The 72,089-nt window shown below is 39.0% G+C and overlaps 2 protein-coding genes and 1 pseudogene across 3 annotated transcripts; all 3 read right to left on the reverse strand.

Annotated features, from left to right (window-relative positions):
* Window positions 1-3,619: 3,619 nt before the first annotated feature.
* On the reverse strand, window positions 3,620-5,329 carry LOC145070198 (2-alkenal reductase (NADP(+)-dependent)-like; annotated as a pseudogene). The gene is made up of 5 exons (XR_013689860.1): window positions 5,093-5,329; window positions 4,656-4,830; window positions 4,382-4,548; window positions 4,222-4,304; window positions 3,620-4,126 (listed from the first exon to the last, which is right to left on the reverse strand). The product of XR_013689860.1 is annotated as a 2-alkenal reductase (NADP(+)-dependent)-like (transcript).
* A 20,840-nt stretch (window positions 5,330-26,169) lies between these two features.
* LOC145095842 (2-alkenal reductase (NADP(+)-dependent)-like) lies at window positions 26,170-28,190 on the reverse strand. Its single transcript, XM_079033664.1, has 5 exons — window positions 27,818-28,190; window positions 27,274-27,451; window positions 27,010-27,176; window positions 26,752-26,834; window positions 26,170-26,674 (listed from the first exon to the last, which is right to left on the reverse strand). The coding sequence occupies exons 1-5, from the start codon at window positions 28,040-28,042 to the stop codon at window positions 26,296-26,298; spliced, it is 1,032 nt and encodes a 343-aa protein (XP_078889790.1). The 5' UTR covers window positions 28,043-28,190; the 3' UTR covers window positions 26,170-26,295.
* A 33,782-nt stretch (window positions 28,191-61,972) lies between these two features.
* On the reverse strand, window positions 61,973-63,702 carry LOC145095856 (2-alkenal reductase (NADP(+)-dependent)-like). The gene is made up of 5 exons (XM_079033676.1): window positions 63,422-63,702; window positions 63,076-63,253; window positions 62,813-62,979; window positions 62,653-62,735; window positions 61,973-62,551 (listed from the first exon to the last, which is right to left on the reverse strand). Exons 1-5 carry the CDS (start codon window positions 63,644-63,646, stop codon window positions 62,173-62,175), a joined length of 1,032 nt encoding a protein of 343 aa, XP_078889802.1. The 5' UTR covers window positions 63,647-63,702; the 3' UTR covers window positions 61,973-62,172.
* Window positions 63,703-72,089: the final 8,387 nt, after the last annotated feature.

Raw genomic sequence — 72,089 nt, forward strand, 5'->3', positions numbered from 1 at the left:
CAAAGTGTATTCGCATTATGCTCAATAGTGGGCAATCATGAGAAATTTTATAAAGGTAGGATAACATAGAGATCAATTGAAATGAGACTTATGTAACCTTCCTGCAAGTATATTAAGTACATTAGAAGCTTTAAGTCTTAAAAATATAGAGCCAAATTGATTATGTGCAATAATCTTGAAAAGTGAAACAAAACTGGACAAAATATGAGAAATTTTGCTTAACATACTCTAGACACTTTGTTATTGTAGAAATTGTGTTTAGACATACTATAGTACATATTAAAAGTAAAATGATGCAAAACATTTTGTGTTTGGGCATGGATATAAGGAAATACCAATGCAGTTTGATATTTTTTGAAAAAAATGACAAAGTAGGATGTTATTGCGTAAATAGCTCAACAAAAAAGAATATGACCAATAAAGTTTGGGATTGGGAAATAATACATGGAAACCATCAAGGAACATATCATGGGCATGACGCAAGGCTTATAAAAGCATGAAGAAATCAAAAACAAAAGTTCTAGTGCTTGGATTGGATTTTCAAAGTATATGTAACACCCATAAAAAATCAAACCAATTTAAAACTTTTCCAACAAATTAAAAACCATTAATTATTACAAAGTGTTTTCAAAATAGTTTCATGTCAGAGCATTCCAGAAATCAAAATCATAAAATGTGAGGAGTTGTATGATCACGCCTTCGCCTTCCCGCGATCATTCGAAGTACCTGAAACCAAAACTGAATCTGTAAGCCCGAAGCTTAGTGAGTTCCCCTAAAATACTGATACATAACAAATAGTACACATAATAACAACATGTAATGGGTCAACAACTTTACAGAAAGGATTACCACTTAGCCCACAATATGAGTCTGGCTTGCCTTACAGGCCCACAACTCATATCTGGCTTGCTTCCTCAATCCTAGGACTGTAACGAAATGATTAGCCCTCAGTGCGAGTCTAGTATGCTTTCCTGGCCCTCAGCTTGCATCTGGAATGCTTAGGAGTCCTCAATATGAGTCTGACATGCCCTCCCTGGCCGTCAGCTCATATCTGACATACTCTAGGGTTTGTTGGTCACCGCACAGAGCAATGCAACCTCGAACCTACCCATATAACATGTCGACGTGTAACAGATAATGTATGTACAAATAATCACACAGTATCACAGGTAATCCTACAGATCTAACATAATAGCATATCAGACTAACATGCATATCTAATTCATAGTCAGCATATCAATAACTATTGGGATATCAATCCAATGGCCCGGCCGTGGTGCCTTAGATCCCTTATAGTGAGGATAACTCACCTCAAAAATGTCAAACTGTAGTGATAAGGTCAAACTCTCGAATCACAGCCACGAACTCCACCACCTATATTCACTATAAAACCACTTCCATAAATTCCCAATTTACTAAAATACCCCTAGAAGTCAAACTGGTCAACCCTTGGTCAAAGTCAAAATCAACAGTCCATGTTGACCCAACTCATCGAGTGAAGCTCACTGACTCGTCGAGTCCTTCCAAAACTTGAGAAGTCGTGAAAACCCTAGTTGACTCGCCGAGTTTCGAGACAACTCGTCGAGTCCATGCGTGTCCAAAAGTCTAACTGACTCGTCTAGTCATCTCACTGGCTCACCGAGTCCATGTAGAACCAACAATGGTCAATCTTCATCGAACTCGTCGAGTTGACCATGCAACTCATCGAGTCCTTTCAGTCCATTTCCCATTCAGACGTTTTTAAGCTACTCCAAAGCTCCAACTTGTAGATCTAGCTTCCTAAGGCACAAATTCCACGTAAAGTTGCAAACTTTACGTGCATGCAAGGTCTCAAAGGCTTAGAATACCAAAACCCTGTCTACAATGAGGTTTAGGGCATGGTGAGGGGTTAATACTGATGGGTTTTGAGCAAAACAACATTCCTATGGTGTTCATGCAAACCCTAATGCTTGTATCTATGTTTTTCTACTTGTACATGCATAATTGTCCAAGACTTGCATAAACCCTAATCTAGCATATCATAAAAATCGAAATCATATATAATAAACTAGTTAGAAAGTTACCTTGATTGATTCTTGAAGAACTTGAGCCTTTGAGAACCTTAGCACCTCAAATGTTGTGCCTCTAATAGATCACAAACACCAAAACAATTGGAGAAGGCAAGATAGAGAGGGGAAGGATGAAAATTAGCTCCTAGAACTCTTAGGGTTATGTGTAGCCAATTTTGGTAGCCAGGAGGGTCCTTATATAGGTGAGGAGTTAGGGTTTCAGTCAAACATTTATCCGGTTGCTTAGGCTTTAAGCAGCCCATAAGAATCTTCTGGAATCCCTACCTTGGACGGATTCTTAAGGCCTTATCCCCAAGAATTCATCCACCTTATCTCTAGGGTTTCCTAACCCTACTTTGCAACTATCCAATAATTACAATATCAGTCTCCAAGGTTTTGATTAATACCTTTTGATCACAAAATTATTTCCTAATTAATTCTTGACCAATATTAATTAAACAAAGATGATTTCTCCTTTAATATATTATTCATATAATATATTAATAAAACATAATAACCTCTTTCTCTATTATTCATCCAGTCAAGTTGCTTTGGTAAAGGCAACCCAAAAGGACCATGCTACAACCGGGTCAAGTACATACCAAATATAGTTATGGGCTTAGACACGTAATCCAACAAATACTAGATAAAGATAATAGCTTTCTAAATTTGGGACCTAGAGCAGCCCAGATCTGAGACCATATCTTCTGGACAAGTTCAAATCCGAGAATGACCCCATTTTGCCCCAAATGACCATATTCATGCATGAGAGAAGATCTAAGAAATGGAAAGCCAATGTAAAGACTTTTTACCTTCAAATGAATGCCAAAATGAAGTAGATGTTGGATCTACATGCTCATTCTCATTCCAAGCTTCTAAGTCTCCAAATCTCTTCAAGAAATGCACCAAAACACACTCTTGTAGCCTCACACACTCAAAAATGGAGAGTTAGCTTGCTAGGGTTTATTTCTGGACGATATGCTGGGGGAGAGGAGTTAAGGTTCTTTAAATAGGGTGCAAACCCTAAAAATTAGGGTTTTCATAAGTAGCTCCTACTCGTCAAGTCAAGGCACTCCGACTCGTCGAGTAGGTCCAATAATCCACACAGTCTAACCCGCCTCTACACGACGAGTTGGGGCACCCAACTCGTCGAGTAGGTCCATCAACATGTACATAATGCTTTAAAACTTATACATGGGAGTCAGGGTGTTACAATATAGTACTCAGGTTTTCCTTGTGAAGTTCATACCTCAACACATGAAATCAGTTATTTCTTGGTTCCAATTTGTAGCTAAGAAAAAATAAGAACAATCAGCAAGAATAATCAACTTAAATGGAGTTGAAATGGGAAAGTTATGGGACTAACAAGAAGCAAACTGATTTATTGGGGTCCTTATGCACGCAACACATCAACATGCTTTGGGCATGCACCGTTCGTGTTGACCATGATGGAATCAAAGGTGGGAATCAAGATAGGTGTGATTACTAGGTGGTTTGATGCATACCGTGTAGTTGAGACACATACATGAAAGTGAAAATGGTGTAGTTGAGGCATATACATGAAAGTTGAATTTGATAATTAGTATTACATGTTATAGTTCAAGAAAATGATAATGCGAACGTTGTTATTATGTTATTATTACTAATGAAGATTAGATTGTCATTATTTGATTGAAACAATCAATAACCCTAAATGGACTCATTCATGAGCCACAACCACGACTTGCTTGCCAACATTTTTTCCCGAAAAAAGCCCAACCAAAGCCGCAGGTGCACTCTCAAGCCCCTCTACAATATCTTCAATGTAACATATCTTCCCTTCTTTTATCAATGGTATAACCATTTCCATATACTTTGGATACAAATTAAAATGATTACTTACAATAAACCCTTTTACGAGAAGTTGTTTTGCTATTATGCATGACAAATTCCTCACATCCTCCTCTCGATATAAGTTGTATTGCGAGATCATTCCACAAGCCGAAATCCGTCCATTACTTCGCATATTTAGAAGCACCGCCTCCAACATTTTCCCACCAACATTCTCAAAGTATATATCAATTCCTGGCGTAAAGTACCTAAGATTAGTTAGAAAAAAGAAAAGAATATCTTACAAAACTAATCATTATTTTTCTTGCAACAATATTAATATTGCTTGTTCGGGCGAACTAACCTCTTGAGAGCTGCATCAAGATCTTGCTCTTCCTTGTAGTTAAAAGCCTCATCAAATCCACATTTATTCTTCAACAACTCAACCTTGAATGACATATGATTTTGAGAAATGTATTCCAATAAATCATCATATAAGGGAAGATAATGCTAAAATTAACCACCTTTTCGTTGGTTCCAGCAGTCCCAACAACATAACATCCGGTCAGCTTCGCAAACTGCCCGACAAGCTGACTGACTGCCCCAGAAGCTGCGGAAACAAAGACATACTCTCCTTTCTTTGGAGCACAAATCTCATAGAAACCATAATAAGCAGTCATACCAGGCATACCTACAAACCATCAACAGAATAAAAATCATTTTAGAGAATCTTAATTAAAGCTCCTTATATGAATTTCATATTGGACTAAGAACATTAATATTAAACATAAAACATACCAAGAATTCCTGTGTAATAGGAAAGAGGGACATCCGTATGTTGAATCTTGAATAGGGTACGAGGAGCACTAATGGTGTATTCTTCCCATCCAGTAAATCCCCAAACAAGGTCACCTTTCTTGAAGTATGAATGTCCAGCATCCACCACTTTAGCAACTCCGAGTCCTGCTATGGGCTACAACATTGAAAACAGAAGCTAAATTATAGAATTTAATTTGTCTAAGTTAACTGGAAACATGTTCCTGAAAACTGATAATTACTTAGCATTAAAAGTGATAACTTTATTGGTTGTTGTAATATGAGTCGCTACATGCAAAAGATTGGGTGCTCCATTTCAAATTTTACACTTGAAATATACGAAAGATAAATTTCAAATTCGAATAGAAAAATATAATCCTGAATACAAATCGTTCAATAAATGAGAGTGTAATTCATACCAAACCAGGAGTGAAGGAATCAACTTAACTTCCTTGAGGTTTGTTCATCTGACGACGCAAGTATGGATCACATGAGAGATAAAGGTTCTTAACGAGGACGGAGGTAGAAGCTCGTGGGAGCTTGAGGTGGATGGTGGAGGAAGATTTAACGAGCATGTCGGATTCCTTGAGGACGCCATTAATGTAGTCCTTCAATATGATCTGCTGATTTCTCACTTCTTCCATTTGTGATTTGCATGCTAAACAAGGACTAATTGCACACATTTATTGCGTCCGATTGTTGACCAAATATATATACATATATTACATAGTAGTAATAGTAAGTAGTAATACTTAAAAAAGCTAATAGTACACGTATCGGGAGTCCCACAAGTAGAGTGATGCCTTTTAGACTTGAATTTAACTTGTAAATACGATCGCAACCCATATCGTACAATAAAAAAAATGATTGCGTAGGACACCTCAAACAAAATAAAAATACAAATACAAATAAGTATAAAATTTTTATAAGAATTTCATAATCATCCATCCTGAGTGATATGCATAAAGGTCCATACATACAGAAGTATATAGGAGAAAAGAGACGGAAAGAAAACAATAAATCTACACATAAAAAGAAGCGAATGTGAACAATAGAACATGCATTAATGCTCTAGTAGAAACGAATAACCAAATAAACGTTTAACATATGGTAGCTACCATGTGCGCTGCTTTGTGGGTGGGGAGGACCCGTGCTTTGAAAATCTTATAAAAACGAAAATTGATCATGTTCAACTGTTAAGTTAGCCGAACAAACGAACAAACACGAACGAATAAACGAACACGTTTTCTTATTCATATTCGTTTGTTTAACAAATTATATTGTTCATGTTCGTTCGTTTATATTCGTGAACATACTAAACGAACATAAACAAAAATAATTAAACATAACCAAACATATAATATATGAACATAAAAAGATATTAAATGAACGAACATAAATAAACGTAAATGAACAACATAAACGAATGTTCACAAACATAATTGAACGAACAAAACCAATGTATACGTTCGTTCATTTGACTAAACAAACGGGATTTTTTGTTCATGTTTGTTCATTTATAAAATAAACGGACAAAAAATGAACTTCCCATTAGACCCGTAATGGGGTGCAACCCCTTGACCCCGACCATTTGGTCGAACCAATATCAAACTCATTTTATTCAAGCGTGCACTCCGCACCTCCTAACTTGTCTAAAATCGAGAATTAAGCTCCAATGGTAATCCATAAATTCAATTATACTAATATGAACCCGCTGACACTAAAATTACTAACACACATTACTTCTAAATGTCACCTTCGTGAGGTCTCATGGGTAATATATGTTTTCTGGCACAAAACTACTAGAATTATGTATCTCGGTAGGCTTCTATCAGGAGGACCAAATCTTTTTAATGAGAAAAATTGACATGAATATTACATATATTCACTTGTGGATGTCAAAAGAGCATGAAAGTTTATGCCTAGAATTGAACATGAAATATGACTTATAGAATTTCACCTCAAACTGTTAGGACCTGCTAAGTTTTCATTATTCATAAAATTTTCACCTCTCAGTGTCAAAACAAGCATACTATTTCTTATTGTTCATAACATTTCTATCTCTTATTTTAAGAACAAACATATATGATACGTCAGGTTTCTTATTAGTTACAAATTTTCACATCATATCATTAGAACAAACATACTATATATACACAATTTCTTACTATTCATAAAACTTTAACCTCTTCATATTAGGATAATCATGCAAGATCTTATTATTCACAAAATTAGAATTTCACCTCTTAAGGAGGTAGGAGTGGTTACCATTGGATTAAGGTGTCTAAGCTCATAACAAAATTGATATATTCTAGTAATTAAAAGCAAAACCCTTTTTGTGTTGCCCTCATGACCATAAATAGCTAGAAATGATATTATGATAGAGAAGTATAATTTATTAGACTTTTATATGATTAATAAACTAATTGGAAATTATGGGAAAATGATTTCTTAACATATTATGTGATTAATTGTAACTTCCCCAAATAATACCCGATTTTTTTTTTCATTTTTAAGTTTATAAAATAGTAAACCATATCGTCGTCATAAAACCAAGGTAATCAAAATTTATCAATGCATCATAGTAATCAGAGTGAATCACAAAATGCGGAATCGAGTGGTGTGTGCTCTACAATCATCCCGGACTCTTCCCTTTGAAAACATAAGTACCTGAAACATAAACTGAAAAACGCAAGCACAAAGTTTAGTGGGTTCCTCAAAATATAACATACCATACATGCAGCTAGGCCTATCCCTCAGGTATATTCCAACCCAATAAGCAAGTATGGACCCTACCCTGCGGCCTCACCTTGGGGTATATTTCAACCTGATTGTATGATAGTGGGCCCCGCCCTGGGGTATATTTCAACCCGACATACAATATTGGGCCCTGCCCGTACGGTATATCTCAACCTGACATGCCATATTGGGCCCCGCCCAAGGGTATATTTCAACCCGACATGCCATATTGGGTCCCGCCCTATGATATATTTCAACCCGATCATACAAATATATATATATATATATATATATATATATATATATATATATCACAAAACAGGATTCTACATAACCGAATAATAGGCCGACATTGGTGCCTTCGACCCATGGATACAGGGAGGAGACTCACCTCACACTGTTGAGTTCCACATATAAATATCTGGTAGCTGACCCGCTAGAATCTCCTCACTCAAAAGCTACCAAAAAAAGGTGCAAAAGTTGGATCTCAAGGCTCTCCACCAAAGAATGAGTCTTCAAGTTTCTTCTTCTACCACTTTAAGATGCACAACACCCACCGAAATCTTCGCAATAGCTCAAAAGCACCACACAAAGGCTAAGAAACGAATTCGGGTTTTCTAGGGTATTATGGTTGGTTAAGCAAGGCAAAAAGAGGTTATCTTATGGTTTATATAGGGTACAAGCCCTAAAATTAGGGTTTCTTCACCGCTCATGTACGTTAAGCGTACTCCACATACGCCCCGTGAAAGACCCTAACTTTCGTATTTTTGAAAGACTCAAACTTTCATACTTCACAATATTATTACTCCAAAACATGCTACATGCATATTCATAAAAGCAATATATTACATTGATAAAGAGGTTACAAACTACTGGATACAAACCGACTATTTCAAAGTGTTATATAATACATAACTACCCAGGATATTGTAATTTATACAAACATAAACTGAAGTACAGAAGTATAATTACAAACTATTCTAAGTCTTTCAACAGTATAAGATCATATTGGTTACTTATCACCTGAAATTGTTAAACATTGATAGGGTAAGCGGTGACGCTTAGTGAGTTCAATAATAGATACAATATAACGTTATGTCATATATATATACTTCAATATGGCAGAAGCAAAGAGAAACAAGTAACAACAAAGGCATATGTGAATTTATGCGACAATCTTTTCATATCAATCAATGACTTGATTCAAAGATATACAATCAATGAGGCATAACAATTTTCATACTTAATAGACATCAATAAAGCTTCGGCCCAAATGGCACAGAAGACATAAGATTTCTGATTAACATCTTGTTAGATTTCAGGCTTATAGTCCTGTCTAACCATTTGCCAATGCCATAGAATAGAAGTCATTCTCTTACGGAGACATGCTCTATATGACCAGAGGCTACGTACCAGTACCAATGTGAATCTAAGTCCTTTCACTGATCACATGGTCAAAGGTATTACTTTTTCTATAAAAATAGCGAATAAAATAATACAGGAAAATAACTTGGAATAATAACACTGAAAAGCACATAGTACATATAACACATAACATACAATTGTTCTTATATATTGAACTCACCTTGAAATAACCGGGGTTAAAATAATAATTTGGGCAACACTTCGGCTCCAAATATGACTTTCTGGGCGAAACCGGGGTTTTTAGTTGAAAACCGGACTTTACTCGGGCAGAGTTTCGACTTGAAAATAAGATTTTCTCGGGAACTTCGGGGCGTCTGGGCTTGCTTCAGTTGTCGGGGATGATACCGGGACTTCGAGGGGTTAAAAGTGGGTTAAATGGGTGAAAGAGGGTGTAAAAGAGTGAAAATGAGCAAACATTTCCAGAGACCTTCACATCCCTTATATAGGGTGCGAAGCACCTTACTACGCGGGGCGTAGATCCTCGGTACGTTGGCCGTACGCGAGGTGTCGCATGCTCGGTTCCCGGGTCTCGGACGTGACTTCTATGTGGCGACCATGCGAAGGCGGACTACGTGGCTGACTCCGGACCGGATACGTGCGAGGTACGCTGGGCGTAACCTCGTGTACGCGGGGCGTACGGCCTCGGATAAGATTTTGATTTTTTCCTTTATTTTTATTTAATAACTTCAAAAATTCATATCTTTTGCGTACGAACTCCGTTTTTGACGTTCTTTATATGCACGCTTAGGTGAGAATATACTCTATAACTTTCGTTTAGACTTCGTCGACTAATTTTGACTTTTTTTTTATTATTATTATATTTTTAACAGACCGGGACAGGAAAATCCGTTAAAAAAATTCATAACTTCTTAATCCGACGTCCATTTTCGTCAGACTTTTTACCGTTGTACTACAAATGACGAGATCTTCAATTCTCGTTTAGGTTGTATAGGCTGAATATCGCTCGATCTAAAATTCGAGTTTTTAGTTGTCTACTGCTAATCCGAAACTTAGAAAAATCATAACTTCCTTATACGAAGTCAGATTTTGGCGTTCTTTTTATCGAACTTCTCGGTTTAACGAATACTACGACTTTCATTTAGATTACTAAGGCTAAAAAGTAGTTTATCAAAAACTCACTTTTTACGTCATTCGGCGCCCTGCCGGTTTTGTCGCGAATCTTCGATTGGTCATAACTTCTTCGTTATAACTCGGATTTCGACGAGGTTTTCGCCTAAATGTTTCTAACGAGATTATCTACAATTTTCAATAATAAAATTTTACTTATTTCAAATTTTATATTTTTCGTTATATTTCAGTATTTGCTTTTAATTGGAATCTCATAAGACTTCCAATATTTTATGAGTGATTCTAAACGTAGTTTTACTTCATTTCTAGTAAAAACTATCTGTTAGAACTCAACACTCAATTTCTCATAGTATTTCACAATTTTATTTATTACAAAACATGCTTTCAAAACATGTATGTTACACCCCGCATATGTGGATGAGCTCCGCGAACCATTTGCATGAGTACACCCAGCGTACTACAACTTTCCCAAAGTTGGCAGTTCAGCATCCAAGGGACTAGTTATGCAACAACATACCCCCAAAGGGTCTAAAACGAAATGCACAATGAACCAAGCGTTACAGCTCTCCCCCACTTAAATTAGATTTTGTCTTCGAAATCATTTCCTTACCAAACCAGGCCTGCCAGACAGCCTGAGCGACACAACCACAACCCCAAGCATACAACAGCGTTCCCAAAGGCAACCGAACCCATCCCTAACAAGGCTCTCGAAACCTAATGATAAACGAATCCTTTCTCAGCCTAAATTAATTCCTTTGCAGAAAACGACTTCTACCTTACCCAAAATCTGAAATCTCGAAGTGGTCTGACTCCTCGACAGACCGCCCATACTGAACCACTACCGTGCCAAATCCACTTTGAATTCCAAACTAAACAAAACACTTCCAACCCTTGTTATCTTGTTGCTTTATTGGAAACTATGTCACTGACCACTCATTACTGCAGAACTCCCTTACTTGACAGAAGGCTTAGATAATCCTTCGAGCAGAAGACTCATCCCTGCAATGGTTAGACTCAAAAAAGAGTTGCACAATAGTGTCAAATCAATTACTCTAAGATTATTTAATCCAGGCTACAAGTGACTTAACATATTCCCCGAATAGCAAGCAACTCTACACACGAGCCCCGGATCACTAATACCATCCCGGGCTCATCTTGATGCCCCCTAGCTGCTTTCCAAAAGCAGCCAAGACCTCACTGGTCCCAACTTACCTGCTGAATAACCGATTCACCGGATTTCCATTTGGTTACTGAGATAGATAGTCTTACACACTCGCACCACGTGACTTTCAAACAAAGGCCTCATCTGACAAGCATTGCCCTAGCCAACTCACCGCTATGGCTCTAACAACCTTCTGATCTAACCGATCATAACCAACTGACAACCCTAACGCCACCAAATCCAATGCTAATAGTGAATGCTACATGACCAACTGTAGTCTTATATCACAACCGGCCTCACACAACCCACCACTTCCTTAATTCCATGAATGTTGTGGCCTTCCTACAGTCTTACAAACTGACCTACCCTAGCCTAATCCCGCCAGGAAAAAACCTACAAGTTGAAACATAGATTTTCCATGCCTTCACCAATCCTCAAGGATTGGTAAATGCTACGGGGCACCTTGCAGTCTTACAACACTCCAACACTATCTACCAATCTAGTGAATACTACAGGCCACCCAACATTCTTAAAACACTCCAACACTATTTGCCAACCTAGTGAATGCTTCGGGCCACCCTACAGTCTGACAACACTCCTAACTTGCCATGGCTACCATCCATGGTCTTACCGCTCATCTACTAATTTATCCATACTCATCCCGAGTTGAACACGCATCAGACTACACCCCAATCAGGTGTCTGGGTCATGCTTCGAACCCGAAAGCCTTAATCAGACAAGAACAGGTAGAAAGGCTCTATCACAACCCTCAACATGGATCCATCCATAAGCCTACTATAAGGAAGATAGCTATTGGAAGTTTCGTGAACTCCCAACTTACACAACTTCAATCTAGATGGCCACTTAGGTCGTATCTCCTCCCGAATGGGATGTGAAACTTTCCCTAGTTCCACACCCAATCCAACTCCCGGAAATTCTGATCGATTCTCCCCCACTTGGGTTCGTCAAAGCTCTCCCATCCCATAAAATTTGATGGGTTCCTAAACCATCTTATCTTCATATAGATGAACCGACTATGACCTGCGCTTACCAATACCAATGTTCCAATACTAGCCAATCCCGATGACCGCACAACTCTTGAAATCCAGAGGAATACTCCCCAAAATCTCAGCAAGCTCGATAACATTAATCGATTCCCATGATACAACACCAAATCCTTAAGTTCTTTATGCTGTTGACAAAGACCATAACGCTTGCTCTGAACTGGTAAACCTTCACTCCAACTTCCCATCCTCAAAAGAATCTTTGAATTCTAACCATCTTTAATCCCTGAAATAATAAAATTCCATGAAACTTCCAATGACCAAACAAACTCATGTAGTTTCCACCTTCATCTTCTCGCTACCGCTCCTTCCCTAGCAATGGTAGAGATTGGACCCAAAGGTCCTACCATAGACGACGGTCGATCCTATATGAACAATTGGTAACATGACTGAACTCTGACTTCATAGGAGAACTAACCAACTAATCTGACCATAAACCTTCCAACGATACCCCTGAATTGACCCCATCAAAGAACCGGAACAACAACCGGACAAACTGAAACCCGCTCAGCAAGATACGACCCATTAATGACTCTTGGCATTAAAAAAGGCATGAAACAATTTTTGATGATATAACTCAGGAAAAAACAGAAAACTAACCTGGAGATAATACTTACCCAAACCAATACAAAATTCCAAAGCAATATGAATTCTGATAATAATCAAGAAGAAAGCAAAAGATAACATACCTGCAACAACACCTGATGGAACCCTGGTCTCCCCTGACTAACACTGAAATACTCGACTCCTCACAGATGGAGCTCCTGCCCCGCCCTCACGACCATCAGAGATCCTTAAAGTATCCAGAGCAGGTGCACTCACTATTCCACCCCTCAAAATCGGACAGCTGTCCTTCTTGTGGCCCACTTGGTTGTAGTTTAAACATAACGGGATTTCCCTTTGAGGACAATTCGGACTGACATGACCAACTCTTCCGCACTTGTAGTAGCCCATGCCCTAGAACGACAAACCCCTTCGTGCTGCTTCTCATATGTGTTGTATTGTCCCCAACACTACTGGCACCTCAATCGCTGATCTGAAGTCTTAGGTCTCTTTGCGGGACCCTCAAATGATTGCACATGCTTTGGCTCCTCCTTCTTCCCCAGTTACTCCAAATCAATCTCCTGCTCCTGGTTTACCCCAACCATCCCATCATCTATCTGAACATCTAAGGTCCGACCCCCGAACCTGACGACCAATCTATTAGTGGCACACCCACTGATGTACGCTAACTCCTTGCGTAAGGCTCGCAAAACCTCTGAGGCAATCCAATCATGGGATCGACCCTCCTAAAAACATGGTGCATAACCCACCTCCGATCCCAAATGGCAAGAACTAGCAATAAGATCCTCCTTCTCGAAGGATTCTAGGGCTCCACAAGCTTTGGGCTCCATATGAGCCCCTAATTGCTCCGATACAATTTCGGTCTGAAAAGCCTTGAGATGACCATCTAAGAGCTCCAAAATCCTTCCTTGACTGAACCAAATATTAGAGGAGTCCATTCCAAAATATCGCGAGTAATCTCCGATGAGATGAACTCCCGCATGCGCTCATCGACCGGCTCAACACCTGCACTGTAACACCCATAAAAATCATGCTAATTAAAAACTTTTTAAATCATTAAAAAAAGAACAATTATTACAAATTTATTTTCAAAATGGTTTCATGTCAGAGTATCCCATAATCAAATCATAAAAATATAAGGAGGTGCACGATCACGTCTTCGCCTTCCCCCAATCATCAGAAGTACCTGAAACATACCCGAAGCTTAGTGAGTTCCTCCAAAATACCAACAGTATACAAATCATAGATATGTCATAACAAACAAATAAAAAACATGCATATAGAGTCTACACTATGACTGGACCGCCCTTACCACGTCTTCAGTCTATCTGCCCCACTCTCAGAACCTTCAGCATGTCTGGTCCGCCCTCCTTAGCCTTCAGCCTTTCTGGACCGTTCTCCGGACCTTGGGTCTAACTGATATGCACTAATGGGTCTGCAGTCTATCCGGTTTGCCCTAGGTCTGTTGGCCTTCAGCACAAAGCAGGTCTGCCTCAACCCAACCCCCCATCAAAAAATCATGTGCACATAAATATCATATGCTAGCTAGCATGTATAGATAGTCATACGGATCTAACATATCAATAACATAGCATCATCCTATATACCAGGATATCGACCTAAAAGGTCACTAACATATCATTATCCTATATACCAGGACACTGACCTAACAAATCACTAATATAACATCATCCTATATACCAGGATATTGACCTAACAGGTCATTAAGCATATCATCATGCAACAAACCCAGATACAAATCCAAAAATGGTCGACATTGATGCCTTCGACCCTGTTAGTATAGTGAGGACAACTCACCTTACAATGTCGATTAGAACTGAAATGTCAAACTCCCGAGATACGTCTCCAAACACCAACACCTACAACCACCATTGATCCCATTCCTTAAATACCCAATTTACCAAAATACCCTCGGAAGTCAAACTAGTCAACCCTTGGTCAAATTCAAATTCAATGGTCAATGTTGACCCAACTCGTCGAGTGTAGCTTCTTGACTCGTCGAGTTCTTAAAGAACTCGAGAAATCTTGAAATCCCTAGTTGACTCGCCGAGTTTCCAAAAAAATCGTCGAGTCCATGCGGTGTCCAAATTTCAGGAAAAACCCTAACTAACTCGTCGAGTCATCTCACCGACTCGCCGAGTTCGTGCACAAACCAAAAACGGCCAATCTTCATCTGACTCGTCGAGTTGACCATTCAACTCATTGATTCCCTTCAGTCCGTTTCTCATTCAGACGGTTTTAAGCTATCCCAAAGCTCCAAATTGTAGATCTAGATTCCTAAGACATAGTTACCACGTAAAGTTGCAAACTTTACGTGCATGCAAGGTCTTAAAGGCCAACACCAAGCTAAAGAAGGAGTTTTAGGTAAGGAGAAGGCCATAACTTGTTAAAGACTTAGAACATTATGACTATAAGGGGCTAGAGGAGTCCAAATCTGAAGTTACAACTTCAGATCATGCCCAAAACCAGAAATAACTCCACAACAAACTAGAAATATCCCTAAACCTTTGCATGAAGAGATCTAAATAGAGAGAAGCCAAGGTAATGACTTGTTACCTTCAAGATGATGCTAAAATGAAGTAGAAATCAGATCCACAAGCTTCTCCTTGCTCCAAGCTCTCTTTACAAAATCCACCTTCCAAGCTTCTTAACACATAAAAATGCAGAGTAGACGCAATTAGGGTTTTCTGAGCTCAAGGGGGCGGTAAGGGATGTGAAGGGAGGATAATGACCCTTTAAATAGGGTGTAAAACCCTGGAAATTAGGGCTTTCTCATTCAGCTCCTACTCATTGAGTTGGGGTCCTCCGACTCGTCGGGTAGACCTCATAAATCATACGGGCTGACTAATCTCTACACGACGAGTTGGGGCCTATAACTTGTCGAGTAGGCTTCTTTAATTTCATGAAATACCTAAAATCTCATTCCCGGAAATTGGGATGTTACAAGCACCTAAGCCTGAATCAAAAATTGAACCTCCTTCCCGAGTGCTCATCACCATACTGAAACACAACATGTAAATGATCAGAACATACCCAAGAATCCTCATCCCCTAGGCTTCCTAGATTTTCCAAAACTTTCCTCGATTTGAGTATGGATCTTGTGCTTTTAGTAGTACGGTCCATATACTACCTTCCACACCTATCCATACTTTCCTCAAGAATCATCCCAAATCCTCTAAGTCACCTTCTCAAACAGCTACACCAAATGTTCACTAAACATCGTAACTACACCCACTGAAGCACTTCCTAGGCTTTCCTAGGTTTCTGACCTCACCCTGCCATTAGCTGCTGAAGAACTCCCCACAATGTCAGTTAACCATCTCATGACTACAATCACATGCAATAAAGCTCAGATAATCATTTGAGTAAAATAATCATCCCTACATCGGTTAGACTCAAACGATAGCTGCACAATAGGGTCAAATCCATCACTCTGAGATTATTCAACCTTCATCACATGTGACTTAGTATATTCACTTAATAGTTAACTCACATTACTTAAAAGTTCCATAAAGCACGAAGCAAGCAGCATTCATGCAGTAGCACTCCAATCCATAGAATAAGCAAAGAACATTCACACTCACATACGACAAGTCATGCTAGGAACTTCCATTCTCTTTGTCGGTTACCTTATGCATGCAAACTATACAAAATACATGATCAAATAGACTGTCGAATAAAAGACTCTACCCTAAGACCACAACCAAATGAGGAACAAGAAATAAGGCCAAATCAATCATTCTAGGGCTATATGATGCTAACTGTATACAATTTTTAAAGCATACACTTAGCAATTACTGATACCAATACATATTCCCAATCTAGCATATCATCTAGTGCTCCCTTGGCTACAAGGCATCATATATCAGGCCAATCTATCATGCAATTCCTGAAAGTATCCCTAGCCTCATCCTAGCAAGCAAATCTCATAACATAAAATCATAACAAACATGTATAGGTATTCTTGGGAATCACTTAATTAAGCTCGGCTAATTGCACGCATCACACCCCCTTTGTCTTTACAAAAATCATTTTAGAAATATCTTTCCTTTACAAAAATCTTTATAAAATTCATTTTCTTTTTAAGAAAAAATACCAATTTCTCAGTTTGAGTTCAGTCACACTCGAGAGTGTGCCCGAATCCCTCAAACCAAGGCTCTGATACCAACTTGTAACGCCCCTAAATAATACCCGATTTTTTTTTCATTTTTAAGTTTATAAAACAGTAAACCATACTATTGTCATAACACCAAGGTAATCAAATTTTTTCAATACATCAGAATAATCATAGTGAATCACAAAATGTGGAATTGAGTGGTGTGTGCTCCGCAATCATCCTAGACTCTTCCTTTTAAAAAACAGAAGTGCCTGAAACATAAACTGAAAACCATAAGAACAAAGCTTAGTGAGTTCCCCAAAATAACACATGCTATACATACAGCTGGGCCTAGCCCTGGGGTATATTCCAACCCAATAAGCAAGTATGGGCCCCTCCCCGGGGCCTCGCCTTGGGGTATATTTCAACCCGATCATATGATAGTGGGCCCCGCTCTGGGGTATATTTCAACCCGACATGCCATATTGGGCCCCGACCTAGCGTATATTTCAACTCGATCATCAAACACACACACACACACACACACACACACATATATATATATATATATATATATATATATATATATATATATATAGGGCTAGGTTATAGTGTGGATGGTAAGTATTGTGTAGATGTAGGAACGAATGTGGACCAAGAATTTAAAATACATGTTCTGATTGAATACAAATTCTGACAGAATACATATTCTGATTGAATGAACACTTCTTATAATTAGCATGTTTAAAGAATACTACAACATATATTATCAATAATAATATTTTCTAAAGATTACACATTTTATGAAACCGATTATATTTTTTAAGAATCACTAATTACATTAATTCTTAAAGAATAACGTTATAAACAATAACTACATACATTCTTGAAAAAAATATATGACTAATAATGGTTAAGAATTACATTTATTTTTAAAGATTAAAATTAAGAACGGTTAAAAAAAATCAAAATCTAACAAAAACACTACTCCTGTAACACCCCAAATTCTGGTATGCTATTTAAATACTTATTATTTGAAGTTTTCAAGAGGAACTCGACGAGTCACTAGCCAGACTCGTCGAGTAGAGTCGGGATTTTGAGCACGTTTAAGTTGGCTACTCGGCGACTCCATATTCTGGACTCGGCGAGTCCGCCAGTTTGGATGAAACCCTAATTTTAAGGGTTTGCACCCTATTTAAACAACTTTTTAGGACCCCAAGTCAGCCCCCATCACCCCCAGAGCACCCTAGAACTCTCTTAGCATTTTGTGTGTTTTGGTGTGATTCTTTGAAGATCTTGAGAGAAGAAGGTAGATCAAGAGGAGAAGAAGGAGATCCAAGAACTTTGTGGCATTTCAGAGTATAGTGAGGTATAACTCGACCCTTTTCTGTTTCTATGCTTTAATCCCCTTTGGAACGCCATTAAGCTATTCTTGAAACATTTCTTGGCTTGGTAGTAGCATAGAGGACTCATTGAGATGAATAGCCTTCGGATCTAGCTAGGTTTGAGTTCCAGAAGCTTAGATCTAGTACCTTTATGGAGCCATTTTGCATGAAAGCTCTAGATTTACTCTTATAGTGTGCTTTGAGCCTTAAAACCTTCATTTGATGTTATTTACACGTAAAGTTGGAAACTTTACGTGTTAATCAAGCCCTAAGAACCCAGATCTATGAATGGAATGAACTGGTTTCAAGCAGAATCGAGTATATAGTGATTGCATGTATACGACACGGCGAGTCGAGTCGCGAGTCCCCTGTTTTCCCTTTTTGAGTTATGCCGAGTGGAACCAGTGAGTGAGAGATGGAGTCAGTGAGATGGAGGTTAGACTCATTCATGGAAGAACTCGGCGAGTCAATTCCCTGACTCGGCGAGTCCAAGGCGATCTTCATGCCTCAAGAACAGACTCGACGAGTTGTTCATACAACTCGACGAGTCACAATCAGAGTGTTCATATGTTGAAGGAGAACTCGATGAGTTGTTCATACAACTCGGCGAGTCGGATGCAGATTGACTGAGTGTTAGTTTCGAAGAGGAACTCGTCGAGTCTATGCCAAACTCGACGAGTAGTAGCGGGCAGAAGCAAGAAAGTGAGAGTAAGGACTCGACGAGTTGGTGACCCAACTCGACGAGTCAGGTCAACTGAATGTTGACTTTGACCGATAGGTTGACTTTGACCACGGGTGAGATAGTCTTTTTACCCTCAGTATTATTATCAGTATTTGATTGAGGGTACTTATGGAGATTGTAGCCGGGGTGAAGCCGGAGCCGTAGCAGACAGATTCCGGAGCAGTTCTTTCAACAGCTAGGCTACGAGGTGAGTTTCCTTCCAGTAGGAACGGGTCTAAGGCCACAATGCCGGCCCGTTTAATTAGCAGTAGTTTCCAGACTACGGTCCGATGCAGTAGTTAGAATGTTTGATGCCTTCGTGGCTCAGACAGGTTTTGTGTGTTATGTGTTTCGGGTATGGCCCGACTCAGTATGCAGTCTATGTTGTTATGCTAGTTGATATGTGTATGCTATGTTATGTTCAGTAGTTCCGGACTTCGGTCCGATGCAGTCAGTTCCGGGCTTAGGCCTGATGCAGTTAGTTCCGGACTTCGGTCCGATGCAGCTAGTTCCGGACTTCGGTCTGAGGCAGTTAGTTTCGGACTTAAATTCGATGCAGAGGGTAGGGCCCTGGTTAGTTCCGGACTTCGGTCCGATGCAGTTTCCGGGCTTCGGTCCGATGCAGCGGGCGGGGGCCCAGTAGTTGTTTATATGTTTGTTTGGTATGAGGTAGTTTGGGGGAGCTCACTAAGCTTTGTGCTTACAGTTTCAGTTTTGGTTTCAGGTACTTCCGCAAGTAAAGGGAAGAGCACGGGATGATGACATCGCACACACCACAACTTCAGCTTTATTCCTGGGATTTTTGTTCAGATACTTAGACATGATTTGATACAGTTTTTGATATGACATTTTTATTATGTCTTTTGGGATACCCGACATATGATTTTTATTATATGACATTTAGTGTTATGACTTTTATTATATGTAAAAACAAAAAATTTTGGGTCATGTTTTTGGGATGTTTCAACTCCATTAGATTATTATTTCTAAGAATCATTTGATACATTTTGGCATAATGTATTCTGTTAGAATAACCTCACGTTCTCCATGTTTTCTTTCTTTTCCACATTAATGACACCCTCTTCAAAACCTAAGCGCACAAAAAAAAACATAATCAACTTTCAAATACTAAAAATTTCTAATAAAATCGACAAATTTACAAGAACATGAATAATTCTTGAGTTATAGTGTTATGGATTACCAAAACAACATAAAGGTCGATGTCATTAAAAAATTTGATGAACTAAAATGATCTATATTGTAATTTTCCATTCCTTCAGGCGATCAAATGAAAAACAAAGATAATTGGAATGAAAATTAACAATTTTAAAATGATTTCTTAATTTCTCAATGGATCTGATGTGTAAACAATTGTAGCCATAATTGTATTGCAAAAAGCCACTGCATGTTGAAATATAATATTATAAAAGTTCTAAATTTTTAATTCGTAATTGAAAAAAGCCTTAATATTTTTTTTATTATTGCTATGGCCACAACTTTTTCACAGAATTATTACTCTAGCCCACTTAACGGTTTTTATGGTTAACTTGGTTAAATTTTTTGCAAAATCATTCCTAAAAGTTCATATTTGGTCCCTGAGGTTTGGGAAAAATTACACCACATGATTTTTTAACTTTATTTTTCGTTTTTTGTATACTTTATCTATTTTCGTTTTTTTTTTATAAATATATATACATTTTTTATTTTCTTTTTTGTATATACTTTATTTATTTTCATTTTTCTAACTTTATTTTTCATCAATTTGATTTATTTACCTTTTTACCTTTTGTTTTCTATTTTATAGTGTATATATAGAGTATATTAGAGTTTTTTTTTTGTTTTTTTTTCATATTTCTTTTCGTATTATATTTTAAAATTTTCATCTTTTTATTTTTTTCTTGTTTGTTTTCTAATTTAATCATTAAAGTATATACAAAAAAGAAAATAAAAAATGTGTATATATTTATAAAAAAAACCGAAAATAGATAAAGTATACAAAAACGAAAAATAAAGTTAAAAAATCATGTGGTATAATTTTTTCCAAACCTCAGGGACCAAATATGAACTTTTATGACTGATTTTGCAAAAAATTTAACCAAGTTAACTATAAAACTCGTTAAGTGGGCTAGAGTAATAATTTTGTGAAAAAGTTGTGGCCATAGCAATAATAAAAAAAAATATATTAAGGCTTTTTTCAATTTCGGGTTAAAAATTTAGGGCTTTTATAATATTAACCCAATAAAAAACTATAAAATGAATGTTTAATAAATCTAAATTTCGATGTCTTTTGAACCACACAAATTCATTGTTTACTTTTTCGATTATAGAATGAGTATCTAAACTATAATTTTCTTTCTTTACTAAATCCTTTATACAAATCTCGTTATTTTTCAGAGATTTCTAACAAAAAAATTACACGGACCGGTAAGTAAGGATTGTTTTCTTGATTCATTTAAAACACAATATAAATCATCTCTCTATATACAAGAATATATCTTTTCATATCAAATTCAAATGAAAAGAAAAGATAACTGATTAGGAAATTCAAAGCAATAGATAAAACTTTGATCGACTTCAAAAGAAAAATCTTGTAACAGAAGGATCTTGATGCAATTAAGAAAATTACCTAAAACTAAGATTGCAGCTAAAGTATCGATTTCGATGCTAATCCAAACCTACCGGATCAAATCTCTAATCCAAACCCACCAGATCTACTACAGATGATATGGAAATCCCGAACTCATCGTTTACCGTCGCCGACCACCCAAAGAAAAAAACAGCCATCACACAAAGTGGCGGAGTCCCTGACATCGTAGCTTCATAGGAGAGAGGAGGTGCTAGCCGGAGGTGGTTCAGTAAATCTCGATGGAAGCGGGAGGGATATGATTTTGTGGGTGTCGACGAAAGAGACAATAGGGTTTTAAACAAAGTAATTTGCCTAAATTAAATGGTAGATGATTTAATTAATTATTTGTTAAAATTTAAATAATACTTGACCCATATTAATCCCTACATCCACACAATATTTGTTAATCCACATTTGAACCTACATCTCTCTCTCTCTCTCTATGTATGTATGTATGTATGTATGTGTGTGTGTGTGTGTGTATATATATATATATATCACAATAGCTAGCATTCTATATAATTGAATAATTGGCCGAAACTGGTGCCTTCGATCTATGGATACATGGAGGAGACTCACCTCACACTGCTGAGTCCTACATATAAATCTCTGGCAGCTGGCCCGCTAGAACCCCCGTGCTCAAAAGCCACCAAAAGAAGGTGCAAAAGTTGGATCTCAAGGCTCTCCACCAAAGAATGAGTTTTCAAGTTTCTTCTTCTACCACTTCAAGATGCACAACACCGACGAAAAGCTTCACAAGAGCTCAAAAGCATCACACAAAGGCTAAGGAACAAATTAGCGTTTTTTAGGGCATGAAGGCTGGTTAAGCAAGGCAAAAGAGGCTATATTATGGTTTATATAGGGTACAAGCCTTAAAATTAGGGTTTCTTCACTACTCACGTACGCTAAGCGTACTCCACATACGCCCAATGTACGTGGATGAGCTTTGTGACCCATCTGTATGAGTACGCCCAACATACAAGGAATACGTCCATCGTATTCCAACTTTCCCAAAGTTGGCAATTCAACCCCCCAAGTAGCAATTCTGCAACAATACACCCCCAAAGGGTCTAAACCGAAATGCACAATGAACCAAGCGTTACATTAGTACATTAATTGGAAATAAATAGTTGATTTGTTGATTTATTATTTAATTAATAAATTAATATGAAATCAATTGTTAAATAATTAATTTGTTAAATTATACGATTAACAAATTAATGTGAAATCAATTAGAATTGATTAATTATTAATCATAATTAATTTGGAATTAATTCAGGATTAATTGGAATTAATTGAAGGTGTAAAGGGGTGAAATTTGATTGTTCAATAATTAAACAAACGAAGAAATTCTAGAACCCTCCATGGTATGGACGTTTTTGGAGGGTTTCCTAGGGTTTTGGAAGCTTTCTGGTTGTATATAAAGAAATTATTTGAATTAGGAATAAATCTATTATTTAATCAGTTCAAATCTTACTTTGCCTGCAAGTTACCTAAACTATAAATAGGATCATTTGGCTTGAAAATCTCGTTCACCACATCACCTATAAACATAGAATCGAAATTTGTCTCATATCTCATCTCTCCTCCTCATTCTAGGGTTCCGGTTTTTCGATGTAAGCCATTAGAGACATCATCTTTTTGCTACTAGCTTTCCAAGACTAACAAACACAAGGGATTGAAGTGATTTTTTTACTACAACAAATCGAAGGTATGTAATCCTAATCCTATGTATATTTCGATTATAATAGGTTCCCCTTAGGGTTCTTGATGTTCATAGTTTATTGCTATCAATTAGAGAGAACATAGATCCAAAGTAGGTTGCATGTGAACTTAAGGGTTAAGATTTTCCGTTTTACATGTTTTAGTAACTTATAAAACCTAACAGTTCTCTCCCAACACACTCAACCAACTATTACATAAGGTTTACATAAACTTTTCTTTCTCCTATTTCTTTCATCTTTCCCAAAACCAACCACTCTGACTTCGACATCCCTTACCTTTAGGACAAACATACATGAAAATTTTCACCCTTAATGTCGGGATAGACATAGTTTCTTATTATTCAAAGAATTTTCACTTTTTACTTCGAGGACAAGCATACATGATATTTAAACTTTCTTATTATTCATATTTTTTTTTACCTCTTCTTGTTATGACAAGCATACAAGATATTTTGAGAAAATTGCAGTCCATGTGGTATGACATAATAGGCACGTATAGTCCAACTTTAATAAAATGGATAAACTTGGTCCTTATGTTATTTTGATATTACACGGATCGTCCCTAAGCCGTTAAATTTAACTATGGAGCCCATTAAATACAATAAATTGCCTTTTTACCCTTACCTATTTATTTTTCGTATATTTTGTTTTTTATTAAAATGTCCTATAGTTACATAAAGGGCCCCTCTCACCTACATCCACCCCACCAACTATAGTTCAAAGATTTGACAACCACCATCACCTCTGGCACTCCGACAAACACCACTGACACTCTAGTTTACCTTTGGCATTCACTTTCAACTCTGACAACAAGAACTTAAAAAATTAAAATCATTCCTTGAAAACTAAAATCATATATGAAATTATACATTGATAACCTCTAGATCAAAACCAAAATCATACATTAAGATTGAAACTCGTACAATCTTAAACATTATATATGATATCATACCTTGATAAACCACGAAATCATACCTCAAGATCAAAACCAAAATCATACTTTGGTAAGGGAATTGGATTCAAAACCTATATACCAAAGAGATCGATCGAGCAACATGAAAGGTAGAAGAGAAAGATCAATAGAGGTTGGTGTCCAATGATGGTCACCCTTGAAGCTTAGATCGGGGGTATAAGCGGTGGGAGTTGAGGTAGACAAGAACCCTAACTCCATAATGGTTAACGACACACCTTCAATCGATGTTGATTCAAATTAGTACGCTCTACACTTCGTCTCACCTTTCAGTCTCTTACCATAGGCAACACTACTTATTCAATTTCTAACTATCATTATTAATTTCGATGAAGCTCTAAGACTTCCTCGCCAATCTCAACCATTCCCTTCTGCGATGGCACACTTCTCCCATCCCAATCACCCGCTTCTTTGTCAACGCCAACTTCCACGAATGTTGTTGCTGAAATTGAGAATCAAAGGTGTACCAGAAGTCCATAAATTGGAATTGACACGATCATACATACTTATAAAGTTAGCATTTTTTCTTGAATCTCATGCATTTGAAACACCCATTCTTTTTTCCTTTCACCACATTCATTTGAAACTCCCATGACTTTTCAATTTCTTTATAATAATAATTATAATTTGGTAGTTAGGTTAAATAAATATCAAATCTAAAGTGTATTCATATATAGACTAAATTTCAATTTTAAAATAATATCTTTACTTCTATTTATAAAGTTATGTCTTTAAATTTTAACATATTATACTTAATTTATTAGATTTAAAATGTTGTTGCATGTAAACCATTATCAGTTTAAAGCTACAATTTTTGAACAGTTTGGACAAAATACTTAAATTGTTAATTTAAATATAACATTACAGTGTCAACTTAAATATAAATTTCAATTGGACTAAAAAAACCAAATAATATTTTGTAAATAGTTAAAAGTGATAAATTATAGTGATAAATGCAAAAAACTAAATTGTAATATCAGTTTAACTAAAATATTTCCTATATAAATTTATATAATCGTTAAAAAATTTCAAATAAGTAGCTTAAAATAACTTATAATAACAATAGTTAAAAATAACTCTATATATATAATTATATTGTTACCTTTAAGATCAAAAAATAATGTTTGATGTTTTAAATAATTATAATAATAGAAATTAAAACATTAAGCAAATAAATTTTAACAAATTAATTAACAATAAAAACAACTATAAATAACATCAAATCATATATTATATTTAATTTTATTCATGTGTAACTCGCGGGTAAAAGTCATTCAAACGATTGAGATTATGAAGTTATAATAAATGTATATATTATCATATAATTCAAAATAATCAATATATTATATCAATTTAGTATATACAAATTATTATATCAAATTTAACAACAGCGTTATTGTTATATATTCAAAAAATCATATATTTGTAAAGACTTCAACTATATAGGTTTTTCTACGCAACGCGCGGACATTCGCCTAGTATATATATAAATGATGGTTTAGAGATCTCGATGGTTTTTTTTGTTATAAAAGTGTTCTTTATATAAATGGTCAATGTAGTTTAGAAAATTTATAAAAAATAAAAAGGAAAGAAAAAGGGTAAAATGTCATTTTACAGAAATTTAACGGCATCATTTTGACACCGTTAGTCGGAAAGACCATTTACGCAATATCGACAAAAATACGGATCGAGTTTGTCCATTTTTTTAAGTTGAACTATAGGTGCCTATTGTGTACCATTTTGTAATTTTCTCAAATATTTTCATCTCTTCCTCTTAGGACAAGCGTATTCAAAATCATAGGATTTTATTATTCATAAAATTTTCCCCTTACTATTTGGACAAATATACAAGATACACACCATTTCTTTCAATCATAACCGTTTTAACTCTTCCTATTAAGACAAAAGCATACAAAACACACACACACACACAATTTTCTTATTATTCATAAAGTTTTCACATCTTATTGTTAGAACAAACATACAAGATACACACTATTTCTTATTATTCATAACAATAAAGACATCAACTCGACTCATTCACGGGCCACAACCACAACTTGCTTCCCAACATTTTTGCCCGAAAAAATCCCAACCAAAGCCTTAGGTGCACTCTCAAGCCCCTCTACAACATCTTCAATGTAACATATCTTCCCTTCCTTTATCAATGGTATAACCATTTCAATATACTTTGGATACAAATTATAATGATCAGTTACAATAAACCCCTTCAAAAGAAGTCTTTTCATTATTATGCATGACAAATTCCTCACACCCTCTTCTTGATTTAAATTGTATTGTGAGATCATTCCACAAACCGAAATCCTTCCATTTACTCTCATGTTTAAAAGCACTGCCTCCAACATTTTCCCACCAACATTCTCGAAGTATATATCAATTCCTTCTGGAAAGTACCTGAATTAAATAAAAAAAAAAGATTTATAAAAAAAAGATAAATCTTTATATTATTTATTCCTGGTATTAATTTTAACCTTTTGAGAGCTGCATCAAGATTTGGTTCTTCCTTGTAGTTAAAAGCCTCATCAAATCCAAATTTGGTCTTCAGTAGCTCAACCTTGAGTGATGATATAAACATAAAAATATGATTTTGAGATAGAAATATAAGAAAATATGGAAGTTGGACAAGATTTATAGAGTTATTTTCGATGAAGAGGATGAGGGCGTTAATGTCTTTTTGGACAGACAAGAGATCAAGGGCCATAAGGAGAAACAATGTAAAAGTTAATTACCTTTTCTTTGGTTCCAGCTGTCCCAACAACATAGCATCCGGTCAGCTTTGCAAACTGCCCGACAAGCTGACCGACTGCCCCTGAAGCTGCTGAAACAAAGACATACTCTCCTTTCTTTGGAGCACCAATCTCATAGAAACCATAATAAGCAGTCATACCAGGCATACCTTGAAAAAACCATCAAAGAAACAAAATCATTTTTACAGAATTCAAGATCTGTAATTTACAGAAACTTAAAGCTCCTTAATTAAACATAAAAAATACCAAGGATTCCTGTATAATATGAAAGAGGGACATCTGTATGTTGAATCTTGAATAGGGTTTCAGGAGCAGTGATAATGCTGTATTCTTGCCATCCAGTGAATCCCCAAACTAGGTCACCTTTCTTCAAGCTTGAATGCCCAGATTCCACAACTTTAGCTACTCCATATCCTGTTATCGGCTGCAAGAGACAAAAGCTAAATGATAATTTGATCATCACAAGAGATTTTCCAGAAGAAAGAAGAGAATTTATATCTTGGTTTTGAAATGAAGGATATTGGAAAACTTAAGCCCTTGTTTTAAAATGCTTCATTGCAAGCCAATGCACTCAGAAAGGTAAAGATTAGGAAGAAGATTGAGTGCTCCAATTCAATTGAAACGATTGAGAGCTTTAATTCAAATTTTACACTTGAAATATACGAATGATTAGGTGCCCCAATTCAATTCGAATAGATAAGCGCAACCCTAACGACAGATCGTTCAATTGACAAACTGTTTTACCCTAAAATGGAAAAATGAAAGTGAGAAATGAGAGCGTAATTCATACCGCACCAGGAGTGAAGGAAGCAACGTAACTGCCTTCAGTTTTGGTCATTCGACCACGCATGTAAGGATCGCAGGAGAGATAAAGGTTCTTGAGGAGGACGCCATTGGAACCTTGAGGGAGCTGGAGGGGGACGGTGGCAGAAGTTGTAACGGACATGTCTGATTCCTTGGGGAAGCCATTAACGTAATCCTTAAAGATCACTTGCTGATTTCTCACCTCTTCCATTTTCCTGCTGAACAAGGGCTAGATTGCTATGCGAATGTGTATGTAACTCCAAAAGCAACAGAAATAAGCTCTCAGACCAGAAAGAACTTCAAAAGAGAAAACAAGTCAAACAGAAACAAGAAACGATCTAGTACAAATCAGATTAGGGTTAACGAGAGCTATTAGAACCCTAATAATCTCTACGTTGAATATATACTAAAAAATATTTCAAAATTAAATTAAAAGTCATAATAATTCACAATTTGTTAATATGTGTATTTTATTTCCAAATAAAGATAAAGATAAAGATGGACACTTTTTGCCCATTCCGCATCTAGCCACTCAAAATGAGATTTCTATAAGCATGCATAAATTGACTTAACATTTGAGCCACAAAAGGAAATGTTTGGTTAGTATTGGTAATATTATCCTACAACACATCCTACGAGTTCACACAAAAGGGAGGCTATTTGACTTAACATTTAAACCACAAAAGGAAATGTCCAATGCTAGGATCCATTTAATTTAAAAAAATAGGAAATTATACCAATGGTCTTGGTAATTTGTATATTTGGTCCTTAATTGTTTTCCTTTTTTTAACTTGAAAGTCCTTAAATCTGTATTTTATTGCGTATTTGGTCCCTGACAAACATAAAAAGACTAGATTACCATTCTTGATTTATTTTTAGTTTGTTTATTGGTAAATTATTATTTATTTATTAAATAACCTGAGTCCTACTTCACCCTTACATTCACCATACCCATCTCTAGTCTCAGAATACATCGACGACTCCATCTACCACCACCACCACACACTCCTTCGTCCTCCGTCCCATCTCTTCTATTCGTCGGAAACCTGCATCACTTCTTCCATCTATTCACCAAAACCTGCATCATCCTCCTTTTCTTTCCTTAAAACATCCACATTACAACCACAGTTGTCGGAAAAGGTGTTTGATTTGGTTCCCTTTTCCGAAGAGCTCTCTGCTGCCCCTTTCTGGTTCGATCATCTTCCCCTTCGTCTTCGTCTGTCCTACAACCACTCCCTTCCTATTATCCCTTTCCCAACCATATCTCGTATGCCTACACTGGAATCGCCAATAAAAGTTACAAATATCTAACCCACCATTGTACTCCCTTCGTTATCTATTGCAGACGAAATCAAATAACATCCACAAAAAATAAAGAAAATATAGAAAAAGACTACTGAAATCGACTCAAACCCCCAAGGGCATGGGTGGAATCGATTGGATGTGGAGGCCAGGAAATTGGCGGAGCTTTTCTTACACACTGACTTTGACTTCGGTTACACAGATTTGTTACATGATGGAGGCGAAGAGAAACGAAGGTATGTTTTGGCAGAGGAAGCGGTTTCCGACGATGTGGCAATCATCGGTCAACTTAACCAGTTCTTTGTCGTGGGTCACACTCTCGGAACGATATTTAGGGCACAAAGGGGTGATTTTATGGTCGGGGTTCCATTACTGATGAAACGGGTGTGCAGTGGAAATGGGGAATAGGGGATGCATCTCAATGGTGAAAATGGAGGAAGGGAATGATGAGGACGGTGAAGATAGAGGATAAGTCACATTAAAAGGTGTGTGAGAGAGAATTAAGGGGATATTTTTGTTTTTTTTTTAAATTAGTCTTTTTTTAATAATGAGTCAGTAATAAATAACCCTGAAAATAAAAATATATGGGTAAAATTGTCTTTTTATGTGTATTAGGGACCAAATACACAACAAAATTCAGTTTTATGGACCTTCTAAGTTAAAAAAGAGTTAGGGACCAAACATGCAAATTACCTCAAACTATAGGGACCATTTTTGTAATTTACTCTTTAAAAAATTAGGATCTAATTTTTTTTTTTTGGGAATGAAGTAATAAACAAATAATAAAAGAAATTGTAAAGGGCTTATACTTGAATTTACAAAGTATATGATTAATATTATCCAACTATATCTCATTTCCAAGATAAAAAGAAAAAGATGTAGTTGTTTAATGTTATAAAAATGAATGATGAACAGCGTGTTTGAGATTGCTTCTCAAACTCTTTATTGACTTTTTGGAAAAGCCACGAATTTCTGGTTATTTGAAAAATCCATTTTTTTAACTAAAACAATTAGTGTTTGACAAACACCTTTTTAACTTATTGACTTTTTAAAAATCTAATAAGTCAATAAGTCATTTTAAAAAGCTCTCACAAACACCCCCAAATTGTTATAAGGAGACTTGAAAAACAATATAACTCCTCCTACATTGTTGGTTAAAGAAAATGGTTGTTGCATTTAGGTTTTTAAAAAGGAAAGAGACCGAATTGTCCAAAGTATTATTATTTTTTTTTTTTGCAAAATTCCGATTTTAGGGGTTAAGTATGTCGATTTTTACTGTTTTAAGGCGTTTGACCGGTTGAACCCAAATATTTGCAAATCGATTGTTTTGTTATTGCTTCAACCCAAAACGACCTGCCACATATATTCACCACATATATTGTTGAGTCTTTGGTTTTTTAGGTTTCACTTAATTAGGAACCACATGTTTTTCTATTATAAAGTCGCCAATTCACATTGTCTTTACTTACTACAATATTCAGACCTAAAGGAGTTACAAAAGGTTTACAACTTAAAAAACAAACTTATGTAATTATTCCAAATATTATTTTCTTTGTGAAAGAGAGAATCCAAATGAAGTTTCAACAATCTTAATGCCTAGAAAGTTTAACTTTCCAACATCTTTAATATAAAAAATAGCTTTTAGAAACTCTTTAACATTTAAAATTTCTTTTTATAGCTCACAACCGAGCGATATCATCTACATAATCCAAAAGAACCAAAAACACCTGACCCTTTGATTTTGTAAATGATGAATGATCACTTTTAATTTGAACATACCTAATATCAATTAAAGAATATGTAAATTTTAATTCCACTTTCTTAGAGTAAGTTTCAAACCATGTAATAACTTAACCAATTTACGCAAAAGTTTAACATTAGGTGAAAAATATCCTCAAGGAAAAGTTATATACACCTCTTCTGGAACTGGTCTGCATAAGAAAACATTATTTACATTTATATGATAAAGATTCCAATCAAAACTAACAACAATGGCAAGGATACACCTAATAGTTACTCATTTATCAATCGATGAAAATGTTTCGTCGAAATCAGAACTCACATCGGCTATAACCCTTTACCACCAACTGAGCGTTATAACACTCAATCTCACCATTATATTTATATTTTATCTTATAAATTCATTTACAACCGATAACTTTTCTTCCTTCAATAATTTTCCGATTATCATTCGTATTTAATGCTTTCATTTACTCATACTTAGCACAAACCCAGTTTCCATCATTTCCACCACCGTGAAAATTGTGTGGTTCAATAGATTTATTTAAATTCAAAACATAACTAGACATTTTTAGTTTTAAAGAAACAAAACCACTAGCAGTTGAGGTGAAAATTCTTCATAAAAAGGCCAAAGTTCAAACCCAAGCACACAAAAACTATCGTTAGTGTTCTGTGATTGACCTCCTATGTAAGACTTGGGGAGGGTTTACATAAGTTGCTCAGATGGTGCGATTTACTATTTTTAATTAAATAATCATTAAAAATGTAATTCCGTCTCACGAATAATTAAATAATCATTAAAAATGTAATTCCGTCTCACGAATAGACCTTCGAGGACCACTAGCACATGACAAACTAATAGGTTTACTACTTAGATGAACCAATTTGAGTATATGCAATAATCTTGACAAGTGAAGCAAATAGGACAAAATATAAGAAATTGTGCTTAACATACTATAGACACTATGTTATTATAAAAAAAATGTATTTTTTACATAATATAATACTTGCTAAAATTAAATTGATCCGAAAAGTTTTGTGTTTAGACATGAATATAAGGAAATAGAAAAATAGGTTTGCTTTTGGAAATGGGGAGAAAGTAGGATGTTATTGTGTGAAAATAGTTAAACAAACAATAATATATATGAAGTGTGCTTGGTATTGAGGACTAATACATGGAAACCATAAATGATCATTTCTTGAGCATGATGCAAGGCTTATAAAGTATGAAGAAATAAAAAACAAACGTTTTAATTCTTGTACTTGATTTCCAAACTATAATACTTGGGTTTTCCTTATAAAGGCCAGTCCTTAGTACATGATATCATTCATTTTTTAGTTCTAATTCTAAAACATATAGAAATAGGTAGAAAAAATAATCCACTTAATTAAAGTTGAAATGAGAAAGTTACGAGACAAATACACATCCATGCTCGGTCCATGCAAAAAAATATTTGATTAGGCTCTTCATGCGCAACCCATGCATTAACATGCCTTGGGTATGTGTTATCCACTTTACAATATTGGAATGAACTTGAATTCTCTTTAAGTTCCATTTTATCTCTTTAAACACAAATCTGATCCAAATTAGTGTGTGGGGATTTTAAGTGCGATTATTATGTGTTTTGTTGCTTATTAAGTCAAACCAATAAGGAATAAAATGTGGGAATGAAGATTGAACATCACACAACTTGAAGTAAAGGTGTATAGCTCTGATATTTTGTTTAAATAAGTTAAGACACATACTTGAAAATTGAATTTGGTAATTGGTCTGGCATGTTACAATTCAAGTAAGAAATTATAATGTGAACATAGTTGTTATGTTATTATTATTAGATTATCAAGAATAAATATTATATTTGTCATTATTTGATTGAAATTCCCAAGAACCCTAAGTGGAAATTCTAAATGGTTTACTATCATATTAATTACCAAATTGCATGTGGAATGAATATTCTTATTAGTATTGCTCTAAATAATTAGTTACATAAGCCCCAAATGTTGGATTGAACCTATTGTTGGTTTTTGAATAGTTGAAAAAAGAAGTCAACGTTGATTTATAAATGGAAGAATGTAAATATTTATAGGATTTATTCCAATATGATAAATTAAATGTGTAAATCACATTAAGGCTAATAATATACATGTATGATAAATGAGGAATTTCTCTAGAAAATAAATGCAAAAAGGAATTCATAAAGTTAAATAACTTAATTTTATGTAGTAATAATGAGATAAGTTTTAGGATTCTAAACCATTGTATTGAAACAAATTAGACATGTGAAGAAAGGCCAAGAAGTGAAGTTAGTGGACCTAGCTTTCGAAGGTGAATACATATGGATCTTTCCTCTTTTGGGATACATCTCATAAATAAAAGTAAAGTATTTTATACTCTTGAATAGTAAATGAAAAAAGTAAAGTATTTTGACACTTTGAATAGCATTGACCAAATATGAAGTATTTTATATTATTAAATAGTATTTGACAAAGGTAAAGTATTTTGATACTCTTGAATAGTAGTTGATAAAAGTGGAGTATTTTGATACTTTTAAATGTTATTGGTTAGGAGTTAAGTATTTTGAATTTTTGAAACTTATGAATGGTTTTGAAATGAAAGTAGAGTATGTTGATACTTTGGATGAAATTTATGAAAGTATAGAATGTTGATATTATTGAATAATTTTGTTAGAAATTTATGAAAGTATAGAATGTTGATATTATTGAATAATTTTGTTAGAAATTTAAATATGCTTTATGATAGTTTGATGCTATTTGTAACATGTCATATTTAGATGAAAGCTTTATGAATATTTCTTATGTAATGTAAGCTCTTTTGACTATAACATCATTCATGACATGGCATATTGTATGATTGAATTGCATAAAAGAAAAGAGGTGCTTATGAATACATTTTCCATATGATTGCATTTAGCTTGAATATTTGGTCTAACACATGTTGTTTAGAAAAGGGATCTTGAAGACTCTATCGAGATGGTACCTCCCTCTGTGAGGCAGATGCATTATATTTATCATTTCATTATAGACTTAACTCCTCTTTAATTCGTTATGAATAGACATGAAGTGTCAAAATTATGATTGCACTTTATATATAAAAATAAGAATTGGTACATAGCCGAGTTGAATAAGACTCAATACATACTTATGTCCAAATAAATAGAACTAGTAAAGCTATGATACCCCGACATTAGGTTATTAATTACTCGATAGTGCATTTAGAATGTGGCCATGCATTGGACTCATGCATTAGGCATACTATAAGATTAATTGTTAAACCTTATAATTATATTTGTGTCCAAACCCATATAACTCACAAGACATTATTGTCTAGTTTATTCTATTATTATATTTCCTTGCATTCTAGGTTCGGATTCCAATATTAAAAAGAACCTAGTATTTATTTATAGGTGGACTTTTTGTAATTAGCTCAAGGTGGACTTTTGGAAGCTAAAAGGCATGGAACTTTAATCAGACAATTGTTTATTTTGAACCTAAACATTTTTAATTGTAATATGTTTCACTATAGTTATTGATATTGGTTGTAATCCCCTTTGTGTACTTAATGCCCAAAATGTTTTAGTGGGACAAAGTTTTTTAAAACTCAAGGAATATGAAGTCTCTTCCAATCCTTGCTTTTCATTCGAATTTTGATTGCTTTTATGTTTGTTTAAGTGTTGCGTAGTAAATTGATTTAAGTTTCTAGTCTTGCAAAACTAGAGAAAAACCCCAACTTTTATTACTTGTTGTTTAGGTAATTTTTAGTAGATAATGCAGCTTTTAATAACTTTTCCCCTAAGATCGATACCTGATTTACTTGAACTTTGCTATAATTGATTAGGTACACCGCCTAGTTTCGTATAGTTAGGTCTAGGTTTGTTGGTCATTAAAGCTAGTATATAAAATACGTATCAACTCCCTAAAATGGATTGTTTCCCACTCCTAAGAATCCACATGGCTGGTTTATTCTACTTTCAGCTTCCGTCTAGGATCACCACAAAAGGCCCTAAGCCTATTTTTTCATCAATGAACAGTTCTAAGACAATAGTGGAATGGCCTCCTAGAAGAGCCCACATCTCTCATTTAGATCTTCAACAACATAAACCTCATTCAAACTGGAAATTCAAGGTGGTTTATGGACTCTATAGCAACTAATCATCTTCACATCAATGTAGGTATATATTTTATTTCATTTGCAATAATCATCATACTCTTCCATCTATTTTAGTGGATGATGGATCAAAAATTGCGGTTACTCACATGGGTCACTCTAATTTTCCTACCCTAACCTGTATCATCCCTTGCATCTACATAATGTTCTCATAACTCCCAATATCATTAAAAATATTGTGTTTGTGTATACATTTACCAGAGATAATAAGTAATATATAGAATTTGATCAATATGTTTTTATGTAAAGGATTAGCAGACCCGTCAATGTCTACTTCATTGTGATAGGTCTAGTATTTATATCCTACAACACATCATCTCATCAATCTTTTGCTACTACTAACTCATCTGAGTGGCACCATAGAATCAAACATCCCAGTGAGCGTATTTTTTAACATTTACTTTTTGGTTCCCATATTACTATTAAAAATGGACCGATGTCCACATTATGTATGACCTATCAAACCAGCAGGCATGTGCAACTTTCATTCTGTGTTTCTAGTCCAGTTGTGATCTGTGATACCCGGATCATGCGTGCATTTTGCAAAGTTTTATATAACCAAAAAAATGATCCAATAGCATGGTATTACCTCTTAATCTCTCATGTTATTCTAATATACCATGCAACTCCTCATCTCATTAGTCGGTCAAGAGTTCTCCATGAGTGACTTGCAACACTTAGTTTTTTCTTGGGTATATCTTTTACCCATACAAATTCAAGCATGTTTATATGTCAATAGAAATATTCTATGAAAATTATGGTTCGTTCAAATATGCTTTCTTGCAAACCATTTCTATACAACATCTGATACCCGATCGAAGTTTGATGCTTCAGGAGTTTGGGTACTCTAATGGCAAATCTTAATCTTTATGGAACTTTAGTCGATGCTCTTTAGTACCTAACCTTCACTCGCCCTTACATTGTCTTTTCTAGTTTGCATTTGTGTTTATATATGCATGACCCTCAGGAGTATCATTATATTTCCCCAAGCTCGTTATCTGATATATCTAGGGCACCTTACATTATGGTATTTAGTTTTATGTCTCCCCTTCTTAGGGTCTTACTATGTACTTAGATGCATATTGAGTGGGGGGTGATCGATGACTATATGATCTACATTAGTTTGCTATGTTTTTCACTGCAACAACCTTATTTCATGGATATCTAAATGGCAAAGTATTATTTCTCAATAGAATGTTAAGGGGGAATGTCGCGGGGTAGCTAATGAGGTCATAGAAACTACATGGATTAGGAACCTTTTATGTGAACCTCACTTCTCTGCTATGAAGGCAACACTTGTGTATTGTGACAATGTGAGTGCAATTAACCTCTCCGCCAATCCAATACAACATCTAAGGATGAAACACATAGATATCGATTTTAACTTCGTTTAAGACAATGTTTACAAGAGTCATATTCATGTATTGCATGTTTTCTCCTTTACTTAGTATGTTGATATCTTCACCATAGGCATCCTACGACGTTATTGAATATTTTCTCTCTATTCTAAATGTCCAATCCTTACCTCTAATTCCCACTGTTGGGGTGTTATCATATGTATTTATGTTTATATTTAAGTATTTTATTTATGTGTGTAGGATATGGGTTGGCCTTTTTGGCTTATTAAGCTCATTCCGTGTGGTAACTCATAATTAATATGTTAATCTAAATATAGGAATTTTAGGGGTCGAATTAATACGTACCGATGCATTTTTTCCTTAAACCGTATACCATACCAATTATAGTTAGCATAAAAACTTAACTACCATTACACTACCAAGTATAGTTGGTACCAACTTCTTCGGGTACTAATAAGTTTGTTTGGTAATAATATATACCAACATGTATTGGGGGTTTGTGAATAATGATTTATTTATTATTGAGCATTATGAAGCATGAATGGGGGTTTTGTAAATGGTTGGTATTGGAAATTCGATCCAAAAGGATTTTATAAATTTCTACCATGAGTTTAAAATTTTGGTTGGCATGATATTACCTTGATATTTTAAAATGAATTGGTTGGTAGGGTATTACCGTCATACTTAAAAATTTGTACCGTTATCATACCTTGATTATTAAATTGGTACAATACTACCAACTAAACATATTAGCTACCAAACATATTTTTAACCAATATTCTTAAGTTGGTTGATAATATGTTTGTTATATTTCTATAATATATATATATATATATATATATATATATATATATATATATATATCTCAAAATTTATGGTTTTTAATTTTTTATAAATAAAATATAATTTTGATATATTTTATATGGCCAAATGATGGCATTTTTACAACTTTGATTGTTATATAAGTTAAAAGTCTTTGAAGTAACAGAAAAAATATGAGTATAAGAAATGAGAACAAAAATGGAAGTTCAATGGCTTAAATATCACCATTTGAATTTACATTGCCAAAATAGTGATGTTTTGTACTCATTTAAGTTAAAAGTCCTATTACGATGAATATATCAAAGCATCCAAGACTCCATTTAGATCCCTCAGGAAAATTTTGTAACATCCCAAAAACACAGTCTGAAAATTTCGTTTAATTTAATAATAAAAATCATAGTCGATAAACCTCATATACAAATCATAAGCAATGTATCTCAAAATATTATAACAACTGTCAAGTATATCAGAATATAAACATCACAGGCTAAACAAATAGTGTGACATCCCCTAATTTCTCGGCTAGAAAAGACCGATTTAATTTATGCTTTTTAAAATAAAATCATAGAAATCTTTTTAAAAGATGTTGCGGAATTGGTCCCCAAACAACATATGATAAAAGTTTATCAAAACCCTTCATTAAGAAGGTATATATTTTCCTTATATATTAAAACCTCGGGATGTCATGTTCCGATACAGATCAAAAGAATAAACAAAACATTATAAGCCTTTCAACAGTTATTTACAACTAGTAGCCTATAATCCAAAATCTCTTGTCGTCCTCCGACTATGCTCGGGGTCCACTACCTGTAACATAAAAAGTTGAGTGGGTTAGGCTTAGGAGTCTGGTGAGCATATAGGGTTTTCAACCCACAATAATAATAAACTTACTAAGTTCATCAATCAACAATAACCCTGATTACCCGTTTCCTTTATCCTCACTTTACGTCCCTAAACACTTTTCACAAGGGACCTAGCCTAAAGAATATCATCGGGATGGACACTACTGCTAAGGGGTTTCCTCAGCCATACATGTCCTAAAGGCAACCATGAGGGGGATGGAGTACAGCGAATGAACACTCTTAGTTCATTAACACCTATAGGTTGCGGTCCTGCTAATGTTTCCCACTGGACTGTCTAGAAAGTCCGTGGTCGTCATCCAAACTCCGCTAGATGACTTGATCTCAAAACACATCGAGGCCTCTCATCAATTTTATTTTCTCACACATCACTATCTACCCATATTCTACCCAACATATTTGTAGATAAAAATACTTATACAATTTAAAACTTGTATAAAACATCAACTTAACAGTCACCTCAAATAAACAATTAATATATTTACACATAGCACGTATTATAAGGTAAATACTTCATATCTATGTGTAAAATGAAAGTGACTATACACTCACATGATTTGATGATAATCGGACATCAATTCGTTTCCTAAAACAATCGTTTCTAATAAAACCGGAAGTTTTATTGAGAAACCGGGCTTTGCAAAGGTCAGACTTCGAAACCGAAAAGATAAATTTTCCGGGCTTCTCGGGCACTTCGTGGATTTTCCGGGCTTTGGAATAAGTACCGGGGCTTCGGGGGATGTGAAAATAGCCAAAATAGTGAAAAAGAGACCAAAATTGCCAATTTCTAAATTCTAGCCAGGAGGGTTCGCACCCTTCTATTTATAGGGGGAGGCTTCTGATCCAAGGGCTGAGAAGAGGTCACGCGTCGCAGATCCGAAGGCTCGCAGGGAGGGCTCACACATGGCTCGCACTTGCGAGGGGCTGGCTGTCAGTCTGTGATTAGAACGAGGTCTAGGGTCCGAAGTCGGTTCCGGTGGTGGGGTCCGCAGGCGAAGGTGCGCAGATGGCAGCACGTGCGAGGGTCTCGGTGACGGTTGCTGATTGGACCGCGGTCTAGCAGTCCATGTGCGAGGCTCAGACTAAGGTGTGCGAGGTTCAGATTGAACCTCCCTTCGGTCAAATCCGAATTTGATACGTGGCTTCGCATGAATCACCATTTTTGACACGTGGCACATGCGAGGCGAGGGTGACGTGGCAACTCGTGACTATGCGAATTTTCTCGATTTTCGCGCCAAAACTTCTAACATCCATAACTTTCGCATACGAGCTCCGTTTTTGACGTTCTTTATATGCACGCGTAGGTAAAATTACGCTCTACAACTTTCCTTTAGACTTCGTCCGCTAATTTTGAATTTAATTTTTATATTATTATTTTTAACAGACCGGGACAGGAAATCCGTTAAAAATTTATAACTTCTTCATCGGACGTCCGTTTTCGTCAAACTTTTTACCGTTGTGCTACTAATGACGAGACCTTCAATTCTCGTTTAGGTCGTGTCGGCTAAAAATCACTCGATCTAAAATTCGAGTTTTTAGCTGTCTACTGCTAAGCTGAAACTTCGAAAAATCATAACTTCCTCATACGAAGTCAGATTTGGGCGTTCTTTTTATCGAACTTCTTGGTTTAACGAATACTATGAATTTCGTTTAGATCACTAAGGCTAAAAAGTAGTTTATCAAAAACTCACTTTTTACGGCATTCGGCACCGTGCCGGTTTATCGCGAAACTTCGACAGGTCATAACTTCTTCGTTATAACTCGAATTTTGGTATTCTTTATATCCCTGAAATCCTTGTTTCGACCACTACAACTTTATGTAAAGATATCGGGCTTATCTCACACTTTATTTTTGACGATTATTTTTATTCTTAATTAATTAAACCCTAATAATTAAGCATAAAACACATAATTCACATAATATTCACATAATTCCTTTTCATTTGTTCAAAATGAGTTTCAAAGGTTAACCTAGACTATAATGTCAATATTAATGCCTAGCCTAGAAACACGGGCATTACAAATGGTGTGTGCACTGCAATCTTCCCGAGCTCCTCTTTTGAAAACTGAGTACCTGAAACCAAAAACTGAAAACTGTAAGCACAAAGCTTAGGTAATTCCCCAAACTACCACATACCATATAATAACATATAAAGCACATATCGGGCCTTGCCCACTGCATCAGACCGAAATTCGGAAACTGCATCGGACCGAAGTCCAGAAACTAACCAGGGCCTTGCCCTCTGCATCGGACCGAAGTCCGGAACTAACCAGGGCCTTGCCCTCTGCATCAGACCGAAGTCCGAAAACTGCATCGGACCGAAGTCTGGAACTGACTGCATCGGACTAAAGTCCGGAACTGACTGGAACTTTGTCCCCTGCATCAGACTGGAGTCCAGAAACTACATCGGACCGAAGTCCGAAACTAACTGAACATAACATAGCATAAACATATCAACTAGCATGAACCCATATACTGCATACTGCATCAGATCAGGGTCCGAAACACATAACACAAAACATGCTTGAATCACAAAGACATCAAGCAATCTAACTACTGCATCAGACCGAGGTCCAGAACTACTGCTAACTAAATGGGCCGGCATTGTGACCGTAGACCCGTTCCTACTGGAAGGAAACTTACCTCACACTGCTGAAGTCCTGCTGACAAAACCATAACTGTTGGATGACGGACTCCCGATCTGTCAATATCAAAATAACACCCAATTAATAATTGGGTTTCACTACATAATCATAAGAGTATACTTTGGATAATAACTACACTACCCCAAGCTTGGCTTAATTCAAGCCCAAGGCCCAATCCAAAAGGCCCAAAAGTCCAACTATGGCTTAAAGCCCAACATATGGCCCAACTTTCCAAATTGGGCCAAAATCTCTACATGGACTTCCCTTAAGGCCCAATTGTTCAGTCCAGTCCAATCATGTCTCATTCTAAGTGTAACGACCCAATTTTCATGACCAAAAATTTTGTTTTAAAAACATTACTTTAGAAAATATTAATAACTAAAAACATTGTCTGATCAAATCATAACACAAAGTGAACCATGTCTAAAAGCCAATTCATACATTCAATCAAAATATCAGAGTACAAATCCCAGTGAAGTTCGAAAGTGCGAAAACCGGAGAGTGTGTGTGTGTGTGACATGCTGCTACCGCGCCGGCTCCTTTCCCCTAGCTGAGGAGGTACCTGAAACGAAAACTGAAAACTGTAAGCACAAAGCTTAGTGAGTTCCCCCATCGTACCACATACCAAATAATCTCATAACATACATATATCGTCAGGCATATCTGGGTGCCCGACCTTCCCCTTCGGCCCTCTCGACCGGACATTGCCTAGCATATCTGGGTGCTGGCCTCCCCTTCGGTCGTTTCGACCGGATACTGCCTAGCATATCTGGGTGCTGGCCTCCCCTTTGGTCCTACCGACCGGATACTGCCTAGCATATCTGGGTGCTGGCCTCCCCTTCGGTCCTACCGACCGGATACTTCGGGGACTATCTCCCCTCTACTGTCACTAGCACGTAGCATCATAACATACTAGCACATAACATAATGCAGGCAATACCTAGATGAATATCGCAGAGACAAACATCTACGAATAACTCCTACTGGTAGGCCGACATTGTGGCCGTAGACCCACTGCTACTGGAAGGTAACTCACCTCGAAGTAGCTGCTGATCTGATCGGGAACTGACTGCCTACTGCTGCTGCTGCTGCTCCGGAAATCCTCCGGCTCAAAGGAACTGCTGAAAGAGTGCAAAGATGCCTGGATTCCTTTCCTTCCTCTTGATCTACTTCCCCTTTTTCCTCAAAACCAGGAACCGGGTGCTACAAATCTCCCCCACTTATTTTAGACTTCTTCCTCGAAGTCTGCTGCTCGATCCTGAAACAGCTCGGGATAATGCTCCATCATCTCGTCCACCGGCTCCCAACTCCATTCTGAACCCTTGCGGTGCTGCCATTGCACCTTCACTAGCTCCACCTTCTTGTTCCTCAAATCCTTCGACTTCCTGTCGAGGATTGCGACTGGGCGCTCAATGTAATTCAGGCTGTCATCAACCTGAATATCCTCCAAAGGTACTACTGTAGAATCGTCCACTAGGCACTTTCGCAACTGAGAAACATGGAAAGTGCTGTGGATCTGACTGAGCTCGGCTGGCAGATCCAACCTATACGCTACCTTGCCCACCCGGGCTATGACCCTGAACGGTCCGATGAATCGCGGGCCCAACTTGCCCCGCTTCCTGAATCGAATGATGCCTTTCCAGGGAGACACCTTCAGGAGAACCATATCCCCGACTTGGAACTCCAAATCGGATCAACGCTTGTCGGCATAACTTTTCTGCCGACTCTGAGCAGTCTGAAGCCTGCTCCGGACCTGCTGGATCCTCTCGGTCGTCTTGAGCACCACTTCGGTGCTCCCCATGACCCTCTGGCCAACTTCACCCCAGCATATCGGGGTCCTACACCTCCGTCCGTACAACATCTCGAAGGGAGGGCGGTCGATACTCGCGTGATAGCTGTTGTTGTAGGAGAACTCGGCCAGGGGAAGATAGGTATCCCAGCTACCACCGAAGTCTAGCACGCACGCCCGCAGCATATCCTCCAGAGTCTGGATGGTCCGCTCGCTCTGCCCATCCGTCTGCGGGTGAAAGGCAGTGCTAAAATGCAGACGAGTGCCCAACTCGTCATGGAATCTCTTCCAAAATCTGGAAGTAAAATGCACATCCCTGTCCGAGATCACCGATACTGGCACCCCATGTCGTTTCACAATCTCCCTGATGTAGATGTCGGCCAATTTCTCAGCCGATATGCTCTCCTGAATCGGAATAAAGTGAGCACTCTTGGTCAATCTATCCACGATGACCCAAATCGAATCCACTCCACGTGCGGTCCTGGGAAGCTTCGTGATAAAATCCATCGTGATATCTTCCCATTTCCACAGTGGAATATCCAACGGCTGCATCTTGCCATGCGGTCTCTGATGCTCGGCCTTGACCTTCCTGCAGGTCAAACATTGCTCGACATACCATGCCACATCCCGCTTCATGCAGGGCCACCAATAGTCTAGACGAAGATCCCTATACATCTTCGTCGCCCCGGGATGAATAGAGAATCGGGACTTGTGCGCCTCCTCCATCAAAATCTGGCGCACGCCTCCGTGATACGGCACCCACACCCTACGGTGTAGTGTCAATAGTCCTCGGCTATCATAATCAAAGGAGGAAACCTGACCCACCACAAGCTCGCTCTTCCGATGCTCCTCCTTGATAGCCTCCTGTTGAGCCTCCCGAATCTGCTCCAACAGGGGAGTCACCACGATCATCCTCATACAAATGTCCCTGATCGGCGCCGCTTTGCGGCTAAGCGTATCGGCCACCACATTAGCCTTCCCCGGGTGGTAAAGGATCTCACAATCATAGTCCTTCACCACGTCCAACCATCGACGCTGCCTCATGTTCAGATTCGGCTGATCCATGAGGTACCTCAAACTCTTGTGGTCCGTGTAGATGGTACATCGAACCCCGTAGAGGTAATGCCGCCAAATCTTGAGGGCAAAGACCACCGCCCCCAACTCTAAATCGTGTGTCGGGTAGTTCGCCTCATGAGGCTTGAGCTGCCTCGAAGCGTAGACAATGACATGCCCCCTCTGCATCAGTACCGCGCCCAACCCAGAAATGGACGCATCACAATAAACCACAAAATCCTCTACGCCCTCTGGCAGGGCTAAGATCGGCGCCTCACACAATCTCTGTCTTAGCGTCTCAAATGCAGCCTGCTGCTCGGGTCCCCACCGAAAAACCACGGCTTTCTTCGTCAGCCGCGTCAGGGGTACGACTATCTTGGAGAAATCCTAGATAAATCTCCGATAGTAGCCTGCCAATCCCAGGAAACTCCGAATCTCAGATGGAGACTTCGGAACCTCCCATCTCATCACGGCCTCGACCTTGGCAGGATCGACCAGAATCCCGTTCTGGTTGACGAGGTGTCCAAGAAATTGCACCTCGCGCAACCAAAACTCACACTTGGAGAACTTGGCATACAAGCTCTCCCTCCTCAGGGTCTCTAACACCTCTCGCAGATGCTCCTCATGTTCCTCCCGAGTCTTGGAATAAACCAAGATATCATCGATAAAGACTATCACAGACCGGTCCAGCATCGGCCTGCATATGCGGTTCATGAGATCCATGAACGCGGCAGGAGCATTGGTGAGCCCAAACGGCATCACCACGAACTCATAATGGCCATAGCGCGTCCGAAACGTGGTCTTCTACATATCCTCCTCCCTGACCCTCATCTGATGATAACCCGAACGCAAATCAATCTTGGAGAACCAAGATGTTCCCTGAAGCTGGTCAAAGAGGTCATCAATCCTCGGAAGCGGGTAACGGTTCTTCACCGTTACCTTGTTCAGCTCCCGGTAATCTATACACATCCGATGCGACCCGTCCTTCTTCTTCACAAACAGAATCGGGGCTCCCCAGGGCGAACTACTCGGACGAATAAATCCCTTGTCTAGCAGCTCCTGCAGCTGTGTAGACAACTCCTGCATCTCGGGAGGAGCCAACCGATACGGTGCCTTGGCTATCGGAGCCGCAACAGGAACAAGGTCAATCCTAAACTCGACCTGTCGCTCCGGAGGTATCCCAGGAAGCTCCTCTGGGAAAACATCTGTAAAGTCTCGGACCACCGGAACCTCGCTCACTGTCGCCTTACCCGCCTCCCGGGTATCCATCACATACGCGACAAATCCTGCGCATCCCTGCTGAAGGTAGCGCTTAGCCCTCGCTGTTGAACATACAGCGGGTCCGTACTGAGGCCTCTCACCATGAATCACTAACTCTCCCCCGCTTGGGGTCCTGACCCGCACTAGCTGCTGCGCGCAATCTATCACCGCCCCATTAGGGCTCAACCAATCCATGCCTATAATCACCTTGTTCCCACGCAACGGAATGGGAACCAAGTCTACCAAATAGCGCTCCTCGAACAAACGCAGCATGCAATCTCGGAATACCATCGATGCTCGCACCGATCGATCGTCAGCAATCTCCACCTCCAAAGGGCAATCTAACTCGCCTGATGGCTCATGAAACTTCTTGCTAAGCGCAAGGGAAACGAATGATCGGGATGCACCCGAATCAAATAACACCTGAACTGGGAGGCCGTTCACATGGAACGATCCTAATGCATACATATACATACAGAGCACATATCAATAACATAACATCATAAAAATAAGATAGAGGGAAAGAATCATACCCGTCACCACATCGGGTGCGACGCGTGCCTCCTCGGTAGTCAGCTGGAATGCTCGGCTCCTCACCACTGGAGCCTCTGCCTTACCCTGCCGACCATCCGTGATCCGCAGGATCGCTGGAGCTGGCGCCTTCACCGGCGCTGAAACCATCAACTGGGGGCAATTGGCCTTCTTGTGGCCCCTCTGGTTGCAATGAAAACACAGCAACTCTGATGTCTGAATAACTGCTGCCGGAGCAGTGCAATCCCTGTTGATGTGCCCAGACTTGCCGCACTTGTAGCAGCCTGATGATCCCATCCTACATGCCCCCTCGTGCGCCTTGGCACATTTCCTGCAGCGTCCCCGTCCCTGTTGGCCTTTCGGCCCCGCATCGAATCCCTTGGGCTTCTTCCCCGAAGCCCCTCCTGCCTGACCCTCCTCTAATTTCCGTTTCCGGATGTGCTCCAAATCTATCTCCCTCTCCCTTGCCCTAGCAATCATAGAGTCCAAGGTAGGGCAAGCCAAAAAGCTAACATGCTTCCGGATGTCAGGTCGTAGCATATCATGATAACGAGTCCTCTTCATGTCCTTGTCACCAGCATACTGGGGCAACAATAAAGCCCTCTCCCGGAACTTGGCAGTGATCTCCACCACAGTCTCCGTCGTCTGCCTAATGTCTAGAAACTCCCTGGCCAGCTGCTGAAGCTCGACAGCCGGCGCAAACTCTGCCCTGAACCTGGTCACAAAGTCCGACCAGGTCATAGCCTCGATAGCTGAGGCTCCCAATGAGTCACCCACTGACTCCCACCAATCCCGGGCTCGGTCCCGTAAACACCCTGCTGCATACCTCACCTTCGACCCCTCGGGGCAGAAGCTAGTCAACTGGGCAGATTTGATGTTTGCAATCCATCGCCTGGTAGCAATGGGGTCTTTCACCCCATGGAAATCCGGCACACCACTGCCCCTGAAGTCCTTGAAGGATAGTGTGCGAGATCCTGACTGGCTAGATGCCATATCACTCCTAAATGCCCAAAGTTGATCCTCCATCAACTCCATGATCCCTTCCTTGATCGACCCAAAGATAATGGGGGTCGACTCAAGGTTGCCTCTGGTAATCTCTGACGCGATGAAATCGCGCAGTCCCTCATCAACCGGCTCAGAACCTGATCCCGAACCTGACCCCTCTCCTGAACCGCCATCTACTGGCCTCGATCGAAGTACCACCATTCTGCAATACATCACAATAATCATTAGTGATACTGATACTTCCTGGGGAATCACAACTACTTACAAGTTCCCTGGTCTTATCTTGGCCTTCCTTGGTTCGGGTACGGATCCTCTGCTTTCAGTAGTACGGGCCCATACTACCTTCCACATCTATCCGTACCTTCTTCAAGGAATGCCTCGACTCCACCAGATCCCTTTCACTACTGCTGATCACTGCTATACTCATCCTAGGCTTGCTCTAGGGAAATCTCTAATTCCACCCTAACCAGTCCTCAGCTGCCGCAGGCCTCCTTGTAATGCCAATTAGTCATTACCCGAATACCATCACATGTGACGAGGCTCAGATAATCCTTCGAGTACCCGACTCTCCCTATAACGGTTGGACTCAAACAAGAGCTGCGCAGTAGGATCAAATCCGGCACTCTAAGATTATTCAACCCTGATCACATGTGACGTGACGCATTCACCTAATGGCTAACTCCCATTATTCAGAGTCCCACGTAACACGAAGCAAGCAACATTCAGATAAGGGTAACAACTTCGATTAACTCTATCTACTTTCAGGAACTGAGCTAGCATAAAGTGCTAAGCTCATACTACCAGGCATAACCTAATCAGGCTATCCTACTTATTGTCTACTCAATAACTAGCATGCAAGTTCTCATACAACTGAAACACATTAAGCAGGCACATAAGGCATCACTCCTAGATCCTTAGTCCTATTCTAGCATGCTGTTCTACAAAAGCTGATAAACATAACATAAACTTGTATGGGTACTTTGGGGATACTTACTTGAGCTCGGCCAGTCGCGCACATCACACACTTCGTTCTTTCTCAAAACCCTTTCCTCAATTTTAGAAAACATTTTTCCTTTAGAAAATCCTTTAATCCCTCGATTTGAGTTCAGACACTCCCGAGGGTGTGTCCGAATCCCTCAAATCAGGGCTCTAATACCAACTTGTAACGACCCAATTTTCATGACCAAAAATTTTGTTTTAAAAACATTACTTTAGAAAATATTAATAACTAAAAACATTGTCTGATCAAATCATAACACAAAGTGAACCATGTCTAAAAGCCAATTCATACATTCAATCAAAATATCAGAGTACAAATCCCAGTGAAGCTCGAAAATGCGGAAACCGGAGAGTGTGTGTGTGTGACATGCTGCTACCGCGCCGGCTCCTTTCCCCTAGCTGAGGAGGTACCTGAAACCAAAACTGAAAACTGTAAGCACAAAGCTTAGTGAGTTCCCCCATCGTACCACATACCAAATAATCTCATAACATACATATATCGTCAGGCATATCTGGGTGCCCGACCTTCCCCTTCGGCCCTCTCGACCGGACATTGCCTAGCATATCTGGGTGCTGGCCTCCCCTTCGGTCCTTTCGACCGGATACTGCCTAGCATATCTGGGTGCTGGCCTCCCCTTCGGTCCTACCGACCGGATACTGCCTAGCATATCTGGGTGCTGGCCTCCCCTTCGGTCCTACCGACCGGATACTGCCTAGCATATCTAGGTGCTGGCCTCCCCTTCGGTCCTACCGACCGGATACTTCGGGGACTATCTCCCCTCTACTGTCACTAGCACGTAGCATCATAACATACTAGCACATAACATAACGCAGGCAATACCTAGATGAATATCACAGAGACAAACATCTACGAATAACTCCTACTGGTGGGCCGGCATTGTGGCAGTAGACCCACCGCTACTGGAAGGTAACTCACCTCGAAGTAGTTGCTGATCTGATCGGGAACTGACTGCCTACTGCTGTTGCTGTTACTCCGGAAATCCTCCGACTCAAAGGAACTGCTGAAAGAGTGCAAAGATGCCTGAATTCCTTTCCTTCCTCTTGATCTACTTCCCCTTTTTCCTCAAAACCAGGAACCGGGTGCTACACTAAGGGCCTAATATCATACAACCATCTAGGCCCAAACTATGGCCCAATTTGGAAAATTGGGCCCAATCCTTCATATGGGTCTTACCCTAAAGCCCAACTAATCACTCTAGTCTATTTGAATATTCTTCGATGGCCCATTAATAATCAATTACCAAAGCCCCAAGGAAAGGCCCAACTCAAGGCCCATGTGAAATTAGGGTTTCACATACAATAACGATTAGGGTTAAGTGTTTCTTACTTAACCCATTCAGGACTTAATTCATTAAGGACTTAATCCATTAAGTCCTTTACTCTACTAGATAAATGATATGAATTAATTTGGGCTTCATACATAATTTCATTTCTAATGGCCCAAATGTGGGCCCAAATAAGTCCAAGGCCCAATTACTCAACATGAGGGTTTTCTAAACCTTAATTAGGGTTTTTACCCAACCAAGGCCCAATAGGCCCAAAACTAATCCTTAAGCCCATTAGGGTTTTGCTAGTGGGGCACCACCCACTACCACCTCGGGTAGTCATGGTCAATGGCGGCTCACGACGGTGGCCACCACCTTACGGTGGTGGTTTTGATTCTTTTCATTACATGATTTGCTAATTACAATCACAAGATTTATCCAAAATAACACACACTAACTAATCACCCACTAATTAATACATACACTAACTAATACACACACAGTCACACCATGGTGGCCGGCGGCGGCTCGTAGCGGCAGCCACCATGGCTGCCATGGTGGTTTTCCTTGAGTTTTCTATTCAGCAACCGCACACATACACACTTCTGGATCCCAGCAACACCGGGTTATGCACTTAATCAACAACCTATGATGGTATATGGTGGTTGAAGATGACAGCCACCGCCTTACGGTGGTGGTGGTGGCGGATTATCTTGTTTCTTGCCCAAATAATGTACACGCTTCCCAATCAGATCCGAAAACAACCTTTAAAGACAAACACACATGTAACATCCCGAAATCCAGGTACCCTTTTATTTAGCACTTCATCTTTAATTGTTGTCATTTTAGGGCTTTTATGTTGGGCGAGTACACTGGGCGTACAAGGAGTACGCTGCGCATACTCGCGCGCTTCATTTATACCCATCCCCCCTCGGGTACGCTGGGCGTAACTGGTTCAGACCCAAAAACCCTAATTTTTGGTGTTTGGCTATAAAAGGAATGAGATGGCTTGACTCCTCAGCCACCATCCCTCAGAAAGAAACCCTAAGAGAGTGTTCCTTCGTTCCTAGCCCTTTTGTGAGTGTTCTAAGCTTGGTGGTGTCATTTCAAGGTAGCAAAGGAGAAGAAGAGTCCATTGTGAAGGCTAGAAGCTGGTGTTCAAGTGTAGATCCGGGCTTAGCAAAGGTTGGAGCTTCTTTTTAAGGTAAAAAGTTTAGATCTTGACTTGTAGATCTTGTGGTATGCTTTATGGACCATTTTCTAGGGTTTTGGTTCCAAAGGTGGAGACTTTATGAGCAAGTGGTCTCCATTAGCTTAGATCCATCATATTTTTGGTCCATTTGAGTTGTAGATCCATAAAAATGTAATCTTGGACGTGAATGATTAGCCAAGCATGAGATCTAGATCCTTGAGTTGAAATGGAAAGGTGTTAAGGAGTGTAAGAGCCTTTACAGCCATGCCAAGGCTTAAAGGTTCCGACTTTATGAGTAAGGATGCTTAAATAAGGTCGGATCTAGAAGTTGAAGTAGTGGCTTAACCGATTAAGACCAGAAATGAAGTGTGTATAGATCTGACTATTACGCTGGGCGTAACTCCCAGTACGCGCAGCGTACTGGGTGGAGACCCCGACTATTGAGTTGGTGATGTACGCCCCGCGTACATCAGTCTGTACGCCCCGCGTATTGAAGATGTTGACTTTTGCTGACTTTTAGGGTTTTGGTCAACATGTGGACTTTGAGTCAAGGGAGGGTAAAATGGTCTTTTACCCCTCTGAGGAATGTTAATAAGGGGTAAAGTCTAGTGGTGGAAGTCTATATTAATTAAAATGATATTCGTTATGATTAGGCAAGGTTGAGTCTTCGTTTGGGATTCGGAGATAGAGAGCACGTGAGATTCTAGACTTTCCACGATGTGAGTTTTCTCACTATACTGTACCCAGAAGGGTTTTATTGTGTGACCGGAAGGTCGGATATGTTATGAGTTGTATGCATCGTATATGATAAGTTAATCGTTTATATGTGCTATGTATGCTATGCTTGATATGGGCCGGAAGGCATTATGTTATGGGCTGGAAGGCACATATGTTATGGGCCGGAAGGCATCGTGATGAGGACCGGAAGGTTTACTGAGTCGGGACGGAAGTCCCCTGAGACACATGGACCGGAAGGTCAGGGCCTGGAAAGGCGTATGTGCGTAAGAAGTATTTTGGGGAACTCACTAAGCATTTATGCTTACAGTTGTTGGCTATGTGTTTTAGGTACTAGCGAGGACTGTGGCAAGGCGCCGATGTGATTTGTACACACTGACGAAGGAACTGTTTTATGATCATGGGATGTATTTTGTTACAACGACATTGGTTACACATGTGATTTCAGAATATTAAATGATGGTTTATGTTGTTTGAAAAATGAAAAATTGTTTTGAAAATTTACGTTGTTACAAGTTGGTATCAGAGCCTTGGTTTGAGGGATTCGGATGCACCTTCGGGCGTAACTGAACTCAAACCGAGGATTTGAGGAATTTTTCAATTAATAAAGGCATAAAAATTTTATAAGAGATTTTGTAATAACCAAAGGAGAAGTAGTGTGTACGGTCAGCCAGCGCCCAAACGGTAAAATCCCCAAAATACCCTTACAATATGTGTTATGAGATATGTTATGATATATTATGCATGCTAGAGTAGACTAGGTATCCATATTAGGACTAGAGTGGCCTGATTTGTGATGCCTTAGCCTAGGGGAACCTGCTGCTATGAGATGCTTTGAGAGCGAGTAGGTAACCAGTGCATAGCAAGAATAGAGTACTCGTGATCCGGGGTCCAGGGAGGAGGACTTAGGGTGAATGCTGATGCGGTGTAGTCGGTAGTATTGGGCCCGTACTACTGAAGACACCGGATTAGTGGGCAACCCAAGTAAGAATCCTTTAGGTATCGGAGGCCAAGTAGGGTTGCGTTATCGAGTGCGAGTATGCTCGATTGAGTCTCTGATATTTTTATGTTGTATTTCAGAGGCATTATGGTTGGGCCACGCCACAGACCTGGGACGAGCGGTGTGAGTGACGAGGAGGTTCGTCAGATGATCCACGATCAAGTGGCTATGGCAATCCGGGCCAAGATTCCGGAGATGTTTGAGTCTATCAAGACCACACTGATGGAGACTTTCGATGAGCGGTATGCCGCGGTGACTAAGGCCGCAGCCGTTGCAGCTACCGCAGCTGTGGCTGTTGCCATACCACATGGAGGTGACTTGTTGCTATTCCGGAAGTTCAGCAACACGAAGCCACCCGAGTTTGATGGGATGCAGGATCCGATCGCTACGATGAGATGGATTGCTGACATTGAGGGATGCTTCTACATATGTTCATGTCCGGAGCATCTGAGGGTACGGTTCGCTTTGAACCAGCTCCGCCTGGGAGCAAAGGATTGGTGGAAGTTCGTAACAGCGAACTTCACTCTTGCGGATATTTCAGCCGTGACTTGGGAGAGATTTACTACTATGTTCAGAGACCAGTATGTTCCCCCGGTGGAGAGTGAACGGTTGGTTCAGGAGTTCTTGACCCTCAAGTAGGGTAATGATTTAGTTACTGTGATCACCCGGAAGTTTCATGAGAGGGAGATGTTCTGCCCTGAGCAGGTGTCCACTGAGCAGGCTCGGATGAGTCGATATTTGGGTGTACTAAGGAGGGACATTCGGGAGTTCGTATCGAACTCGTCATACCGGACCTTTGCTGAGCTCCAGGAAAATGCCCGGAAGAGGGATATCGAGCTGGAGACTCAAGCCAGGGAGGAGGCCGAGTCTTAGCGGGTGGATCGGTGGCCGGCTCAGTCCCAGCCGGTAGCCAAGCGGACCAAGTCCGCCGATTCGAGGATGGGAGGTCAGAAGGGCTGCACTTGCGGAAAGTGCGGCAAGGGTCATGAGGGGGCCTGTCGATCAGGTTCTTGCTACAAGTGTGGCAAGGAGGGGCACATCGCTAGGGATTGCCCCAAGGGATTTATGGTTTGCTTCCATTGCAACCAGACCGGCCATCGGAAGGCCGAGTGTCCTCAGCTTCACCAGGGATCAGCACAGGGATCTGCGCCTACTGCTAGGGCTACCGAGACTCGGCCGGTGAAAGCCGAGGCTCCGAAGGCTCGTGGGAGAGCTTTTCAGTTGACTGCGGAGGAGGTCCGCGCGGCGCCCGATGTCGTGGCTGGTATGTATTCTTTCGTGTATTTACTTTTATTCTGAGATATTGTGCTTATATTATGATATGCGTAGGTACTTTTCTTGTGAATTCTGTACCTGCCTTGGTATTGTTTGACTCGGGTGCGAGTCGGTCCTTTGTATCTTTGGCTTTCAGTCAGCACATCGGTATTGATCGAGAGGTGATGAGTCGATCTCTGAGGGTTTCCATAGCTGATGAGAAAGCGGTATACGCCACTGACGTGATTCGAGGATGTGTGCTCGAGATTTTTGGCGTCAAGTTCCCTATAGATTTGGTTCCTATAGCGATGGGAGATGTTTGTGTCATCGTGGGCATGGACTGGTTGAGTAAGTTTGGAGCGGTCATTGATTGCGAGAGGCAGCTGGTGACTATACGAGACCCTAGTGGGGGAGTGCTTACTGTGTATGGCGAGGGGACCCGATGTGGGTCAGCGTTTTGTTCGGCTGCCAGGGTGAGACAGAGTTTGCGGCAGGGCTGCAATGGATTCATAGCCTATGTGATGGACGCACGAGTGGTCGCGGGGAGGCCAAATTCAGTTGACGAGGTTCCAGTAGTGTGCGAGTTTTCGGATGTGTTTCCCGAAGAACTGCTAGGTGTGCTTCCGGAAAGGCAAGTGGAGTTCCGTATCGATCTGGTTCCGGGAGCGGCACCCATCGCCAAGGCGCCTTATCGCCTCGCTCCACTAGAAATGCAGGAGTTATCCTCGCAGCTTCAGGAGCTGCTGGGAAAAGGGTTTATTCGACCGAGTAGCTCACCTTGGGGAGCACCGATTCTTTTTGTCAAGAAAAAGGATGGTTCACACCGTATGTGTATCGATTACCGGGAGTTAAACAAGTTGACGGTTAAAACCGGTATCCGTTACCTAGGATCGATGATCTGTTCGATTAGTTGCAGGGGGCATCTTGGTTCTCTAAAATAGACTTGAGGTCGGGTTATCATCAGATGAGGGTTCGGGATGAAGATATCCAGAAGACTGCATTCAGAACTTGTTATGGACATTACGAGTTTGTGGTGATGCCTTTTGGGCTCACCAATGCCCCGGCTGCGTTCATGGATCTTATGAACAGGGTGTGCAGACCGATGCTGGATCGGTCAGTGATCGTATTCATTGATGATATTTTGGTATATTCAAGGTCTAGGGAGCAGCATGAGGAACATTTGAGGGAGATTCTTGGAGTATTGAGATCGGAGAGGCTGTATGCCAAATTCTCCAAGTGTGATTTCTGGTTACGAGAGGTCCAGTTCCTAGGGCACCTTGTTAACCAGAAGGAAACATTGGTCGATCCAGCCAAGATCGAGGCGGTGATGAGATGGGAAGTGCCGAGATCGCCCACTAAGATCAGGAGCTTTCTGGGATTGGCCGGATATTATCGAAGGTTTATCAAGGATTTCGCCAAGATCGCCGTGTCACTTACCAAGATGACCCGGAAGGGTGTTGCATTTTCCTGGGGTCCGGAGCAGCAGTCCTCATTTGAGACCCTTCGTCAGAAATTGTGCGAGGCCCTGGTGCTTGCACTCCCGGAAGGGATGGAGGACTTTGTGGTGTACTGTGATGCATCTATATCTGGATTAGGGGCAGTGCTTATGCAGAGGGGACACGCTATAGCGTATGCATCAAGGCAGCTGAAGCCTCAGGAATCGAGATATCTCACCCACGACCTGGAAATGGGGGCTGTGGTGTTTGCCCTCAAGATCTGGCGACACTATCTTTATGGGCTTCAGTGTACCATATACACGGACCACAAGAGTCTGAAGTACTTGATGGATCAGCCAAATCTGAATATGCGCCAGAGGAGATGGTTGGATGTGGTGAAGGATTATGATTGTGAGATCCTGTACCACCCGGGCAAGGCTAATGTCGTAGCCGATGCGTTGAGCCGTCGGGCGGAGAGCGCCCCGATCCGAGACGTGTGTATGAGGTTGACGGTGATGACTCCGATTTTGGACACCATCCGAGGGGCCCAGGCTGAGGCTGTGAGACCAGAAAACCGAAAGAGGGAGCAGGTTGTCGGGCTGGTATTGGAATTCGTTACTGATGGTCAGGGACTTATGACATTTCAGGGTCGGATTCGGGTACCGTTTGTGGGCGATACGTGTGCTATTTTGATGGAAGAAGCGCATCGATCGATATTCTCGATCCATCCCGGGGATACCAAGATGTATTTGGACCTAAAGAAGGAGTATTGGTGGCCCTGTATGAAGAGGGATGTTGCATGGTTCGTCAAGAGGTGCCTGACTTGTCGTCAGGTTAAGGCCGAGCACCAGCGTCCGCATGGTAGGTTGCAGCCGCTGGAGATTCCCGAATGGAAGTGGGAACAGATTACCATGGATTTTATCACCAAATTGCCAAGGACTGCGAGAGGGGTCGATGCAATTTGGGTGATCGTGGATAGATTGACGAAGAGCGCTCATTTTCTAGCTATCAGTGAGAGCTCTTTTGCGGAGAAGTTGGCAGAGGTATATGTGAGGGAGGTGGTATCGCGGCACGGTGTTCCTATGTCAATCGTTTCAGATCGGGACGTACGATTTACTTCTAGGTTTTGGAAGAAGTTTCACGAGGAGCTGGGTACTAGGCTGCATTTCAGTACCGCATACCACCCACAGACGGACGGACAGAGCGAGCGGACGATTCAGACGCTCGAGGATATGCTCCGAGCGTGTGTTTTGGATTTTGGAGGGAGTTGGGACACCTATTTACCCTTAGCAGAGTTTTCGTACAACAACAGCCATCATTCGAGCATTGGAATGCCACCCTTTGAGCTGTTGTATGGGAGGAGGTGTCGAACCCCCATCTGCTGGGGAGAGGTGGGGCAACAGGTAATGGGTAGTACGGAGATTGTGCTTCAGACGACCGAGCAGATACAGCAGGTCAGGTAGAGATTGTTGATCGCTCAGAGTCGCCAGAAGAGTTATGCGGACAGACGTCGGTCCGAGCTCGAGTTTCAGGTTGGTGACCTTGTGCTCTTAAAGGTCTCTCCTTGGAAAGGAGTGATTCGATTCAGGAAGAGGGGCAAGTTGGGACCTCGATATATTGGACCTTTCCAGGTAATCGCTAGGGTTGGCAGGGTAGCCTACCTGTTGGATCTACCTGCTGAGTTGGGTCAGATCCACGACACCTTTCATGTGTCGCAGTTGAGGAAATGTATTGCTGACGAGTCGGCAGTGGTACCATTAGAGGATATACAGGTGGATGCAGGCCTGAACTATGTTGAGAGACCAGTGGCAATTAGGGATCGAAAGGTTAAGGTTCTGAGGAACAAGGAAGTACCCTTGGTGCAAGTGCAGTGGCAACATCGGAAGGGGTCCGAGCTGACATGGGAGTCCGAGTCTGAGATGCGGGAGCAGTATCCGGAATTGTTTTCGGTATAAGACTTCGGGGACGAAGTCTGGTTCTAGTGGGGGAGAATTGTAACAGCCCGAAATCCAGGTACCCTTTTATTTAGCCCTTCATCTTTAATTGTTGTCATTTTAGGGCTTTTATGTTGGGCGAGTACGCTGGGCGAACAAGGAGTACGCTGCGCGTACTCGCGCGCTTCATTTATACGCATCCCCCCCTCGGGTATGCTGGGCGTACCCAAGGTTACGCTGGGCGTAACTGGTTTAGACCTAAAAACCCTAATTTTTGGTGGTTGGCTATAAAAGGAATGAGATGGCTTGACTCCTCAGCCACCATCCCTCAGAAAGAAACCCTAAGAGAGTGTTCCTTCGTTCCTAGCCCTTTTGTGAGTGTTCTAAGCTTGGTGGTGTCATTTCAAGGTAGCAAAGGAGAAGAAGAGTCCATTGTGAAGGCTAGAAGCTGGTGTTCAAGTGTAGATCCGGGCTTAGCAAAGGTTGGAGCTTCTTTTTAAGGTAAAAAGTTTAGATCTTGACTTGTAGATCTTGTGGTATGCTTTATGGACCATTTTCTAGGGTTTTGGTTCCAAAGGTGGAGACTTTATGAGCAAGTGGTCTCCATTAGCTTAGATCCATCATATTTTTGGTCCATTTGAGTTGTAGATCCATAAAAATGTAATCTTGGACGTGAATGATTAGCCAAGCATGAGATCTAGATCCTTGAGTTGAAATGGAAAGGTGTTAAGGAGTGTAAGAGCCTTTACAGCCATGCCAAGGCTTAAAGGTTCCGACTTTATGAGTAAGGATGCTTAAATAAGGTCGGATCTAGAAGTTGAAGTAGTGGCTTAACCGATTAAGACCAGAAATGAAGTGTGTATAGATCTGACTATTACGCTGGGCGTAACTCCCAGTAAGCGCAGCGTACTGGGTGGAGACCCCGACTATTGAGTTGGCGATGTACGCCCCGCGTACATCAGTCTGTACGCCCCGCGTACATCAGTCTGTACGCCCCGCGTATTGAAGATGTTGACTTTTGCTGACTTTTAGGGTTTTGGTCAACATGTGGACTTTGAGTCAAGGGAGGGTAAAATGGTCTTTTACCCCTCTGAGGAATGTTAATAAGGGGTAAAGTCTAGTGGTGGAAGTCTATATTAATTAAAATGATATTCGTTATGATTTGGCGAGGTTAAGTCTTCGTTTGGGATTCGGAGATAGCGAGCACGTGAGATTCTAGACTTTCCACGAGGTGAGTTTTCTCATTATACTGTACCCGCAAGGGTTTTATTGTGTGACCGGAAGGTCGGATATGTTATGAGTTGTATGCATCGTATATGATAAGTTAATCGTTTATATGTGCTGTGTATGCTATGCTTGATATGGGTCGGAAGGCATTATGTTATGGGCCGAAATGCATATATGTTATGGGCCGGAAGGCATCGTGATGAGGACTGTAAGGTAGGACCGGAAGGTTTACCGAGTCGGGACGGAAGTCCCCTGAGACACATGGACCGGAAGGTCAGGGACTGGAAAGGCATATGTGCGTAAGAAGTATTTTGGGGAACTCACTAAGCATTTATGCTTACAGTTGTTGGTTATGTGTTTCAGGTACTAGCGAGGACCGTGACAAGGCGCCGACGTGATTTGTACACACTGACGAAGGAACTGTTTTATGATCATGGGATGTATTTTGTTACAACGACATTGGTTACACATGTGATTTCATAATATTAAATGATGGTTTATGTTGTTTGAAAAATGAAAAATTGTTTTGAAAATTTGCGTTGTTACAACACATACACAAAAACACACACAACCATCCTTCACGGTGGCTGGTGGCGACAAACAGCGGTTGAGGGTGACAGCCACCACCTCACGGTGGTGGCAGGTTCTCCATTGGTTCCCAAACAAGCCAACAATTGCCAAACTTAAACCAACAACCTCAGATCACGATTCAGAACAGAAAATACGTACCTACTCTCGGCCATATTCGTGGTGGCTTAAGGCAGTCGGAGGAGAATAAGCCCGTCGTGACTGTTGCTTGGAGTAGAGGCGATGACGGCAACGCAACGAAAAATAAGTGGAGGGAAAGAGAACAGTCACAACAGAAGACTGGAGGCGGTGTCCTGCCGACGAACGGAAGTTGTGGTCGCATCTTTCAGCTCCGACGACCCACATGACGACCAACGACGATCATGACGTCCGGAAGTCGCGACGACGTCCCGATGGCGAACAAGCGGTAGCAACGAACTTGTCTGGTCGGAAAGGTGAACGGAGAAAGGGGGGGGGGGGGGTTGGTGAACTCAAGTGGCGGCTGCAATGGAATAGTAGATTTAGGGTTCGCTGTTTCATTTCCACCGAGAGGCAAAAGAGATACGGGTATATCCCGTGTCTCATTCCAACGTTTGAGCCATTTTTACAACTTCATTCCTCCTCACAATATTTGTTTTCAACATAAATCCAAAAGTAACCTTTTTGGCCCCTGGCTCCATAAATTCATTTCAACTTCAATCTAATAATTACCATTCAGCCCCCAGCTTCTAAAATTCCTTCCAAATTTAATTCAAAACTACCCTTTTAGTCCCATATTCCGAAATTATGACAATTAACTCCCATTATGATTTTAGGGCTCAATAAAATAATATAAAAAATATATTTCTCAACGCGAGGTTCATTTATTTAGCTTATTTAATCTTGTTTATTTAAATTCCAACTAGGATGTTACAAATTTATTCCAACTCAATCCCTTCACAGTCTACAAAAGACACTTAAGTCCCTCCAGTTTATTACAAATTCTAAACCTGCACAAAACTAAGAAATTCATAACAATTCATTACAATTAACCCAGTTCAAGGTTGTATGAAATACTTTTCCTAACATGTCTTTAAAATTCGGAGAACTCTTAGACACAATAACACTTTTTCCAAGACATGTTTTTAAAAATCAGAGAGCTCTTATAACAAGTTTTAAATGTCAATTTTTGGAGGCATGCATAAACCAGCTTAAAGTTATAACCATAAAATGAAATATATGGTTTAGTATTGATCAAATATAAAGGTTTACCAACAAGCATTTGATAAGCAATAATATTATCCGACAACACATCTTATGAATTCACACCCTCTTTGCTTACTACATCATTAAGACCTGAAGGAATTCAATAGGTTTACAACACAAAAAATCAAACTCATGTGATAACTTCAAACAATATTCACTTTGTGAAAGACAAAGTCCAAATGAAATTTCAACAATCTCAATACCTAGAATGCATTTTAAGTTTCCAAGGTCCTTAATCAAAAACAAAGTTCTCAAAAACAAAAAACTTTAACACTTCAAATTTCTTTTTCATAATTTCATGTGGAAAATATCATCTACACAAACCAAAAGAATCACAAGCACATGACCCTTTGATTCGGTAAACAATCAATAATCACTTTTACTTTGAATAATCCAAATATCAAATAAAGAATTTGTAGGTTTTTAATCCACTTTCAAGAGCATCTTTCAAACCATATAATAACTTAACTAATATGCACATATGTTGATCATTATGTGAAAAATATCCTTAAGGATGATCCATATACACCTATTCTTCAAATGATGCATATAAGAAAGCATAATGTACATCAATTTGACAATTATTTCAATTATAACTAATAGCCATGGAAATGACATACCTTACAATTACCAATTTAGCAACGGATGAAAATGTTTCGTCGAAATCAAGATCCCCACATTTGGTAACTATCCGAGCTTTATAAAGCTCAATATCACCATTGGATTATATTTTATCTCATAGACGCACATACAACTAATAATTTTTCTACCACTATGTAGATCGGTAATTTTGTTTGGATAGTTAAATAAATGAGTTTTGAAGTGAAAGTACTTGTTATAGAAGATTTAGTAAGGTGAAGTGATATAATTGGGACAACTTTTAAACAATGCTAACATGGATTATAATGATCAAAGTTTTAGTGAAATTTATGTTTAAGTACGTTGTACATATGTTAATGCATGGAAAAATATATATCACATAATTAAAATCTCCCTTTATCTGTTTGTAACTTTCTCCTTTAAAACTTTATAATTCCCCCTAGCATCTTGCTGGGGGTTGTTTTGTTTTGTTTAATATTATTTGCCGGTTAAAAAATACATATTTAAAATCTAGTTTAGGATGCTAGAAGTTAATATAATGGATTATTTATGGTGTTGGAAAGGTGAAAGACCTCGTAAAGTAAACTAGGTTCAAATTTGAGAATTATGACATATATGTTCCAATGATCAAAGTTTAAGTAAAGTTTATGTTTGGAAAATTCATAATATGTTTAAGAATGATAATTTATATACCCGAAACTATACTTAGGCAAGAAATGATAAAAATGAGTAGGCAAAATGGGAAATCTTATGAAGATATGAAAAGAATTAGATTAAGTGAAATGTGGCTTATATCACTTATTTTTGTTCGGTTTGTAGTTACGACAAATAGAAACAAGTAGCACAAATATATAATCAATACAACTGGAGTTGAAATGAGAAAGTTACGGAGCCAAAAAAACCGTCTATGCTCGGTCCACACATCAACATGCATTGGGCATGCGTGGTCCGCATTGACCATGATGGAATGATGTTAGGCCAAGTATGCAGAAACAACAACTTTCTTACCGATATTTTTGCCTGACATAAAAGATAACAATGTCCCTATATAAGTAACAAACAAAGGTGATGCCTATGCTTAATCGTGTGATTTCGTTTATTACCGTTGGGACAAGTATGCAATAACAACAAAAAAAATACTATCTTGCCATATAAGAATATTCAAAATTTCACTATTCATAATATATTAAATTACAGTTTTGGTCATTATGGTCTGGTAAGATTCGCACTTTCAGTCCAACTTTTGAAGATTTGACAAGATGCATCCGTATGGTTTAAAAAAATTGCAATGCATATCCTCAGTCTATTTTAAAAGACCATTTTACCCTTATTTTTATATTTTGTTGTTCTTTTCTCTTTCTCTTTCTTTCTCTCTCTCTCTCTCTCTCTCTCTCTCTCTCTCTCTTTATATATATATATATATATATATATATATATATATATATATATATATATACACATACGCACACACTTAGGATCAAATAACAACAATAATTGTATAACTGAGAACGCAAGATCAAATCTGGGTCACATATTTTGTTTTGCCGCAAAACCCGTCTGCGTATTGGTGTGACGGAAGAACATAATATTCATGTGTGAATGTTAACCACGATCACTAGGCTACATATTTATTTTTACCGCAAAACCCTTCAGCATATCGGCGAGACGGAAGAATATAATAGTTATATGTGAATAGGTATATTCACATATGAATAAGTATATATTTATATTCTCAAGTGATTATATATATATATATATATATATATATATATATATATATATATATATCATCTGTTCGGTCGTCGCGGTACGTTCCTCCGTCATGTCGGTACGTTAGAGGGTTTTGCAGCAAAAATAAATATGTGATCCAGTGGTGGTTGCGTTAGTTGTGGTGATGATGGTTTATATTCACGTATGAATATTAAGTTCATCCGTTGCGCCGGTACACGGGAAGGTTATGCGGCAAAAAAAAGATGTGGCCTAAGTTTGCTCTTGCGTTCTTGATTTCATAGTTGTTCTCATTTGAACCTTCTTTTATATATATATATATATATATATATATATATATATATATATATATATATATATATAAAAGAAAAACAAAAATATAAAAGTAATGGTAAAATGATCTTTTTAAATAGACTAAGGATATACAACACTATTTCTTTAAACTATACAGATGCATCTTGTCAAAATTTCAAAGATTGGACTGAAAGAACGAATCTAATCAAATCACAAGGACCAAAACTGTAATTTACTCTTCATAATAATAACACCCTCATATGGATAGCATTTAAAGCTAAACCATATCTACTCATTCATGGGCTACAACCACAACTTGCTTGCCAACATTTTTGCCTGAAAAAAGACCTAACAAAGCCGCAGGTGCACTCTCAAGCCCTTCTCCAATATCTTCAATGTAACATATCTTCCTTTCTTTTATCAATGGTATAACCATTTCCATGTACTTTGGATACAAATTAAAATGATCACCTACAATAAATCCTTTCATGTGAAGTCTTTTCATTATTATGTGTGACAAATTCCTCACACCCTCCTCTTCATTCAGGTTGTATTGTGAGATCATTCCACAAACCGAAATGCGTCCATTTGTTTTCATGTTTAAAAGCACTGCCTCCAACATCTTTCCACCAACATTCTCAAAATATATATCAATTCCTTCTGGAAAGTATCTGAGATTAATTAGAAAAAAAAAAAAACATTACAAAAAACTAATCTTTATATTGGCCTTTCGTGTGACAATTATATATGTTCTTTGTTTGGGCTAACTAACCTTTTAAGAGCTTCATCAATATCTTGCTCATCCTTGTAGTTAAAAGCCTCATCAAATCCAAATTTATTCTTCAATAGCTCAACCTTGAATGACACATGTTTTTGAGAAATGTATGCCAATAAATCATCATATAACGGAAAATAATGCGCAAATTAATCACCTTTTCGTTGGTTCCAGCAGTGCCAACAACATAGCATCCGGTCAGCTTCGCAAACTGCCCGACAAGCTGACCGACTGCCCCCGAAGCAGCTGAAACAAAGACATACTCTCCTTTCTTTGGAGCACAAATCTCATAGAAACCATAATACGCAGTCATACCATGCACACCTTGAAGAAACACCAAAGGAATAGAAATCATTTTACAGAATTAATTAAAGATCCCTAATTTACAGAATCTTAAAGGTTTTTAAACATAAAACATACCAAGGATTCCTATATAATAGGAAAGAGGGACATCCGTATGTTGAATCTTGAATAGGGCATCAGGAGCAGTGATAATGGTGTATTCTTCCCATCCAGTCCATCCCCAAACTAGGTCACCTTTCTTCAAGTTTGAATGCCCAGAATCCACCACTTTAGCCACTCCTAGTCCTGCTATGGGCTGCAACATCAAAACGTTCACAAGCCAGATTATAATTTTGTGGAAACTGATAACCACTGAGCATTAAAAGTGATAGCAGATATGCTTAATTGTAAGTCAAAGTATGCATTCGTATATAAAGGGATAGATTTACCCTAAAAAATATGAGAATGAGTGTGGAATTCATACCGAACCAGGAGTGAAGGATTCAAGGTGACTGACTTGACTTTTGCTCATCAGACAACACAGGTATGGATCACAGGAGAGATAAAGGTTCTTGACAAGGACGCCATTGGAGCCTTTTGGGAGCTTGAGGAGGATGGTGGAGGAAGTTTTAAGGAGCATGTCTGATTCCTTGGGGAGGCCATTAACGTAATCCTTCAATATCACCTGCTGATTTCTCACTTCTTCCATTTAACCGATAAAAAAAGAACTAGAGCTCACAAATTATAAATTTATTGTGTCTAATCCGATCCTCGTTGAGTTTGACCTAATAAATACATAAAAATAAAAATAAATAATATAAAAATCTAACTAGTACACGTTTTTTTTTCTCTAGACATCTCCATCGTGGGTCCCATGGGTCCCATGGTTAATTTACATATTTTTCACTTGTGGATGCCCTTCACTCGTGGATGCCGCACATGGCTAGTCCGTGGGGTCACTAAAAAAACATGGTTTTTATTAATGAATTTTTTCAATAACAAAAAAAGTTTTGAAAAACAAGAACCTATTGATTGAATTTTTAAGAGTTTTTAACCAGTAAACTTTTTTTAATTTTTAATTTTTTTTGATATTGGGTTTTATAGTTTGTCAATCATTAAATAATAGACTATTATAAAACTAATGTATAGATAATTAAATAGAAAAGGTTTTTATATACAAGAAGTTTGACAAAACTTTATATATGGTTCTTCATGATTTCATAAAATCTGAAGTTTCGTCCCTAATTTTAAAAACCTTACGGATGGTCCATGTGGTTTTAAAACTTTTAATGTTTAGTCCTTCCAGCTTACTCTGTTAACATTTAGCCGTTAACTCTTTTTTTTCAATATTATATTGCATGGGCAATTTCCTCATTCACTTGTAACATTCCCTCTTTAATAGGAAATGATTATGTATCGGTAGCTATTGTTTGCACGTCAACTCCACAACCCATCCCTCTCCCAAGAACATACCCAACTACACTTGAAATCATCACACTATTTCCATCTTAAAAGCAAGAACAAAAATTGGGATTTAGGGCTTTAGTAGAAGGAATCACAATGGTGTTGTCAATATGGTGTTTGCAAGAAAAATTTGCATCCGTGCAGGACTTGCCAAAAAGATATGGTATGATACTACAACAAACTTATTTTGTTTTCGTTGATTGTGTTTATGAAGAGAAGTCATTCACTTTACCCTTTTTTTGTGCTTACAGAAGGATATGTAAAATATTTCACGTTGAAGATACACTACAGTAGTATCTTCACTAAAGCACTGGGAAGGAAATACATTGATGGTAATGTAGCATATGCAGATGATGTTGACACTGATTTATTTTTAGTTCATGAGCTTGATGGCATGGTTCAAGAACTAGGGTATAAAACCGAGGAGACCTTTTACTACTATTTTCGTATCCCTGAATACCCCTTAGAGTATGGCTTAATGCCTTTAGGTAAGGACCAATATGTACTTAAAATGGTGTCGTATATCCCTAAACACAGACTTATAAGGGTGTATATTGAAAATGATCAGACTAGGGTACCTAGTTATTTTAAGTCTCCTTTTAAAGTTGTTATTGAGGAGTTGGAACCTGAGAGTGTGTCACCTAAAATGAATAGAAAGAAACTTTGTAGGAGAGATGCAGGATCATGTAGTAGAAATCTTGATTTAAACCAGTCTGTGAACCCTGTTTTTTATCAGTCACAAGTATTAGATCTGGATGAAGGGCATGATTACTCAAAGACTATTTTTCCATATATAATTTTACAGGTTAGCTGTAACGCCCGCAAATCCGGGCTAGTCAATTTAGAGGCAATAGGGGTCAAAAACGACTTTTCGACAAAAAGATTATTTAGAATAAATAATCTTAACCAAGTTGTGGAATATGTCACAAGGTTTCCGTACATATAAAGAACGCCGAAATCCGAGTTATAACGAAGAAGTTATGGCCCGTCGAAGTTTTACGGCAAAACCGGCACGGCACCGGGAAGCGTAAATAGTGAATTTACGATAGAGAAAGATTTAGCCTTAGCAATCTAAACAAAAGTTGTAGAATATGTTAAACTCAGAGCGTCGATAAAAAGAACGCCCAAATCTGACTTCGTATGAGGAAGTTATGATTTTTCTAAGATTCGGCTTAGCAGTGCACGACCCGAAACTCGAATTTTAGTTCGAGCGGTTTTTGGCTTACGCGACCTAAATGAGAGTTGAAGATATCATTAATAGGAACTCAATGGTAAAAAGATGGATGAAAACGGAGTTCGTATGAAGGAGTTACGAATTCTTCGCGGTCATTTAACAGTCTAAACGCCTCCTACTGTTAAATTTGAGATCGGTCGAGAATTAGCTGATGAAGTCTAAATGAAAGTTGTAGATCTTGTTTTTACCTACGCGTGGAAAAAAAGAACGTCGAAAATGGAGCTCGTATGCGAAAGTTACAAGGTTTAGAAGTCGGCAGGGTGCTGCTGCAAAAGGGGTGACGTGGCTGAATATGGGCCAAGGCTTTCTCCCCAAGGAAAGACATCAGATGATGACACGTGGCACTGACTCGGCGAGTCAGTGAACCGAATCGGCGAGTCCGTCAGGATTTCACCCTATAAATAGAAGTGCCGGGTTCTCTCATTTCTCACACCTTTCCCCACTTCTTTCTCTCTCTACGCTCTCTCTCTAGCCTATCCTAACCCCCCTTAAAGTCTAGGTAAACCCCCTAGCACCCGAAGGAAGCCCCGAGGCTCCCAGAGTCCCGAGAAAAGAGCATTTCGGCTCGGGAACGCTGCTCCAGCGAAGCCCGGTTTTCGAGAACACCCGCTGTAAGTAAGCTATGCCTACGCTATCTTTAGTATAGCTTATGTTTCAATATAGTAATGTGATTAGGACCTTATAATTAGTATTTGGGCTATTATTATGAGTTATATTGAGTGTTATTTAACGTTTATATAATAATAATAATAGCTAGACTATTAATTTGTCGCGGTTAACGTCAGACTAAACTCTAGTGGTAATGATACTAGGTTTTGTCGAGGAAGTTGTTTTAAGAGTAACGAAGTGCTGTCCGAGTGCTGAGTCACCACCTTCCCAGGTGAGTGCATGGTCCCTTTCATCTTACACATAGATATGAAGTATTTTATATAAACTACATGCTATGTGTGCATATTATCTGAATACTTGCTGTCTATGCTGGATGAACGTTTTATACATGTTTTAAAGAATTTAAACTGTATACGTATTTTATATATACGAATATGTTGGGTATGAGATGGGTAGATGAATGATGAGAGATAGAAGATGATGTGAGTATACATTGGCAGCTATAGACTTAGTGCCTATGGGACAAACACCGATAGCTATGGACTTAGTACCTGTTAGACGTTGGTAGCTATGGATTTAGTACCTGTTGGGAATTGGTAGCTTTGGACTTAGTACCTATTAGTTAGACGCTGGTAGCTAAGGATTTAGTACCTGTAGGAATTGGTAGCTATGGACTTAGTACCTGTTGAACATTGGTAGCTATGGACTTAGTACCTATTAGATAAAGACTGGTAGCTATGGATTTAGTACCCGATGAATAGACTATAGCAGCTATGGAATTAGTGCTTTATGAAAGAACATTGGCAGCTATGGATTTAGTGCCAGTCCTATAACCCTGGAAGTAAGGGAATTCGGAATAAACGAATGCAGGATAGACGACTCTTAGGTTAAATCCTTAAGAGTAAAGAAGATAACGGGGATGGGTAATTGGGTTAATTGTTTGATGATTGAACATAACAATTATATTATTGTGGGTTGAAAACCCTATGTACTCACCAGGTTTCCCAACCTGACCCACTCAGTTTATGTATATCACAGGTGACGAAGTGAAGTGACATTACACTGAGAGATTTAAAGATATGTAGATCACTAGTGTAAATCATTGTAAGTTCTGTTTATGCTTATGTTTCGGTATTAACGATGACATCCCAAATGTTTTAAAATGAAATAAATACGTTTCCTCGAAAATGTTTTAATAACGTATTTACCATGTTTTTCTGGGAACAAATTCCGCAACCTTTTTATAAAACGAAGTACTCTGATTTCCATAAAGCATAAACAAAATCGGTCTTTTCTGGCCGTGATTTTGGGGATGTCACATTAGCCAACAAAGTAATGTCATTGATGTGGTCAATCATGAAATTGAAACCCAAGAACAAGTGGTCTATCATGAAACTAAAACTCAAGAGGAAGTGATCAATCATGAAGTTGAAAATGAAGAACTAGTGGGAAGTTACCTTGCTGAGTGCAACCTCTAAGATGTAGAGGAACCCAGTTGGCAAGCTGATGATGGAGTCCATACCGCAAGAGTTGATGAATTTGAATCATTTTGAGAGGATTATTCACTTTTTGTTGAGTATAATGTCCAAAAAGATTGCGAACCTCAACCAGAAGTGGATATTCTAGAGGGTATGGTGAGTGATGATAGTGGAAAGGCTTTCTATTATGAGAGTGGGTATGGTTTTGAGGGTAGCGGAGATGATTCTGATAACAGTGACTACAATTTGGATGAGACTAACATACAATTTGATGTTGATGTAGACATGAGAGAATTCCATAGTGTTGTTGATGTCGATGAACATGGAATCTTAAACAATCATTCAACAGGTGAAAGGAATGATATGATTGATAATGAATTGGAAGTTATTGCTACTGATGATTATCAGTTTGCTGGTATTCATGAAGATGATAGGAAGAAATGCTTAATAGGTTAAGTAAGTCAAGCAGATGATCACATGGGGAGGTTCATGTAAAACCATTTAAGGTGGGCCAGGTCTTCAAAACCAAGATTGATGTTAAAAACTTCATGAATTCACATGCTGTAAAAACAAGGAGATCCCTATACCTAGCAAAAAATGACAAAATCGGGATTAGGGTGAAATGTAAAGGTGTTGTAAGTTAGTCATCTAAAGCAGATGATGGTGGCAGGCCCTCTACTAGAAGTAGGGTAAAGTGCAAGGGAAAAGATGTAATTGCCAATAAAGGTACATGTCCTTGGGCAGTCCAAATCTCAAGGCCTAATAAAAATCAGGATAGGTAGGTGAAAACAATAGAAGACGAACATCAATGTTTACAAACAATGACAGTTAAAGCTTACACTTCTAGATATGTAGCATACATAATTGTTCAACAAATTCAGAATAACCCTAGAATTCTAGTCAATGCTTTACACAAAGAGTTGTGCAGGAAACCAGAGTTAGGAATGTCATTGCAAAAGGTTGTTAGGGAAAAGACAATGGTTGAACGCATCATCAGTGGGGACTACTAAGTATAATACGAATTTTTGAGGGATTATGTTTTGGAACTACATAATACTAATCCTGGTACAAGAGTTATGATCGATGTGTATCCAGAAACCTCCATGCCTATTACCACAAGAACTTTTAAAAGAACATATGTCTGGCTGGGTGCGTTGAAGTTGGGATTCAAAGATGGGTTAAGAGATTTCCTTAGAGTGGATGGTATATTCATGAAGGGCCCTTATCCTAGGCAAGTGTTAACTGATGTGGGGCTGGACTCTAACAATGACATATACCATGTAGCATATGTAGTAGTTGAGATAGAATCAACAAGTAGTTAGACCTGGTTCTTGGAACTGTTAAGAGATGATTTGGATTTGGGAGCAAATTCAAATTTTACATTCATTTCTGATAGATAAAAGGTATGTATCACCTAACTATTTGTCGTGTTACTATTGCTAGATAAATTTGAGTAATTAATGGTGATTACATTTACACTTGTTCAGGGAATAATACCAGCAGTTGAGAAGGTATTCCCCAATGCAGAACACACATTTTGTTTGAGGCATATCTAAGAAACTATGATGAAACAATGGTAAAGAAAAGACTTAAGTGACCAAATTTGGGAGTATGGTAGATCAACAATAGTAAATCACTTTAACAGAGCAATGGATGAATTAAAGAATATCAATGAGGATGCTCATGCTTGGGTGTGTAAGATTCCAACAAATACTTTGTCTAAATCTCACTTCAGTGATGGATGAATTAAAGAATATCAATGAGGATGCTCATGCTTGGGTGTGTAAGATTCCAGCAAATACTTGTCTAAATCTCACTTCAGTGGTATGTTAGTAGAAAATTATTTATAAAGCACAATCTTGGTTGTTGTCTTTTTTACTATATGTGTAATTGTCTTCTCTTTATATGTGTTACATAGGTAAGGCACACACTGAATTTTTTTGAATAATCTGTGTGGGGTATTCAATTCTAAGCTAGATGAGGGTAAGGATAAACCTGTCATCACTTGATTAAAGTATATCAGAGAGTATCTCATGAAGAGATTATGTGTTGTGCAAAAAGAAATATATAAGTATGAAGGAATACTAAACCCTACAATAACTACAATATTTGACAAGATTAAGATTGATGCAGCTAAGCATGTGGCTAAATATAATAGGGCAGGAAAGGACCAAGTGTCAAGCACATGGCAAGATCAGTATCTGGTAAAATTGAATGAGCAAAGTTGCAATTATAGGTTCTCCATCTAGACATGTTGTTTGTGCTATATGGGAAAAAATTGAAAATGGAGAAAATAACCCACATGTTGATGAATGGGTCCATCCTTGCTATAGGTTATCAACATGGAAAGCCATGTATTTAAACAAAATTGATCCACTTAATGTTCGTTCAATTTGGCATAAAAGTGGTTGTCCATTCACTTTAAATCCACCAAAATATAAAACACATGTTTGTATTTCAATTAGGCCTAATATGTAGTTTGAATGTAAACATGCAATTGGTTATTGTTTAACTATAATATATCAATAGGTGTAGGTTGGGAGGCCTAAGAATAAGAGAAGGAGGAGTGTTGATGAGCCCAATAGCCAAGCAGATAAATTGACAAGGAAAAATCTGACAATCACTTGTTCAAAGTATCATAACAAGGGGTACAATTCCAGAACATGTAAAGGTCAGGGAGACAGTGGTCATGTTGGAGGGGGATCAAAACTCTGTTAAGTAGGTAGTAGGATGTTTATGTTGTAGGTCTTTTAAAACTTAAATCATGTTTATGTAACATCCCAAAATTTATAAGGTAAAATTTTTATTTTTAGTTCAAACATAAATATCATTTAACCATTTCAATCATTCAATAGTTTATCAGAGTAATATAGTTACAATTCCCAAAATCATAAAGTGTAGAAACATGGGTGGATATGCTGTGATCAAGTCGGGCCCTTCCCCCTCGAACCGGGTGTACCTGCAAACATTTTAAACATAAACCATACGCACGAAACTTAGCGAGTTCCCCCAAAATACCACAAACCATACATACATTGGGCCTTTCCCGACAACCATCAAGCCCCACTCGGCGTCGGGTCCTACCCGACATCAGACCCCATCTGACATCGGGTACCGCCCAACATCGGATCCCGCCCGACATCGGGCCCGCTCGACATCGAGTCCCACTTGACATAAATATGCCAGTAACATGAGATGGGCCCCACCTATTCATACTCGTCAGGCTCCACTTGGCATCGAGCCCTGCCCGGTATACATACAAACACATAAAATACATGCAAGGATCACTAAAATAAACAACATATAATACACCCATCAGGCCTAGCATGGAATCGGACCCCGACTATGCATCAGACCCCGCCTGGTATATATCTCACATACCACACATGCGAGAGTCACACAGACAACTAGCATCCTAATCATAATTAATCATGGGCTGACATTGGTGCCTTCGACCCGTTGAACATAGTGAGGAGACTCACCTCAATTAGAAGATATCAAATCTCAAACCCAAGTCTGCTGCGCAACGGCTCCTCATACTGAACATTATCAATACCAACCCTTGCTACTATCTAAGGTTGAGCCCGTAAATCATAAGGCCCAATAACGACCCAAACCCAAACTAGGCCTACTAATGGCCCATGCCCAACTAGAAAACCCTAAGGCCTAACATAGGCCCAAAGGTCCAAAATGGCCTAAAATCAACGGTCGAATCTCCAATAGTTGACCCTCATGCCGTGACCAACCCATGGTCACGTCGTGAGTATTAACTTGACCCGGTCCCAACTCGATTGGTCAACTCAGCCAATCAACTCACCCAATCTCGATTCTAATCATTGTCACGTCGTGACCACCCTCGGTCACATCATGACCTAATGCATAGAAAATAGTTGGGATGCATTCTCACAATGTGACAGGCCCATTCCTCACGTTACCGGTGCTATCTTGGCCCAACTTTGAGCATTAAGTTATTATTCCTTTCAGCCACCACCTGGGACTTTCCAGAGGATATTCCTTCACCCAATGGACAATAAAAATCGTAGCTTTTTAGTCATACATGTCCGATGCATGACTCAAACACTGACTAGGTCAAAAGAGGGAAAATGAGATCAAGACTCATGGTTGAAGTCTAAAACCAACTCTAAAACTCAGATCCAAATCTTATAATATAGAATTTGTCTCAATGATCCATAAGTTGCCAAATTTATGGATCTCATGCATGCTATCCTACTCAACGATGCAAAAGGAGCTTGAAACCTAGATCTAGCACGCAAGAGGTAAAAAGGCCAAAGCTTTATGACTTACAGTGGTCCAAAAGCTCTGCAAGAAGGTGAGATAGAAGTTGTATTTCCAAGAGAATGCTCCAC

The sequence above is a fragment of the Lactuca serriola genome, chromosome 1, assembly GCF_051521515.1.
Source record: "Lactuca serriola cultivar US96UC23 chromosome 1, Lser_US96UC23_V15, whole genome shotgun sequence".
In the NCBI taxonomy this organism is placed as follows: domain Eukaryota; kingdom Viridiplantae; phylum Streptophyta; class Magnoliopsida; order Asterales; family Asteraceae; genus Lactuca; species Lactuca serriola.

What these genes read in the sequence shown, in the direction of transcription:
- LOC145095856 (XM_079033676.1), bottom strand. Translation starts at nt 63,646, where the DNA reads ATGGAAGAAGTGAGAAATCAGCAGGTGATATTGAAGGATTACGTTAAT. An exon ending in CTGCTGGAACCAACGAAAAG is followed by an intron (nt 62,736 to 62,812) that starts GTGATTAATTTG and finishes GTGTCATTCAAG; the next exon opens with GTTGAGCTATTGAAGAATAA. An exon ending in ATTGATGAAGCTCTTAAAAG is followed by an intron (nt 62,552 to 62,652) that starts GTTAGTTAGCCC and finishes AATTAATCTCAG; the next exon opens with ATACTTTCCAGAAGGAATTG.
- LOC145095842 (XM_079033664.1), bottom strand. Translation starts at nt 28,042, where the DNA reads ATGGAAGAGGTGAGAAATCAGCAAGTGATCTTTAAGGATTACGTTAAT. An exon ending in ATATTATACAGGAATCCTTG is followed by an intron (nt 27,177 to 27,273) that starts GTATTTTTTATG and finishes GGTTTTTTCAAG; the next exon opens with GTATGCCTGGTATGACTGCT. An exon ending in CTTGATGCAGCTCTCAAAAG is followed by an intron (nt 26,675 to 26,751) that starts GTTAAAATTAAT and finishes TATTTAATTCAG; the next exon opens with GTACTTTCCAGAAGGAATTG.